Raw genomic sequence first — 72,089 nt, 5'->3', positions numbered from 1 at the left:
CATTACATCAAAGAACAATTGGTTAAGGTTGGGACCACAAATTATTAGACTCAATTTAGACCCACAACCGCTGAGGTTTCGGTTTTCTTGGGACCACAGGAGCATTGTCCAGCTAATGTAAAATGTAGGAGTCAAATAGCACAGATTGTAATATTGTATTAATATTCTACAGTTTTCATGAACCTCCTTCAGGTGGGACCTTCAGGTATTTTTCTCTTCCTCAAAATTTTAACTGTGGTTATTCATTTTCCTAAGGACATTAAATGAGTTGGGCCACTTTGTAAGAGTTCAATTTGTCTTCGATTCATTGGAATAGTCAGAAAGAGAAGTCAAATTACTTGTCATAGTCAATGTTTTCTGGTGTTCTTATCTTCCTTGTCATGCATTGGCATAAACAGTTTATGTCTCATTAAAATAACATTTGTGTAGTCCTGCACTGTGGGAACTGCTGAGTGAGGGCCAGGCTCAACCTCTCACAGTGGGAGGAAAACTGAAGGGAGAGACATCACCAAGCAATCTAAAATACTCCTTTCATCTCTGGCTTGGAATGATATTGGTAAAGGACTTGGAGGGAGTCACCCACCCACGTCTTGGCCACAGCTGGTGTCTGGTCTGCTGTGACCAGGGATTAAAAATGAAAGCACAAATTAACTTAATAAAGAAGGATCTGAATGACAAACAAGTAATGGTTGTCTTTGTGCTAAGAATTACATTGACAACAAATTTAAGATTGTCACTCTAGCTCGTAGTGTGGCACATTTGCGTGTACTGGAAGCTACATAAATTAATACACAGGGCCCTGCTCTTTGCAGACAGAAAGAACATGTACATACGCTGCACCTGTTTCAGCTAAACAAAATAAGTGACAGCCATTCGCTGACTCAGTCCTTGGGGCAATGCCTTTATCAATCGGGGTCAAGCTGCCAGGTTTAAATTTCAAACAATGCTTGGCAGTTAACTGTCAGTCATCATCAGTGGTGCATTCTCCATCGCAAAACCACCTGCCAACCAATCAGCACTCTCTTCACATGCAGTATAAATTGCAGTTTTCTCCTTAGGTTGGTATTCTTGCGAGTGTCCTGATGAGTGCAAGACAAAAAATCTTCAACATGTCTTTATTTTCAGGAATACTCAGGCTGTCTTTGTATTCCAATTACAATAATTAATAACAGAACATAGTTGTTTTGTTGTAAATTGTTTTGGAGTGATTCTATGTGCTGTACCTGAGCACTGAGTAAATTTTCTGTTCTTGCAAAAAACATCATAGACACTGTAATTTTCCAATATACAATCAATCAGGCAACTGAGTACATTTAACAGTTCAACACTTGTTCTACATAGTCAGTTTAAATTTGTGCTCAAAATTAGCCATAGTTTCTAATGTGTTAAATTTTGGAAGGGCCTATAAATGCTAGTGGGCCTCAAAAAACTCTCTGTGCCCAATTCCGACCATTCCTGTAGATCCTGTAGATCTTGAATCTGTTTTGCAAGTACCATGCTATAAGAATGCCATAGTCTCAGAGCCAGCTCAGGAAAGAACATTTAATGCTGTGGAAATAATGCCTTGTGATTAGTGCTGTATTTTAAAGTTAGAAGTTAAAGCTGGCATTTATCATGTTATTTCAGCCTAAATATAAACATTACAGAAAGGTAAGGACAATAATTAATCCATTTTACTAATGTACATACTTCATATTTCACAATCCCCTTAGGGACCAATAACTTTTAAAAAGATATATGAATTTCCCAGTGAGCAAAGCAAAGAATCGCATGACCAAGGTTTCACACTTTAAGACCTTTACTGTAAGAAACAAACTAAAATCAACATCAATTAGGCATTACTTAGTAGGCAATTAATATACTAAACAACATAGAAGGCATTTCCCATTAGCTTCTTAACACACCTGAAAACCCCATGCCACATTTAAACATTAAACCTCACTGTCCTATGCTGCAGCTAATCACATGCTGGTTCATGGAAGATTCTAAGCTGTCCCAACGGACAAAAGGCTACCTCATCATCCTCCTGGAATGCAACTTGCGTTGTATAAACATTCCAGCCACGTCAACACAAAGGATTCATAGACAATGGGCGGAATCATCCCAGGTTTTCACTAACCTCTTTAAATTTTTAGGAAGGCGGGCGAACAGCGAAATCAGCTGTCCACCCACCGACCTGTCAATGGCCAGTTAAGGCTAATTAAGATAATTAAAGACCCTGCCCGTCCAAGCTTAAGGCTGGCGGGCAGGCCAGGAACCCCAATGCGTTTCTGATTATACATGAAACCTTATCTACTAATAAAGTTTATGTCATTTTTATTAACATGTCCCATCTCATGTGACATTGTCACATGAGGGGGATATGTTAATAATTTTTAAATTTTCTATTTTTTTACTTTTCTTACCTGTCACTGATCTCCCTGAGATAGGACTTTGCCTCAGGGAGCAGTGGGTTCTTTCGTGCGCATGCGCGAAAGAGCGCACTTTGACAGATGGGGATTCCCTCCCCGCAGATAGCGCTTCCTGTCGGGCAGGCTGCTGGGTGGGCCTTAATTGGCCTGTCCACTCAAAATAGCAGCGGGCCCCGTTTCAGTGGCGGGGGTTGGCTCTCCACCCGCCGCTGAGCCGGTGGGGCCTGCCCGCCATCCGAGGGCAAAATTCTGCCTCTAATCTCCAATGTTATTCTAATGGCGCCACTGTTACCTGTCCCAAAGCATAATGAGTTTCAACCATGCCCCTGGTTGGCAAAATAGCTCTACCCGAAACCACTTTGTCACATGAACAAGACTTGAACTGTTTGAATTCCTTTAATCATACAGCTCTTGAATTTTATCTTCAGTTGCACTTTAACCACCAAAGAGAACCGAACTCCAGGCTAGCAGACTACCTTTGGCCTCCATCTCTCTCCAAGTCTGATTTCCAGAAAGAACCTTATATTTTGCTTACAGAGTGAACTAATAACCAGGATGCAAGAATACTTTGTTGCATCTTCAACAGACTTAACCTGCAACCAAGTTCCTAGGACCAAGACCAGGAATATTGCCAGGCTAAACCACCTAAAAGACGCCACTGGACTTTTGATTCTGGACTCTGGACTCATGTGAAACCATAACTCTTACTTTTTATCATGGTCTTGCCCAGTACCCTTTTCTTTCCCTTATCCCTCTTTTATGGTACGAGTTCAAAAAGGGGCAGACATTGCGAAACCCCTTTCCCACATTCTGTGTGTGTGTAGAATAAACGCATCCCCTTATTTTGCCTTACCTCAAGTTTGCTGTGGGGTTATTAATAGAGAATTGGATCACTCCAAAACTTAGGGGTTGGAGAAAAACATGCCACCACTTAGAAAGGGGGAGATCAAAAATCAGAAACACCTTTCTGCTTACGGATGGGTAGTGAGGGGAGAAATCAGGACTGTTTAAATTAATCCCCCTCCGCTCCATACAACACTCTCAGCGGAAATTAAGTCTCAAACTCTTGGCTTTAACAGAATCTCTTTTGCCTGCCCCACTCCGATTAATCTTCCAGTGTCCTTTTAAGCAAAGACCCTTCGCTCAACCTTCTGAGCATACTCGTCTGGACTTCCAGTAGCAAGGTACTCTCTGATGTCTGAAATAAAAACAGAAAACACTAAAACACAGCAGGTCTGACATCAGGTCTGTGGAGAGAGAAACGGAGTTAACGTTTCGAGTCTGTATGATTCTAGTCAGACCTGCTGAGTTTTTCCAACATTTTCTGTTTTTATTTCAGATTTCCAGCATCCGCAGTATTTTGCTTTTAACTTTCTGGTGGTCTGATCTTTAACTCTCCAGCACAACCTTTGTTTCTTCAAACCAAGAATCCATCCTCTTCAGTATTCTGCTTGGTGGTTAGCCTGAAAATGGTTCTTTCTTTCTGCATGGCATAGCAGCACCTGTTGTGGGTCTTCTTCCCCAAACCTCTTGGTCTGACCAACGCTGAGAGCCTGTGGTCCAGATCTTTGCAGAGTCGTGAAAACTCCATGACTTGCGCTGGGCCAATAGGTCCTATTTTTGGCAGCAGGGAAAAGGAGGTGATATGCAATTCACACATGGGGAAAACCAAACCCAGCAGGGCCTTTTGAACTCAGTGCTGAGTTCAAACTGATCCCATTTTAGCTGGAGCGAGGTCTTTATCACCTGCAGTGTGTGACTTATGTTTTTTAAGAGTATAAATGAATGCTTGTTAAAGGTGGATAAAGTGTGTGGAACTGTCAAGCTCTCAAAATATTTATATCCCCTGCCCTTTAGGTTTTGAAAAGAAAAACAGCCTGCTGTTTCTCTGGGTTGAAAAGAATCAGTGCTTTCAATTTCAATAGTTATTTGTTGACATAACCCTAAGTTCTATCATTATAGTATTATTACTGCTTGACTGCTTCACAACCTATCATCATCATAGTGGGAGGCTGTATGTTCACAGTTTGATATGGGGCACAGTTGAGTTCCTCACCAATTAGTGGAAGCAGGTTAGAACTGTCAAAGGAAGGATTTCTAATTAACTGAACCACAGTATGGATTACAATGGCTCACCTGCACATGGACTTTTGAGGCTGCGGCAAACATATGAATGGAGAGGAGATCTGGGAAGGCTGCTTCTGACGTGGAGGTTCAGCAATGGGATCTGAGGGGCTGCTGTGCGGTGATGTTTGCCAAGGATGGGAGGAACAAGTCAGCCTCTCAAAACAAGCAGTTATGGGATGGCAGTGGCTGAGGGCCTTGGTAGCAAACGTATGGCCCCTCCAAACTAGAGAAAATGCACCAAGAGGATCCAGGGCCTCAGGAGAGTGGGAAAGGTGAGTGGTATGACACTTTCAGGTGTCAAGCCCCACATTCTGACTCCCAGTGTTCTCCAGCACAGCACTCCTCAGGCCGACACTGGTTGCAAAGCTTCACTCACTTCTCTCTCTCTCCATGCACCTCCCAGTCCCCATCTGAATATCCAACACTCAAACTCACCCCCATTCTAATGGCCTCTCGCACCCATCCCTCACTGACGCCCTCCACAAATTGTGTCCTTCCCTCCTCTCCACCAGGGCTGTTTCTAACACTCATAACTCTCTGTTTTCTCTCCTTTCAGGTGAAGAGAACACACAACCTCAAGGATAGGCAGAGACCCAGCAGGGGTGGCCCTCCAGTGACAGACGCCTTTACGGCCACTGGCAATGTGTGGCCACCCATTCCCCTGGGGTGGAGGTCTTGTTCCAGAAGGCTGCAGACATCAGCAATGATCTGCCATGAAAACCTGTGCCTCCTGAGGCAATTGTGCTCAGACATGTCGATCGAGCTGATCCTCTGCCTATCGACCCTGCGTTGGTGAACTTGCCTCCATCCTTGTGGCTGGATCCCTCTTTCCATCCCTTCTGTCATGTGGAAGGGCATGTGGCTGAAGGGCAGGTAGCCAGGGCTGGTGCTGATGCTGGTGTTGCTCTTGCTGCTGGTGCAGTTGGTGGTCATGATGTTGCTGCTCCTCTCACTCTCTCGCCTGGGGTGGGAGGTGGATCTGAATAAGCTGCCGTGCCATGCTGTGCTGAAGGCTGGCAGCAGGGAAATGTCAGCTGAAGGTCAGTGAATTGCAAGGCAGATGAAGTGACTTCCAAGAAGTTGGCGATCACCTATCAAGCAAACACTCTCTCAGAAGGGGTGCTGTGAGCTGCAGGTTCTCGCCCAGGCCTGGCTGCAACTCTTCAGTTTTCACTGATCAAAGGCTTTCCAGCCTGTTAGTTTCATTGAAGAAACTCTCCCCACAGTGAAGCCACCTTGGTGTTCCTGGTGAGTTCTGCAAAGCTCTCAAAATAGATCCTGTTAAATCCTGAATCTTTGTCTAAAACAGAAGTTAATTGCTTATAATATTTTAATGTTTTACCTGATAGCTGGCTGGGGATTCTCAATTGCATCCAAACCCTCCCAGGGATGATGTTGCAATCTCAGCCCAATGTAACTTTTCGGGGACTTAATCTGCACATGGACCCAAGCCCGCACTCCTCTTTGTCTGTGAAAATTGGTTCTGCTCACGTTATCCATAGCCTAAGTGCCAGTGTTACATCAGTAATGCAAAATAAAGTAACAGTCTTTAGCCAGTCTAATGCAGACCAGCTTCAATTTATACTTTTCTTATTCAAATCATCACTTAAACACATCTTAAAATAGAATCTGTGTTGTCCAAACTTTTTTAACCTGGCTTATTACAAAGATTTTTTCCATTTCTCATAGGAAAATGATGAGTGGTATGAGATTGGAATGAAAGGAGAATAATGGTCTATTCTGCTCCTATTTACCTCAGAGGAGACGTGTGCCAATTTGCTCTTCAAAGAAAGCATTGCACTTAAATAATGTGCATGAATTGAGAAATGGAATGCATAGAATGTTATTTGATAAATGTTCCAAAAGCAGAATGGAAATATGTACCTTAAAAAAAATTACAGGAAGCAAATGTTCCACTTCACTCTCTTGGCTCTGATGTGAGTTTGGAAAGAAGCCACATAAGATATTAGGAACCTGACAACTAGCTCTAAGATTCTGGAGCAGGAGTTAGCTGAGCACTCTGTGAGATTATATGATGAAGTACAACAGAAAACCATTCCAGTAGTAAAATATGACTTTACAGTTGATGTATGAAGTACTTTATCTACACAGATAATATTCCAACAGCTTCCATCAGCAGCCATTTTCTGTTTTATTTTAAAATGAATAAATAGCCATGGTTCCATTAATTGAAACTGCATTCAACATGAAGGCTTAAATTCCTCTGTCACCATTATTGGGGTGTCAGGTTTATATAAGGCTGAAAATGTGAATAAGTCAGGCACCCAATCCATCATCCTTGCACAGACAACAACCATTGCACAAATATTGACTGTACTTGATGGTTGCAGTGGTAAATTGTTGACCTGTGAGTCCCAGAAATGATGGAGAATGTGCTAGAATGGACAAAGCTGAAGCCTAAATGCACCACTGCATGCTTGAGTTCATTCCTAGAACTCAAGGGGTTACAGTTGCTCCTTAAAAACCGTAATTGATATGTCTCATTGTAACTTTAGATTAAAACTTGTTTTAATAAAATACATCAGAGAACAAGATTCACAGGAGAAAGAAACAGGAAAACGTACTGGTTATGGTTGTACTCGTGTGAGTTTTCCAACCAAGCATTTGAGTGGAATTGGGGCCTTGTGCTCATTGCACTCTTGCCACCTGTACTATGTTTTCTTAAGACATATTTACAGGATCTGTCTAATTGAAATATTATGGTCAAGCCCAAACACACAACGTAGAATTCAGGCTGATCTTCCATTAATGTAGTACACTTAACGTGTATGTCACTGAAAGATACTTGTACTTTCGTTACTTCTTGCTACTGCACCCAAGTTGCCATGATTGATCTGGGTCAGCAGATGCTAGATCACAATTCTACCACGGAGGCCAATGCAAAACAATGATGCAAGATCAGCAGAAATCCTGAATAAACCGCACAGTTTGTCAATCCCTTGCTGCAGCTACCAATCAGGAAAATCCCTCAAGGAAATGTCTGACAGCAGTCATGGCCTAAATATTTCATGCCATTTTTGGTATTTCTCCTTTACCTTCCATCTTTTTCCATACTCTCTCCAAGATTATCCATGCTCCCTTGAATCCATTCCCAATAAACTGCTGACCTTCCCGTTTCCCATGCTGGCTGACTATTTGAATTGCTCCTTCTCCTCAGACACTGTCGATCTCCTTTCCAAAACCACCCGCCACCACCTCCTTCTTCAAAAAGATCCTTCCTTGGTCCCTTTGTCCTTGTAAACTACTATCTCTTCACCAACCTCCCCTCTGGTGTTTCTTCACAGCTTGACAAAGGAGATGTATGTTTATTCAGTTTGCTAAACGCACCAGACCCGACGAAAATGGCAAGGGTTAGGAAGAGGAAGAACCCAGCAGCACTCCCTCCCACCCATCCCCAGTCCCATGGTCGAACTGTCCCTTATTTTATTTTGTAAAAATTGATCACCCTGGGTGCAGTACTCATGCCCATCAATAAACCATGCATTTATTGAATGGAATCCCTTTGTGTTCATAAATGTTGTATGATGAAAGCAGCCTGTGTAGATACATGGGTTCCTGGGCTCTTGGGAATCCACCTATTCTGACAAACTGCATGACCATATCCTGCTGCTGGCAACTATCTGTTGAAAAATTGATGGTTCTTTTGGCCTAACAAATAGGGCATCAGTGAGCTGGGCTATGCGTTATAGATTCACTGATCATACAGTGAGGCAGCTTGAAAGAACCCTGCCAGCTTAAATGAGATAACAATAGTAAAGCTGTCCAAGCGTCAGACAGAAGTTACAGGCCAGGCTGTAAGAATTGCCAAAATTCCCTTCCTGGAGAAATGCAGGCAGATATCTTCAGTCATGTCCAAGTAATTGCAGTGGGTTCTATAGACTGGCCTCCTTGGTTAACAGTGCTAACAATTCAAGTGCAAGGGATCTGTCCTTACATTTTCCTACAGAACTCTTCTTATCCTCCAGCTGCCTGGCGGCAAGAAAAATTCCCAGAGAAATGTTTTAAATGGAGAATTAGATTTAATACATTTGTGTTCCCTCATCATAACTGAGGTGGGAAATCAAAAGGTTACTGATGCTTCCTAATCCTAATTGGTATTCAGTGAATCATATAGGAGATATATGTCTGTGGAGATCGTGTGAGAGCAGCAGCAAGATTGGCTGTGTTGGCCTCCATGGTAGAATTGCACTCCAGCCTCTACTGGCCTGGATCACTCTTGGATGAAATTGCAAGGAGTAACTGATTGCCATGCACGAATCATCACCTTCAGAGAGAAGAAAAAGTCACTGCAAAAACTAGACAGAAAAACTCATCAATACTTCAATGCATCAACAATTCTGAACTAAAGACAGTTGAGCTGTTTAAGGCACTATTTAAAAACCAAGGCAGAACCTCCTACACACCCAAGTATGTGAACTAATCTCATGCCGAAAACAATCATGTGAGATATGTGTTCAAATGACAAAAATAGACAAGGCACAAGGACAAGCAAATAATACACAAAAATAAAAGTATGTGCAACATAAATTCTACAAATGAAAGCTTTATTTATTAGATATTAAGAACCTGCAACAAAGAGGCAAAATAAATAGAACTAAAAATCACTTAATACTGAAATGTGTGTATTCCAATAGAAATCAGAATTGTGAAATATCATGGCTAGCAAGATCCTCAAAAATACCAGCTTGAGACTATGGAGAGAACAACAGCAACTAGAAGAAATTGAAGTCCTGCTGCATGTGTACCACTTGATTGTAGAGTTACATATCCCCTTCTTTTACAAAACTAGAATGGAAAAACAAAATGACAGCATTGACAAATTTTAGATCTTACTTCTGATGTTAAACAGAGACAAGTGCAGATACGTCAAATGAGATTGTTCTAAATGCTAAACAATTATCTATACAATTACAATATGATGCAACTCCTAACTAATGAAAATGTCTGATTGAATTTCTGTCTTTGGTAGCTTTAGTGAAAAATGGGTACTAAAAATAAAACTTCCAGCGAGTCACTTTTTACTCACTTTTCACTAAAATTAGCAGACAGGAGGTTTGAATCTGCGGCCTCTGTGTCATCCTTCATTGTTAAAATGGCAATCAAATTATATCTATCATCGGTAGGGCAATTTTAAAGTGGAAATCATTCACATTGGTCATTAGTTTATACTTTAATTGTTTCCAGATCTGAAACTCCTATGTACGGTAAATCATAAAAAAAAGTAATTGCAATACCAAGTATTATTAATAAATTCAGAACTCTTTGTTTAAAGTCCATTTTGTCTTTGCAGCTGTTGGCAGGGTCTAATCCAGAGCTAAGCTTCTTACCCCATCCTCTCTATCCCAAAAATAATCTGCCTTAGCCCATCTGCTGCTGAAGCATGGGCAGGATTTTCCAGTTGGCGTGCGGGGGCGGGCCCGATATGCCAACACGCAAAACGACCCATGATGATGTCAGGCGTGCGTCCCGACATCATTGCGGAGTCCCGCAATATTTCATTCAGTGGGGCGCACGCCGGAGTCGGCTGTGTGGCTGCTAAAGTGTAAACGGCCTATTAAGGCCATTAAGGACCTGCTTAAGATCATTGTTAACACTGCCGTCCAACCTTAAGCTTGGCGGGCAGGTGAAAAGGCCAAGCAACCTTCGCATTTTTTAGGAAACCTCATTTACGAGCGGGATGAGATTTCCCAAAGCTTTCATTAATTAAATTTTTAAATTTTCATAAATATAAAAACATGTCCCATCTCATGTGGCACATGAAGGGACATGTTTAAATAAATCTTTAAACCTTTTATTCACTACATACAATAGCAATTCAATCTCCCTGAGGCAGCTCCATGCGAAAGAGCACTGGCCCCAACTCTCTTTCCATTCCCCCTGCCCACACAGATAGCACTGAGCACTATGGCTCGCGCCTTACACTGGGCGGGCTTTAATTGTCCTGCCCACGTAAAATGGCGGCTCAGAGCTGATTGCCGGCGGCGATTGGCTCCTCAACTGCCCCCCGCCTGCTCCCGCTGAGCCCAAATGACGCCTGAAAAATTCAGGTCCATGTCTTTAGAACCTCCATATTCTGTAAACTTCAGCTTATCCAAAATTCTTCTGCCCAGATTCTATCCCATACCAAGTCCACTCACCCATCACTTCTGCTTATTCTGACCAACATTGGATCCCGGTTGTCCAATGCGTTCAATTTAAAATACTCATGGTCATATTTAACCCCTCCATGACTTTGCTCCTTCCTTTATCTGTAATCTCCACCAGCAGCAACTCCACCCCTACCCAAACTCTCCATTCCTCTGACTTTGACCTATTGTGCATCCTTCCCCCACCACCTTCACTCCGCCATTGGCACACAAGCCTTCTGCTACCTAGGCTCTGGGATTCCTTCCCTAATGCCCTTTGTCCCACCATCTTAGAATCCTCTTTTGGCCACTCCTCCCAATATTTTCTTATGAGAATCAGGATACATTTTCTTGACTGTTCCTCTGTGAAACGCCTTGAGACCATTGTTCTCTATGAAAGTTGTTGTTGTTGAAAGGAAAGTACAAAGTTACTCAATTGTTTAGTAAAAGTTTGGCTTCAGCGTCTTGGTCAGATAAGCATTTGAATTTGTTCGTGTAGCTATCAAGAAAGAATTGTCATAGGTCCTGAAGTATGTTATCACTGTTCAAATTATTATTGTTGGAACAGATTTTCTGGTGCCTTAAGTAAACACAAATGTTTAAAAGAAGAACTGGAATTCAAAACGAAACAAGCAGTAAATAAACAGGACATTATTTAAGCACTTAACCAAGGAAATCAACTTGACATTTAAGTCTAGAGTCAAAATGAGATGCAAATACATTTTTTCCAAATTAGTGAACAGAAAATTTTGTTTCTGACATGATAACAACAACAATTTGCATTTATATAGCACTTTGAATATGGTAAAATGTCTCAAGGTTCCTCAAAGCAGCATTATCAGACAAAATTTGACACCAAGCCACATAAAAGAGATATTAGGACAGTTGATCAAAAGCTCATTCAACAAAGTAAATATTATAAAACAACTTAAAGGATATAACACCTGTGAAGCACCTTGGGAAGTTTTACTACATTAAAGGAGATATGAATGCAAGATATAACATCATATTTGAAAAATCACATAGCCCCTATGCAATTCATTTTTTCCTTGGAAAATCCCTCTTTCCTTCATCCTACAACTTTCTGCTTTTTGGGAAAAAAAACTGAAGCTCGGTATTATCTAGAGCTAATGTTTCATTTTTAGCAGTGCCAGTGTCATGCACAGCATCTTGGAGACATGTATGCAGGCATGCGTCATTCCCATTTGTGAGCCTGTGATTTTCCATCCATTAATTTTACTCTGATCATTACTTCCTGATAAATCATATATTTTTCATTACTCTTCACAGCCTTCATGATGCTGGCCTTGGCCCTTAACCTAGGTTTCACAATAATGTCATTTATAGCTAATATTTCAACAGAAGGGAAATACCAATTTAGTTTACACAACCTTAATGTTTTGCAAAATATCTTGAATAGAAGCTTTTTATATTTAACTGTATCGTTATTAATGGCACTGAGGTACTTCAGCAAACATTAACAAAATCATAGTGCACATTAGACGCCTGCATACTTATGAAAAACTGCTTTAAATATATACTGCAAACAATTTGGAAAAAAACAATTAAAATGCAACAACACATTTTAACAAAGATCAAAATTCAGTTGCATAGTGACCATATTTTCGGCACTACAAGCACTGTTTTGCGTCCGAAATGGCGTATGCACCATGCACACACGCTTTCATAGCGGGTTATTCTAGATAGTTCTGCAGCATCAGAACTGTGTGTGTGTGCGTGTGTGTGCCGTAAGTATGCAGACCAAGCAGATCTTGTTGCCAGTCAGCATGTAACGTTGATTTAACACCAGCAGTGCCATTTTCAATCTCAATGCTCCATGCTAATGACCACTCTTAACATCACACAGCTGAACATACATGCAACAGCGAGGAGGACCCCACCCACCAAGCAGTGCCGCACAAAGGGATTATCAACTACTTTTGGATTAGTTGCTGATTGATTTCTATGGCTTGTTGCTCAGTTAGTAGAAGTAGTCTGGAAATTTGTACTGCTATTTAAAGTTGGTAAAGTCTGCAGGGAGTGGTGTGGCATGTGGTGAGTGATTTGACCCTCATTTCAAGTTTTCTGCTCAGACCACGTACTCCCAGCCCTGGGTGATCCAGTTGGTATCCCTGTAGTGGTACAGAGGGACCTGGCTGTACTGGTGCATGAATCACAAAAAATAAATGTGCAGAAAGAGGAAGTGATTAGGAAGGCAAATGGACTGTTATCCTTTATTGCAAGACGAATGGAATGTTAAAGTAGGGATGGTTTGCTACAATTGTAAGGGCATTGCTGAGACCACATCTAGGCCGGGATTTTCAGGCCCCGCCTGCTGCCAGGATCTCCCGGTACACGGAAAGCCAATGGACTTTTGGCTGGCCCGCTGTATTCCCCGTGGTGAGTCCCACCATGGTGCAGCCAGAAAATCCCAGCCCTAGAGTCATGTGAATGGTTCTGGTCTCCTTATTTAACTAAGGACATAATTGCATTAGAAGCAGAGAAGGATCACTCGACTGATTCCTGGGATGAGGGGTTGATCTGATGAGGAAAGTTTGGGCCTGTATCCATTGGAATTTAGAAGAATAACAGGTGATCTTATTGAAACATATAAGATCCTGAGGGGACTTGACAGGGAAGATGCTGAAAGGATGTTTTGCCTCGTTGGAGAGATTAGAACTAGGGGACACCGTTTAAAAATAAAGGGTCTCCCATTTAAGACAGAGATGAGGAGAATTTTTTTCTTTCAGAGGGTCATGAGTCTGTGGAACTCTCTCTCACTGAGAGTAGTGAAGGCTGGGTCACTGGATATTTTTAAGACAGAGGTGAATAGATTCTTGACTAACAGGGGAGTCAAAGGGTATTGGGTCTCGGCAGGAAATTGGAGTTGAGGTCACACTCAGATCAGCCATGATCTTATTGCATGGTGGAACAGACTCGAGGGACTGAATGGCCCATTCCTGCTCCTGATTCCTATGTTCGTATGTTGGCCTGCAGCATGACAGGGGAAATGAAAGAGGCAACACAATGGAGGACAAGCTGCTTGAAGAATGAGGAGGAGGAGGAAAGGGCTCTTAGCACAAGGTCTTCAGAGTGCAATTCTCCTATCTCAAACTCAGCAAGGAACAGAATGTAAGACATTTCTGTTTCACTATGGGGGTGCTCACTCGAAACTGCTACCTGTTGCAGGCAGACCTGCAGCCTGAGAGCAGGGTAACAATGGCATTACCAGTGGTGGTAATGTTGACCATGGCCAAGAACGCCTTCAAGTTATATTCCTTCCAGGCTACAGCGGGCAGCATCTCCAACAGTTTGCATCATGAATGTTAGTATGGCAATCATCTTGTTAAAACCAATTGGTAATTAAACAGGTGATGGGCATTAATTATCCCAACTGAACAGAATAAAAAGATACAGTTGGAACACTTTGGCTGGAAGCTACTAGGAAGTTAGTAGTACTGAGGAGTTGTCTTGGAAATAAACCAGCTTTAACCAAGAGACTTGCCTGGATTAATCCTTCCACCACAGCCTCTTATTGTGAGTAACAATGAGAACTATACTTCCATACAAAATCTTCTCAGGTAGATCATTGAAATACCTGAACAGTCCTTCCACTTCCAGGGTCACTCTGGAAGAGCCCAGCAGTACTCTCCAGAGAGCTTGTCATGATTCATCATGGTCTGCTGCATTACACGCAAGCCTGTCATCATGAGGACACAGGCACTGCAATCAGGTATACAACAAGCAGCTGAAGAGGAGCAGCAAGAGCAAGGAGAGGAAAGACGGACACAGTCAACACATCTGCTTTCTGGCCAGACTGTGCATGATTAGCTCAGCAGACTCTGGTCCAAGTGAACACAAACTCCAATTCTCCACTCAACAGCAGTCCCACACCTTACCCTCCCACTATGATGAACTATCACAATGTCTTCTTCACCATAATGCTGAAATAAAAACCACCATGAAATAACCATTCCAAATCACATTTATCAAATGAACTATCCAATATTCCATACAATAATCAACTAATTCAGTCTTGTACATTTCTTTAGGTCCTAGGTTTTCATCACGACTGAGAGCCTTTGTGTTGTGTTGTGAAAATCCTGGAAATGGCTGAAAATTCTAAGTCCCACCCCAAACCTGTTATTTCCCATCTTCACAGAGGTGGGACTGGAGTTGGGCCGGGGTTCCCGAATGCGCGATTTGTGGAGACAGCGAGCCATTTAAATCACCAGCTGCCTCCACTGAAGTGGGATTCTAGAAGGTCAGGAGTGTGGAATCCAGAGTGTGCAGATTAGACCAAGTAAGGAGAAGTCTGAACTTGGTAGATTCATTTGGATAACCAGGGTACCCCCTTTGGAGAGGTAAGGTACCCCTTTGGATAGGGTCCCAGGACACCTTTGGGAAAGGTAAAGAACCCTTTGGGAGAAGTAAGGCACCTTTTGGAAAATGATTATGCATTTTTATGTACGAACACATTGGAACTGTCAAGCTGTCAAAGAGGTGTCCAGCTGTCAAGGGAATGTTAAATAGCTGTCCAGCTGTCAAAGCTGTCCAGGAAGTGTCAAAGCTGTCAAGGAACTGTCCAAGGACACTAGGTGAGTTGGCATGGAGGGGGTAAGGCAAAGAGTGGTAGGTGGGGGCGTGTGTTGGCATGAATTGGCACTAAGTTGACATAGAGGATATGAGGACAATGGTAGGTGGGTAGAGAGGCAATAAGTTCGTATGGGGTATGGGGGTCATGGAGAGAGTAGCGGTGCACTAAGTTCTCAGGTGGTTATGGGGTAATGGAGAGAGGGCAGAGGGGCACTAAGTTGGCATAGGGGTTAGGGAGGCCATTGGTGTGTGTAGGAGGCATGAGTTGACATAGGTTGGCATGGATGGGGCATAGGGAGTTTATGGGGGTGTGAGGGCTGGAGGGGTGTTTTCTGTTTTATTATTTTTTATTGATTTAAATATAATGCTGGAGCACAGAGGCAGGCCTTGTGCTCAGCCTGCCTCTACACTCATTCCAGGGTCATCCACCCCAACTCCCATTTAAACCCAACACCCACCCCCAACCTAACTGAAAATCCAACCGGCGGGCAGCCACTTTTAAAGTTTGGGTTCACCGGGCCAGGAAATCTCCCGACTCCACAAACCCAATCCGGGCAAAAATATCTGGAACTTAGTGTCTGAGTTGTACTGCCTTTGTCTGGCTAAATGTTCCTAATATAGTGTTACCCCAGTGAATACAGCATAGTTGGTGGAAGGCTCATGACTTTTAGTGATGGAGGTGACAGTTGACCTTGAAGGATAACTTCACACAGTTCTGGACCTAGAAGAGCTGGCTTCTGGCTGCACTATCTCAGCATGGACGGCAGCAGTCTGGGTTGACTGGCTGACAGGAGACAGCAAGGACACTGGCGGAGCGACAGTATTGGGAGGATGGATGTTGTCGTCCTCAGAGAAGAGAGCAGGTTTGTGCTCCACAGTGCCATTGACATTTTCTAGAGGTGGCATCTCCTCCATGTTGCGCCATTACTCAGTGTTGTTCCTGCTCATGAACTCTTCCCCAGCCACTTCCACACATATTCCAGTCAACATTCACCTTCCCTTTAAGAGATGCAGGTTGGCTTTAGGCGGCGCTAGCCTCTCACAATTTTGTGCTCCTGCTCAGATGTGCAGCCACTCAGCAGTATGCTTAGCACTGGCTGTATGCTTCAATCATGGTAATGATCAAGGTTCATGAAGCCTGTAGGCTACCTGAATCGGAAGGAATGGGCACAAGGTAATCTTTGCACTCATTTTTAGACCTTACCAAATTTTACAGTATAAGTCTTTAATCAAAAAGGTAAATGATGTAGAAATACATAAATTTTAGGTCATTGTTTAGCATTGCGGTACATGCAGATTTAGTCTATTAATATTTCTCAAATAAATTCTTATAAAAACTTTAATTTTATGCAACACTTAATCCTGAGCTTTTCACTATTACCCTATGCCCCATTGGGATGCTATAGTTCCTGCAGAATTGCTTAACTTCACATGGTGTATGTCAGCTTGAGCAGAGTGAGAGCAGGGATCTGATATTCATTAATACATTTTAGATTGCTGCATATTTGTTTGGTCCCTGCGGTCTTCATTTTAAAATAAGCCTTGTGAGTGTTTCAGTACTTCACTAACACTTGTGACACACACTGTTAACACTTCAGCTAAAAAGGAAATGCCATTGAGTGATGAAAAGTGCTAAAGGAAGGTGCTTTTCAATATTGTACTTTTTAAAATAAGCAACTAATATGACAAAATCCAGCAGACTTCAACAGGACCACAACAGAATGAATGCTGTTGACAAGCATATGGTTCAGTGGCTATGTTTACGAAAGAATCAGCTATTAATCAAACTTATAAGACATGCTTCGACCAGGTGAGAAGGAGTGAACCACCTCCCCCCCCTATTCAACCCCCTCGGTTGGTCACAACAAAGGTTTGTTTTTTTTTCACAAAGATATGCCTTTTTCAAATCAGAATTTATTATTTAAGCAGCAAACAATAAGGAGCCAATCAAGCAAAGTTTTCTTGAGATAAAGAAAGAGCAAATTTATTAACCACTAAACCCAAGAGAAAAAAAAATCAAAACGCAATATCACGCACACACAGGTATCAGAAATAAGGGAAGTTACAGTCCAATAAAACAAGTTAATAGAATATAACTCTTAAGTGTCCTTTGATTGTCCCTGAGGTGTAGATTTTTAAACGTCACAGCCGCTTTGGATTAGCTGGTTTCATGGATCCAGTCAGATGTAGAAGATGTTGCTATTATTAGGAGGTCCAAGTTTGCTGGTAGGTTTTTAGTAAAAGCAAAAAAAGTTAAAATACACTAGTTCCAAAAGAGAGAGAGAGAAAGAACTTTCAACCTGTCACTTCTGCTTAAGTATTTCTTGCAAATCTCTCTGAGATGTCTGCAATCTGGGCTGCTTTACTTCACCCATTGTGTATTTCCAAGGGGTTTTAGGTGCATCTGTCTAGCAGCCATTGCTTCAATATCCAGCACTTTGCATTTTAATGTCTCTTCCTGAGATAGTGATGAGTTTCAATGGATCTTTGAATTATCGGAAATGTCCCTCTCTTCACATTCCCCTGAGGGTATCTTATTTGCTTTTTCACCTTCACCTTGGAAGGTTGCCTTGCATTTTTAAGGCATATGTTATGTCTCATGTCAAATTGCAAAATATCCAGTCAGTTCAAAGTTGAAAAGTCATATTTTCAAAAATAAAGGGGCATAGCCTCGTGACAAACAGTAAATTAAAAGTATTACTCTTGAAATATTTAGCTGAAAAAATGTAATAATATTGAAATAATAATGTTGTAAATGTAATTCGACATTACCTTTATATTGGTATAGCAGCAATGTGATACAAATAGACTGAAGCAAAGGAAGTGATGAGATCTGAATTTATTGTGTACATTGGGATATAATCAGTATAATAATTTGGCATAACATGAAACGGTAAGACAAACCAATGGTGATGTACTGAAACTAAGTAACCTGCAAAATCTCAAGTTCTTTGTTGCTGTTACAGATTTACATATTGTGTTTATTTGCTCACACCTTTTTCCAATTTTGTTCTCCTCTTTAGCATGCCCTATTCTCCAGCCAACTAAGTCTGGCCCCCAGGTCTCTGTCATTAAAGCCCTATGACCAAAAGCATGAGATCTTGATCAACACCTTTCCCTTAAACAACTTCAGGATCTCTCTACAGTATCTTGTTTCAATTCTTACAGAGCAATATGAAAGTACATTTGTAGGACCTGTGGAGTGCTTGGAAGGGCGACTACTGGAGATAAATCTTCAAAGGGTAATTGCATTAAAAGAAATTCATCAAACACAATATAGAATCAGACAGTGGACTGGATTTTATGGGGGTGGGGGAGCAGACTGTTCACCTCCCCCGGAGGAGGCTGGTAGCCGACATGCCAGAAGGCTGCCCGGAGCAATAACACACTCAGGGTGGGCTAAATAAGGTAAGAGTGGGATCCCTCAGTGGAAAGAAGTCCTGCCCTCAAGGTGTGCTAGCCAATCTGATTGGCCAGCAGCTCTAGCAGTACCGACAGTGCCAGAGTTCAGTAGTGAGCGGTGTCAGGACTACAAGGAGAAGCACACAGAAGATGGATGGCTGCCAGAACCAGGTATGTCCCAGGTTTTTAGGGCAGGGAGGGATCCAAGAGCCTAGGGTGAGGCCGGGGGTGGATTTTGGAGGGCAGGAGGTGAGGAAGGAAGGGGGGATGCACACAGGGCACCCCCACCCCAAATGAGGTGCCCCCCCATTCCTTCCCACCTTGGGCAAAAATGGGAAAACATGCTCATCTAAGGCCATTTTCTCCTGAACTTTATATGTCTCTATTCCATCTCTTTATGCAAGACATTTTTCAAAATCTGGAAGTCAGTTGGCACATGATTGCCAGAATTTGTTTATTTATGGTGTTCAGCAGCTATCAAGTTGTGTGGGGCTGGGCTATATTTTGGACCGGTGTTTTATTTTTCTAATGTTACATTCCATTCAGTCTTTCCCCATTTTTAATCTTTCACCCGTAGTAAATTCTCTTATTTTAAATGTAATACATGTGCGTCATACATTATTGCATTTGTAGTTTGGTCTGTTATCACACGTAAGGAGCTAAGGGATTAACCCATGCTGATCATGCTGCTCCACGAGCCTTGTAACTTTGTGCAATACTTTGACCTATTGTGTAAATTTGACACCAAATATCTCAGTTCACCAAGTTAAAGAGTTGGCATCTTGGATTGTAAGTTGAGTCACAGTAACATGATCCAATTTACTAACAGATGTGCAGAGATTTAGAGTTTTAGGCTAGCAATTGGACTGAATGGGCACCACACTCTGTGACATATTTGAAAGACACTTTCACTGTGTGCACCTGCTGCTGGTCAAATGATACAAGACATTGTAAATGAATGTGTAATTTCACCCCTCATTTGAAAGGAAAGGCAGACAATTTGATTAATATTAAGCAGGGGACGGTGAGGACTAAATTCTGCAGTTTACATTAGATGTCTTTAAATAGATGTTAAAGCAATTTTCTGCCCATTTGTCGTCAATAGGCGGAAAATTTAGCCCCACGATATCTCAGAGCGTAAGAGCTGAAAGTACTGGCTTTGAGTTCAAAGGGCTTGTGTTTATTCAAATCACCCTGAACCTCTGAACACTAAGCCATGAAGAACTAATGGCATGTGTTCAAATCCCAGCCCTGCCATTCCTTTGAAGATTCAAAATTGCGTAAACACAGTTTCAAAGGAGTAATTCCAGGAGAAACCACTGATAAAGTGATCGAGGATTCGCTGCAATTCTAAAGTAATTTTTTTGCCATTATCTTGTGCAATTGCTCTCCTAGTAAAAAGGTCAAAAAGAACTTCAGTGAGTAGAAAACATCAAAGTCAAGCCTCTGTTTTGCTTTGAAAGAGAAACATACATATTTAAACTTCAAAATAATAGCCGCAATTTAATATATTTTGCAAATATAGGTACCCATTAGAGAGAACGATGGCCAGAAAATAGAACATTTTCTAACTTTTTGCATTCATTGCCAACATTAAGTGTTGCCACTTAAGAACAGTATGGCTGGAATTTAGTGATGGCGATGGGGGTTCTGCTGACAGCCACAGAGGCCAGCACAATCCCACTTCGGTGGTCAGTGGGTTACAGGGCCACATTTTGTCATCAGCAGCTAGTTAATTGGTTGCCTTTTGGGCTGCCATCCCTATTAAAGATGGTTGTCCATCCCCAATCAGAGGACCAGCATCACAGCAGCGCCACTGGGAGCTGTGGCCACAGCTGGGACTGCACCTTGAGGGGGAAGGCGAAACAATGAATGTAGCCAAGGAAGTGGAGTCTGGGAGACCTGGGACCAGTCAGGGTCCTGTAAGGGGGTGGGGGTGGGGGGGTGGGGGGGGCAGTGCGGTGAGGAGGTTGGTGAGGGCAGGCACCTCTGCTGCTGCAGGAATGGTAGATGCTACCAAAGGGCGTCTCCATGGGTGAGGAGTGCTAAAATAGAAGGGCACCACCCCTTCTGGAGCCTGCCAGGAGGCCTCAAACATTTACTTAGCAGTCTCCCCACACAGCAGAGGGCATCCCACGGATGCTGACAAAATGCCAACCAAGGTGGGAAGAAGCCCTTAATTGGATACTTATGTAGTTAATTTGGGCTCTGGGCAGGGGGCTGTTCAGCACCTTCCCCACTGCTGACAGGATGGCATGGTAGCGCTTCCCAACCCATCCCCTGAAGGCTGGTAAAATCCAGCCCAGCATCATAAATGTGCCTAAACCCCATCTTCAGAAGATCAGTAAAGCGTGATTTCTCCAATTTCCACAATAGCTATCTTTAAGTCTTCTTTTAATGACATTACTAGTTTAGCAATGACAACAACTTTTATTTACAAAGCATCTTCCACATTGTAAAATATGGCAAGGTGCTTCACCAGGACATGAGAAAAATAGATAAGAAGCCAAAGCAGGAAATTTTAGGCAGGGCATTCAAACTCAATGGGATAGGTTTAAAGGTATTCTTAAAGGAGAACAAGGAAATGGAAAGGTGGAGGAATTTAGGGATGGTGGACTTAGGGATGTCACAGCTGAAGCCACAATGGCCAATGGTGGGGTGAAGAGAAAGGGTATACATGAGAGGCTAGAGCCAGAGGGACAGAATGTTTGGCAGGGGCAGTGGGTGGAGAGGGAAATGGGACTGTGGTGGGATTTAAAGACAAGGATGAGAATTTTTAATTTGAGTCACAGGGGAATCATGAGCCAATGTAGGTCAACATAAACAGGAATGACGGGTGAGCAGATGCAGGATAGAATATGGGAAGCAATGTTTTGGACACGCTGGAGTTTGAAGATGCAAAGCTGGAGCTGACAAGGATCTGAGATGACAGGTTTAGCAGCCAGTGACACTGTATTTCTGGGATCTCTGCTGACCATCCACTGCAGATAGAGCAGGATATCAGTTAAACTCCAAGAGGATTCAGTAAAATTAGTCTAACATAAGTTCAAATTTGTAGAATAAAATTAAACACAAAAGCTTTTGGAAGTCCCTGAATCAACATGATACACTTTGAAATAACAGGGATCTATCCTGGGTCCCCTATTATTCGTCATTTATATAAACGACATAGATGACTATGTGGGGGGGATAGGATTAGTAAGTTTGCGGATGACACAAACATTGGCCAGGTGGTTAACAGTGAGGTTGAGTGTCTTGGGCTACAGGAAGATATAGATGGGATGGTTAAATGGGCAGATAAGTGGCAGATGGAATTTAACCCTGAAAAGTGAGGTGATACACTTTGGAAGGAGTAATTTGACAAGGAAGTATTCAATGAATGGCATGACACTAGGAAGTTCTGAGGAACAAAAGGACCTTGGCATGTGTGTCCATAGATCTCTGAAGGCAGAGGGGCATGTTAGTGGGGTGGTGAAAAAGGCATGTGGGACACTTGCCTTTATCTATCAAGGCATAGATTACAAAAGTCGGGAGGTCATGTTGGAGTTGTATAGAACCTTGGTGAGGCCACAGCTGGAGTACTGTGTGCAGTTCTGGTCACCACATTATAGGAAGGATGTGATTGCACTGAAGTGGGTGCAGAGGAGATTCACCAGGATGCTTCCTGGGATGAAACATTTAAGTTATGAAGAGAGGTTGGATAGACTTGGGTTGTTTTCATTGGAGCAGAGAAGGCTGAGGGGCGACCAGATCGAGGTATACAATGTTATGAGGGGCATGGACAGGGTGGATAGGGAGCAGCTGCTCCCCTTAGCTGAAGGGTCAGTCACGAGGGGACGTAAGTTCAAGGTGAGGGGCAGGAGGTTTAGGGTAGATGTGAGGAAAAACTTTTTTACCCAGAGGGTGGTGACAATCTGGAATGCGCTGCCTGGGAGGGTGGTGGAGGCAGGTTGCCTCACATCTTTTAAAAAGTACCTGGATGAGCACTTGGCACGTCATAACATTCAAGGCTATGGGCCAATTGCTGGTAAATGGGATTAGGTAGGTAGGTCAGGTGTTTCTCACATGTCAGTGCAGACTCGATGGGTCGAAGAGCCTCTTCTGCACTGTGATTCTGTGAAATAAGTGGTAATGATGTACACAAATGCAGGAATTGACAATTTGAAGATTTTCACTATCAGAAATGATAGGAGTTTGAAAATAGTTTGCTATTTCCCATTTTATCCATTAAGCAGAATTGCATGTGAACCACATGAAAAGTGACCAAAACAGACTGGCGGCTTCACCAAAGCTGACACAGCTACCAAAACATTAATCAGCTCTGAATCTTGGTCTTTTGCATTTTGAGGGAAAGTAAATGCTGAAGACATGGGAATTATTTACCAGCAGTAATTGAGGGCTACCCTGTCGTTTCTCAGCATTTTGGAGCATCTGATAAATCTATATGTAAATCTGCACAATTTTTAAATATTATACAAGACTCAACACCACCCCAAAGCTACATCTAGTTAAAAATGTTGAAAATTCCATAACATTTATTTTTATTCATTTATGGTATGCAAGCAACACTTACAAGGCAAGCATTTGCTGCCCATCGAGAAGCTGGTGGTGAGCTGCCTTCTTGAACCACTGCAGTCTGTGTGGCATTGGTGTTAGGATAGAAATTCTAGGATATTACCAGGATTGAGAGGGTATGACGATCAAGATAGATTGAACAGGGTGGGATTCTGTAAACCAGAGGACTAAGAGGAGATCTGATTGAGATCTTTAAAATCATTGTTCCTAGGGTGGTTGTGAACAAATTATTTGATTGTTAACTGCCCCCAGAAGTGGTCTAGCAAGGTGTATCAAACCACAACAAGAGGAATTTCAGTACCTCATGAAGAAGATTCTCCACCACCTTCTCAGTCTAACTAAGGATGGGCAATAAATGCTGGCCTTGCCAGTGATACCCACGTTTGGCAATAAACAACAGCCACCTCAGCTGTAGCTGTGATTCCAGAAAGCAAATGCTCAATTGACATTTTTTTTGTCTCAATATTATGCACAATCAACAGCTGGAAAAAGTAACATTTCCTTGGCACTGCCAGCTGTCACTCCAACCATCAAAATAATCTAATTTATTTGCTACTGAAAATAGTGGGAGTGAAACAGATGATTTTTCGTGAGGAATGCTGATTAAAAAGATTGAAACGCTGCTTGTCAGCTTATAATACTGATGATTGTTACCCACTTCTATTCCCTTTGAGAGTCTTGACATTCTGTCATAATCATGCATGTCAACCCACTAAATTCAGAAAAGCAGACAACTCAAGTACCAGTGCAAGGTAACTCTAAATACAGGCCCTTAACCAAGACAGCAGTTTCAAGACAACTGGCTGTATTTAATTCCTTTTAATTACATTGGATTTTATGATTTTAGAAGAGTTTTGGGATTACATTCTTCAATTCAGTTTGTTTTTCTGCGAAAATTGAAACCCAATTGTATAACATATGAAAATAATTAGTTACAATAGAAGTTCAGAGAGATGTGAACTTGTCATGACATTAATTTAACTCAACCCAATATTATCAGTTATGTTATGAAGGAAAGTAGCAAGTGCAATGTCTGCAGTGATGTATTTATTTGTTTTTTTTGGAAAGGGGACAATGGGTACAATGGTGTAATATTTATTTTACTCTGTGTGGGGGCGGGGATGAGTGATTCTGGTCCCAAAGAAATGTTAATTTTGATGTTTTTTTTCTTTTGGTATGCTGAGATTCTTGCTTTCTGCTCTGCAACACCACAGAAAACTGTCTAATCAAGTTAAACATTTTTAAATGTAAAGTCCACACATAAGCAGTGCAGCTAAGTAAGTCTGCTGTGACCTCTCCAGGTGCTGCAGCTGGTAGCTGTACCAGGTGAGGAAAGTGGGTCACTTGTGAAAGAGGTCAATACTGCCAAAAGTCCCCCCCCCCCTTTCAGATAAGTCTCACTCACCCATATCCAGGAACACACACAGCTCTCTCCTCGGCACATCTGATACAATTCCAGCCAACATGGAGCCAAGAATTATAAACATGGTTCTGCAAATTGGAACTCCAATAGCAACATAGAATTGTAGAATGTTACAGCACAGAAGGAGGCTAATCAGCCAATTATGCCTGTGCAAGATCTTCAGTAGAGCTATACCTATTCCCCTGCTCTTTCCCTATAGCTCTGTAAATGTTGCCCCTTTAAGTATTTATCCAATTCTCTTTTGAATGTTACTATTGAATCTGCTTCCACTGCACTTTCTGGCGGTGTATTCACAACAGCTTACTGAGTAAATTTATATTTCCTCATGTCGCTGCTGGTTCTTTAAATCACCTCAAACCTGTGTCCTCTGGTTACTGACCTTCCTGTCACTGCAAACAGGTTCTTTACTCTTTGAAAATCACTCATGATCATGACACCTGAATCAAATCTCCTCTTAATCTTCTCTGCTATGAGAAAAACAACTCCAACTTCTCCAATCTCTCAATATAACTAAAGTTCCTCATACAAAAGTAAAATACTGTGGATGCTGGAAATCCGAAATAAAAAGAAAAAGCGCTGGAAATACTCAGCAGTTCAGACAGCATCTGTACAGAGAAACAGAGTTAATGTTTCAAGTCAATGACCTTTCATCAGAATGGAAGGAAGATGGAAATGGAAGAGTTTTTAAGCCAGTGGAAGTGGGGAGGGGGCAGGAAGAAAAAAAAGCCTGTGATAGGGTAGGGGGCAGGCGAGATTAACAAAAGATTTTATGATGTAAAAGCCAAACAGAGTGGTAATGGGTGCAGTAAAGAGACAAAGGTTGTGTCCAGATGAAGCGTAAATCGCTACATAGTAGCCATCCGAATGCAGCAAATAAAATCACAAAAAACAAGATCGAGGCAAAGGTTAAAGTTGTTGAACTCAATATTGAGTCCAGAAGGCTGTAGAGTGCTGAGGTGAAAGATGAGGTGCTGTCCCTTGAGCTCGTGTTGATTTTCATTGGAACACTGTAGCAGGCCAAGGACAGAAAGGCCAGAGTGGAAGGGAAGATGAAGAATTAAAATGAAAAGCAACAGGAAGCTCAGGGTCATGCTTGCAGATTGAATGGAGGTGTTCCACAAAGCGGTCACTCAGTCTATGTTTAGTTTCCCCAATACAGAACAGAGCACATTGTAAACATCGAATATAGTTTATTAAATTGAAAGAAATATAATCGCTGTTTCACTTGGAAGGAGTGTATGGGGCATTGAACAGTGAGAAAGAAGGAGGTTAGAGGACAGGTGTTGCATCTCATGTGCTTACACAGAAAAGTGCTGTAGAGAAGGGAGGGTTTTCTTCTTTCCTGGCATCATTCTGGAATGACGTTTTTTTCATCCATTTGTGGGATGTGGGCATCACTGGCTAGGCCACCATTTATTGCCCATCCCTAAATGCCCTTGAGAAGGTGGTGCTGAGCTGCCTTCTTGATCCGCTGCAGACCATGTGCTGTAGGTACACCCACAGTGCTGTTAGGGAGGGAGTTCCAGGATTTTGACCCAGCAACAGTGAAGGAATGGCGATATATTTCCAAGTCAGGATGGTGAGTGGTGGTGGTGTTCCTATGTCTCTGCTGCCCTTGTCCTTCAAATGGTAGCAGTCATGGTTTTGGAATGTGTTGCCTAAGGAGCCTTGGTGAGTTCCTGCAGTGCAACTTGTAGATGGTACACACAGCTGCCATTGTGCATCAGTAGTGGAAAGAGTGAATGTTTGTGAAAAGGGTGCCAATCAAGTGGACTCCTTTGTCCTGGATGATGTCGAGCTTCTTAAGCATTGTTGGAGCTGCACTCATCCAGGTAAGTGGAGAGTATTCCCTCCATTCCTGACTTGTGCCTTGCAGATGGTGGACAGATTTGGAGGAATCAGGAGGTGAGTTACTCGTGACATGATTCCTAGCCTCGGACCTGCTCTTGCAGCCACAGTAATTATATGGTTAGTCCAGTTCAGTTTCTGGAAAATGGTAACCCCCAGGCTGTTAATAGTGGGAGATTCAGCAATGGTAATGCCATTGAATGTCAAGGGGCAATGGTTAATTCCCCCCTTGTTGGAGATGATCATTGCCTGGCACTTTTGTGGCGCAAATGTTACTTGCCACTTGTCAGCCCAAGCCTGAATATTGCCCAGGTCTTGCTGCATTTGGACACGGACTGCTTCAGTATCTGAGGAGTTGTGAATGGTGCTGAACATTGTGCAATCATCAACGAACATCCCCACTGCTGACCTTATGATGGAAGGAAGGTCATTGATAAAGCAGCTGAAAATGGTTGGGCAAGGACACTACCCTGAGAAACTCCTGCATTGATGTCCTGGAACTGAGGAGATTGACCTCCAGTCACTAGATATGCTAGATATGACTCTAAGCAGCAGAGAGTTTTCCCTTGATTCCCTTTGACTCCAGTTTTTTTAGGGCTCCTTGATGCCACACTCAGTCAAGTGCGGCCTTGATGTCAAGGGCAGTCATTCTCACCTCACCTGGGGAGTTCAGGTCTTTTGTGCATGTTTGGACCAAGGCTGGAATGAGGTTGGCGGAACCCAAACTGGGCGTCAGTGAGCAGCTTATTGTTAAGCAAGTGCCACTTGATAGCATTGTTGATGACTCCTTCCATTATTTTACTGACGATTGAGAGTAAACTGATAGGGCGGTAATTGGCTAGGTTGAATTTGTCCTGCTTTTTGTGTACAGGACATAGCTGGGCAATTTTCCACCATAGCCGGGTGGATGCCAGTGTTGCAGCTGTGGTGGAACAGCTTGGCTAGGGGCGCAGCAAGTTCTGGAGCACGAGTCTTTAATGCAATCCCAGAATATTGTCAGGGCCCATAATCTTTGCACTATCCAGTGCTTCAGCCATTTCTTGATATCACGTGGAGTGAATCTAATTGGCTGAAGACTGGCATCTGTAATGCTGGGTGCCTCCAGAGGAGGCCGGGATGATTCATCCACTTGGTACTTCTGACTGAAGATTGTTCCAAATGCTTCAGCCTTATCTTTTGCACTGATGTATGGGCTCCCACATCATTGAGGATGGGGATATTTGCGGAGCCTCTTTCTCCAGTGAGTTGTTCAATTGCTACCACCATTCATGATGGATGTGGCAGGGCTGCAGAGCTTAGATCTGATCTGTTGTCTGTGGAATCACTTAGCACTGTCTATCACTTACTGCTTATGCTATTTGGCATGCAAGAAGTCCTGTGTAATAGCTTCACCAGGATGACACCTCATTTTTAGTCATGCCAGGTGCTGCTCCTGGCATGCCCTCCTGCACTCTTCTTTGAATCAGGGTTAATCGCCTGGCTTGGTGGTAATGGTAGAGTGGGGGATATGCCGGACCATGAGGTCACAAATTGTGGTAGGTGGCCCACACCACCTCATGGTTGCCCAGTTTTGAGTTGCTAGATTGAGGTGTTTGAAATCTATCCCGTTTAGCATGGTGGTAGTACCACACAACACAATGGAGAGCATCCTCAATGTGAAGATAGGACTTCGTCTCCACAAGGACTGTGCAGTGGTCACTCCTACCAATATTGTCATGGACAGGTGCTTCTAGCAGGTAGGTTGGTGAGGATGAAGTCAAGTGTGTTTTTCCCTCTTTTTGGTTCCCCCAACATCTGCCGCAGACCCAGTCTAGCAGCCACGTCATTTAGGATTCAGCCAGCTTGGTCTGTGGTGGTGCTACTGAGCCACTCTTGGTGATGGACATTGAGGTTTCCCACCAAGAGTACATTCTGCACCCTTGCCACGCTCAGTGCTTCCTGCAAGTGGTGTTCAACATGGAGGAGTAGGGCAGTGGGCGGTACGTGGTAATCAGCAGGAGGTTTCCTTGCCCATGTTTGACCTGATGATACTTCATGGGGTCCGGAGTAGATGTTGAGGACTTCCAGGGCAACTCCCTCCCAATTATATACTGTGCCGCCACCTCTGCTGGGTCTGTCCTGCCAGAGGGATGGTGAAGGCAGTGTCTGGGACATTATCTGTAAGGCACAATTCCATGAGGATGACTATGTCAGGCTGTTGCTTGACTAGTCTGTGAGACAGGTCTCCCAATTTTGGCACCAGGTCCCAGATGTTAGTAAGGAAGACTTTGCAGGATCGACAGGGCTGAGTTAGCCAGTGTCATTTCCAGTGCCTAGGTCAATGCCAGGTGGTCTGTCTGGTTTCATTCCTTTTTATTGATTTTTCAAGCAGATGGATACAACTGAGCGGCTTGCTCGGCCATTTCAGAGGGCATTTGAGTGTCAATCACATTGCCCTGGGTCTGGAGTCACATGTAGGCCAGACCAGGTAAGGACAGCAGATTTCCTTCTCTAAGGTACGTTAGTGAACCAGATGGGTTTTTATGACAATTGACAATGGTTTCATGGTCATCATTAGACTTTTAATTCCAGATTTTTATTGAATTTAAATTCCACCATCTGTCATGATGGGATTCAAACCCGGGCCCCCCAAAGCATTACCCTGGGTCCCTGGATTATTAATCCAGTGAAAAAATCACCATGCCATCGCCTCCCTCTATTGTCACAATTTATGGCACGAACAAACAAAAACTGCTATTGACATGAATGAGAGAGGATTAGTAGTAGTTTGGTATGGTTACTCTGTTAGTTTTGCTTAGTTTCTGTATCTCGTGTTCTATGATGAGCCCCATTGCCATGACAATAGGGAATGAGAGGGGAGTTGATTATTCATACTGAAAGCCTGCAGCTCCAGCTCCTCCATCAGCCTCGACACTTTCAGGGGCTTGGCTCACATTTACTTTCAGTGGATGGCATGTTTGATGTATTATTATTGAGAGGTAGGGTGAAGTGAGATATTTTTATTTCCACTTTGCTTCAGGAATGAGGGATCAAATTCTGACATTCAGTTGCAGGAACAGCAGGTGAAGGAGTCTCAGTATGGGGTGCATTGGTGTCACATTTGACCCCAAGATGAACTCCTGATCACATACTTGCACCATTATAACTAAAAATAATTTGGGTTATTTGACCAAATAACCAAATATTAGGATGTAGGGGTTGCAAGTTTGGGCCAGTCTATTTTTTTGTTTTCTGCAGTCATAATCAGTGTTATAATGACCAGAATATCAAAATGCTTTGTCAGTTTTAGCTCGAATCTCAAAGATACCTTCTTTGCCTCTGCACTGTAATTGATTTTGATAGGAGGGAAATATTTCCATACCATAATGGTGAATGCTGTCAGCATATCTGAGAAAAAATGCAAAGTGCCAAAAAATTCTGAAAGAAAGTGCAATTCTTCATATATCCTGGGTTTTTATTAACTGGAAGCTGGGATTATAGCATCTTACCAAAATGGTAAACTACAACTTGAAATGCAAATCATAGTATTTATGGTTTGCCGAGTGATGAAGGCCGACAGCACCATAAAATAGTTCGAAATTGGGCCTTTAATTATTGAAATTAGATGACTGGCTCCAGTCCCGCAGTCGGTAAAATTCCCCTATAGTGAAACAGCATCAGGAAGCCAATCTGACCCAGCCCCCCGCAATTGTACCGATCCCTTCCCACTTTCCAGCCCACCTCTCGGGGGCTGGGAAAATTCAGCCATAGAGTCGCTGGGCACTCTAGTGCGGGGAAGTTATTATCAATCTATATTAAGCCTTGGAATCAACCTCAACTATTGTGTCCAATTCTGGGCACCATACTTTATAAAGAATGTGAAGACATGGCAGAGGGTGCAGAAAAGATTCACAATCATGATTCCAGGGATGAAGAACTTCAACCAAGTGGATATCTTAGAGAAGCTGGGGCTGTTCTCCTTAGAGAAGTGAAGGTTGATAGAAGATTTGACAGACGTATTCTAAATCATCAGGCATCTGTTCAGAGTAGGTAGGGAGAAATTGTTCCTATTGGTGGAAGGATCGAGAACAAGAGGGCATGGATTTAAGGTGATTGGCAAAAGAAGCAACAGTGACATGAGGAAAAACCTTTTCATGCAGTGAGTAGTTAGGAGCAGAAATGCTCTGCCTGAAAGGGTAGATTCAACTGAGGCCTTCAAAAGAGAATTAGATAATTATCTGAAGCATAAAAATTTGCAATTCTATAGGGAAAAGGCAGGGGAGCGGGATTAGGTGAATTGTTCTTCCAGTGAACCCACACGGACGTGACAGGCTAAATGGCCTCCCTCTAAGCTGTAACTATTCTATGATTCCAAGATTCTTCTTAGACCAACTAGATGTTACTGTACAAATTCATTTGAGAGGGCAGCAGATAATAGCACACTGATGGACTTAAAAATATAGTAGACTAATCCACTTCTTTTAGCTACTTTTTCTCTCCTCTGCTTTACTTATTCTTTTCACATGTTTCTTTCAGATAGGTTAGGCATGTGGTACAGACTGTGCATTTGCCCATGAACCACACTGACCTGAGATCCATGAACCACATTGACTTTAGATAAATGGAAGGGAGATACGCCTACTGAAGGAACATTTGATATTCTTCTAACGTGGAATGTCAGTGTGACATTCGCCAGATTAAACCTGACTACTCCCCTCATAGCTGTAGATTGGACAGAGGATAGGTGAACAAAAAACTCTGCAAATCAAACTCATGGTTACTCGGGGCTGCCAACAAATAACCGTTAGCGCTACAGTGTACCTGAACACTTCTTGTACTCTTACCTTGTGGCTTTGACAGTCAGGAGTGAAAAATAGCCATTTACAGATAACTGTTCTTTCCCAACCATATTTCCCCTCTTGCTCCCATATGGTTAAGATAAGTCTGGCAAATTTATCTCAGGGAGAACTCTGTATTTTACAGGCAGTAAAAACATACTGGGATTTGGGCTTCACCACTGAAGGTTCAATATTTGTTGCAGCTGCCTGAGCCCCTCCAAGAAAGAAAACATATTTTGACCAGTTAAGCCTTAAAGTTAATTGTACCTGAAGTTGGCATGATCATATAAAATAAGGAATTAATCTGTTATATTGATCAATATATTACAAATAGTTCACATGTGCACCATATTGTGTATTAAAAGAATTCAATCAAAACAGCTAGTTTATTAAAATGCACAATAACTGGAAGAAGGCCATATCCCAATTCTCAGACATATTAAAACTGCTCAATTTATTCACTCTTGCAGCTGGTCACTGTTGATAAGAAGTGTTTTCAGTTGTAGTCTATTGTACTTCAGGGGCCCTGGAGATTCAAACCAAAGGCCTTTCACTTTCAGCTCAACTGGTAATGTAGCAAAGTCCATGGAATTTGAACATTCCCAACATTTCAAGGCCATAGCTATCTCCTATTGAACAAATAAATCAATTTAATTCTTTACTTCCTTGCCAGTTTCAACAAACACTGGTGAATGTAATAGACAAGTCAGCCTTCCGAGAATGGTCAGACAACACTACAAATGAAAGTTCACGTCACCTTCAACCAATTGCATCACATGAAGTCAGCTGATCCATGTTCCTTTCAATTTTGCCTTATGACTCTTAAATATTTATTTAACATTTTGATATGAATGAGCTGAGATGACAGTTTTCAGATGGGACCTATTTACCAGCAAGAAATAAAAATCAGCTAACTGTTATTCCATTGATGTGCATGTTATTTGTGCACATTGGTTGCAACATGAAGTGAGAAACATTGGTTTCATTCTGCCATTCCCCATATCAGGAGATTAGCTCCGTGCCATATTTGCAGCAAAGTCAAATAAAAACTGTTTACAATTTTGATAAAAAAGCAAACAAAAAACGCCCAATGATAAACTCTTAGGGCAGGTTTTTCCCACAGTTCCCACTGAAACCTGGCATCAGGCTCAAATGGGGGTTCAGAAACCTGCACTGTATGGGAAACAGTCACACAATGTGATTTTCCCCAGAATGACCAAGTCATGGCTTTGCCGTCCGATTGGGCAGTGGGCAGGGTCTTGATGTTGGAGGACCAATCGCTTTCCAGCTTGAAAGCAGTAGCAGAATGCCATGACAGATAAGTGATGGAAAAGGGACTTCAAAATGGAGGCACCCTGTCTCCCACTTTTTCAGTCTTTAAATAAAAAATGGCTTTTACAACTGGGCCAGCAGTTTTGAGGGGAAGGCCCTCTCCAGGGTGGCCAGAACTGAATGCAAAACTCCAGTTGAGACTAAACCAGTTTTGAAGGAGGCCACTAGATTGATACTGAACCTAAAGATTACCATGAAAGATTCAAATTACTGAGGATTTTTACTGTGTCAAAATATATATACTGAGGGGATGTGATTAAATTCTTTAAAGTAATGAAAGGATTAGAGTCAGTCCAGATAAATAGTTATTCAAGCTAGATACATTAGAAAAAAACAGAAGACATAAATATAAGTTATAAATGAGCATTGATCTAGGTTAGACATCAGGAGGTATTTGTGCAGCGAGTGTAGATATGCTGCAAAAATTCAAAAGAGACCTGTTGGTTCCTGAGCATGGTCAACATAAATATTTTGAGAAGTGAATAATGGAGGATGCATCTCCCAGTTCTGTGGCCTCCTGAACTTTATTTGATCACCTTCCAAATCAGAGATGAATTTCCCAGAGCAGAATCTAGTGCTCCCTCCCGTGGTGAATTTGATGGCGGGGCATTTAATCAGGTGGAGAGGCAACACATTCCTAGTTCCAACCTAACTAAACCCGGGACAGAAAGGCCTGTGGACAGCCTACCCATCCTGCCACCAACTGAGGACATTAAATGGCCAATTAGTGCCCACTTAATGGCCACATCCTGCTGTATATTAACCCAGTTACCCAATTACCCAATCCTGTGGTATTAACCCAGCGGTGAAAAGGGGGCTGACCATGTGGGGAGCACGACAAGCAAATGTTGGCATGTTTGCTTGCGAGCTTCTGTGAGGGGGCAGTTTCCTCATTCAAAGGCACTCAGTGCTTGCTCGAGGGTCCCAGCAGCGGGCAGGTGGGGCCTGTTGAAAGCCACCTTCTGCTCTTGCTGCTAACCCCCTCCTCCGTGACCCCCTTCCAATGAATCCTCCCCGCCATCACTCACCTGTGCCTGGGTCCCTCCTCGATCCAAGCCCTTGAATGGGTGTAGTACCGGCAGTAGCCACCACCTTCCGCTTGGCTCTGCTGAGTACAAATGATCTGCTGGCCTCTGACTAGTTGGCAGCTCTCAGTAAACAGGACTTCTGCCCTCAGGGCCTTGATTCTGGAGAATACCGGCTGCTGACCTATCAAGTGCCTGATTGGTACTTAACCAGGCCCTTTCTAAAAAAGGCAACATGGGGTTCTCTCCAGCCCTGCAGCCAGCTGCCGAGGCCCATTTCACCTCCACGAGATTCTGCTTGCAGTTTATTGTTTCATTGCCCTTCGGTTTTCTATCTCTGTTGTTTGCTGCTCCCAGGAGATTGTGTGGCTGGTTGGTGGGGGGAGGGGAGATGATCATCATGGTATGTATAAGTTGATGGTGGCTTGATGCCATTTGATCATTTCCTGTCCTTCATTTCAGGATAGAACCATAGAAAGGTTATGGTGCAGAAAGAGGCCATTCAGCCCATCGTGTCTGCGCCAACCAAAAAAAAGAGAAAAAAAGAAACTAGCTGCTCATTTTTAATCCCACTTTCCAGCACCTGGTCCATAGCCTTGCAAGTTACAGCACTTCAGGTGCAGATCCAGTTACCTTTCAAATGAGTTGAGTGTTTCAGCCTCAACCACCAATTTAGGCAGTGAATTCCAGGTGCCCACCTCCCTCTGGGTGAAAAAAAGTTCTCATGTCCCCTATAATCCTTCTACCAATTACCTTAAATCTATGCCCCCTGATAATTGGACCCCAACTAGGGGAAGCAGGTCTTCCCTGTCTACCTCGTCTAGGTCCCTCATAATTTTGTACACCTTAATTAGGTCACCCCTCAGCCTCCTCTGTTCTAAGGAAAACAACCCTAGCCTATCCAATCTTTCTTCATAGCTGCAATGTTCCAGCCCTGGCAGCATTCTTGTGAATCTCCTCTGTACTCTCTCCAGAGCAATTATGTCCTTCTGTAATGTGGTGACCAGAACTGTACACAAAATTCCAGCTGTGGCCTAATCAGCCTTTTATACAGTTCCATCATTACATCCCTGCTTTTTATCCAATAAAGGAAAGCATTCCAAATGCTTTCTTTACTACATTATCCACCTGTCCTGCCACCTTCAGGGTGCACCCTGCCACCTTCAGAGATGCACCCCAAAGTCTCTCACTACCTCGAACTTTCAGTCAGGAGTCTATCCAGACTCCCAGGCACCAAGCTTCTCAAGCAGCCGAAACGAAAATGAAACAATTTAACCTTTTTTCACACAAAAATATATGTATTATATATTCAATTTAAAAATTATATATTGTCCATTGAACTATTGTATGGAGGGAAATGCAATGGGAGGACAGGAGCCAGTGAAATCAGAGGGAGAAGTGTGGAGTGAGTTAAGATGGAGATTGAGATCACAGAGGATGAGAAGTCACTCAGTGCAGAGGCTGGTCAAAAGGGAGGAGATTTTAGTAAGGAACCCCACGATGATGTTTTGGAGGGGCAGGTGGCAATAGAAAAAATGAATGTTAAAGGAGAGGCAAAAGGAGTGGAACAAGATGAGATTCACAAGGAAACAGAAAGTGCCAGAGAAGTAGAGGGAGATACAAAGGTTTGATTTAACGATAAGGGCCACATCAGCACTGCGATGGTTTGCATGAGATTAAAAGAATAGCCAAGAGAGATTTCATTAAAGCAAGATGTCCCCATGAGCTAGGTGTTTGTCGAGGCAATGGCTATTATGATATGAGGTACATGTGCCTTTAAGGGGTGAGGGAGGCATATCTTAAACTGCTGTCAATCACTACTACTTCAACAGGATGTGATATATTAATCACATCACTTCAGTCTCCAAGCAGTAGCAGCTGAGGTCAGACGTATACTTAGCTATCTAAATAACATTATTTGTATATAGTCTTATCGTCAATTAAATAACTCAAGTTGTTCTTTTACCAATCTTTGTCATATGATTGGTACAAAGAGCAGTACATAACAATGACATCAATTGAATCACCCACATCAATGTTATGGATGGCAAGAGCATTGCTTGCAAGTGAACATTCTACGAAGCGAAAGGATTACACCAAAGTGGTTTCCAATTTGTGGCTCCTATAATCAATTTTAAGGTATTTTCTTGCAAGGCAGCTCAGGATATTAAAGGAGTAGTGACAATGTAGATACAAAATTGGTTAACAGACGGAGCAGAGAATAGTGGTTTTCTAGACTGAATGGAATTTTTTAATGGTGTCCTCCAGGGTTAGTATTAGACCTATGACTCTATGTGATATATTAATGCCCTGGTCTTGGATATACAAGGCATAATTTCAAAGTTTGCAGGCAAAATGAAACTTGGAAAAGTAAAATACAATGAGGAGGATAGTAGCAGAGTTCAGGAAGACATAGGCTGGTGAAATAGGCTGATACATGGCAGATGCAATTTAATGCTGTGAAGTGTTGCATGTTAGGAAGAAGAATGAGGTGAGGCAATATAAACTAAATGGTCTAATTTTAATGGGATTGTAGAAACAGAGAGACCCGGAGAGGTATATACAAAAAATCTTTTAAGATTTCAGGACTAGTGAGAAGGCTGTAAAAGAAGCATTAAGGGTTCCTTGGCATTATAAATAGAGGTATAGAGTACAAAAGCAAGGAATTGTGCTAAACCTTTATAAATCACTGGTTGGACCCCAGTTGTGGCTAATTCTGAGCACCATGCTTTATGAAGGATGCTAAGACATTGTAGAGGGTGCAGTGGAGATTTCCCAGAATGGAACAGGGATGAGGGATTTCAGTTATGCAGAGAGACTAGAGAAGCTACGATAGTTATCATTACAGCACAGAGACTGGGGGAGATTTGATGGAGGTATCAAAAGCATGAAGGGTTTTTACGGAACTGTTTCCAACAGCAGAAGATTCAGTAGCTAGAGGATTCAGATTTAAGGCAAAAAAGAGATGAAACATTTTTATGCATAGAGTTGTTATGATCATGAATGTACTGCCTGAAAGAGTGGTGGAATCACCTTCAAAAATAACTTTCTAAAGCAAATTGGAAAAATGTTTGGTAATCTAAGGTGCAATACACCTTTAAGAGAATGTGAGCAGGTGGACCACGTGATTGCATTACCCAATTGCTCTGTAGTGTGGGCTATAAGCCTACCGACTCCCACAGCTACCTCAACTACAGCTCCTCACACCCCGTTTCCTGTAAGGACTCCATCCCATTCTCTCAGTTCCTTCACCTCCGTTGCATCTGTTCTGATGATGCTACCTTCAAAAACAGTTCCTCTGTCATGTCTCCTTCTTCCTTAACTGAGGTTTTCCACCCACAGTCGTTGACAGGGCCCTCAACCGTGTCCGGCCCATCTCCCGCGCATCTGCCCTCACGCCTCCTCCTCCCTCCCAGAAACATGATAGGGTCCCCCTTGTCCTCACTTATCACCCCACCAGCCTCTGCATTCAAAGGATCATCCTCCGCCATTTCTGCCAACTCCAGCATGATGCCACCACCAAACACAAATACATCTTCCCTTCACACCCCCTGGCGGTATTCCGTAGGAATTGTTCCCTCCGGGACACCCTGGTCCACTCCTCCATCACCCCCTACTCCTCAACCCCCACCTACGGCACCTCCCCAGGCATATGCAAAAGATGCCACACCTGCCCCTTCACTTCCTCTCTCCTCACCGTCCAAGGGCCCAAACACTCCTTTCAAGTGAAGCAGCATTTCACTTGCATTTCCCCCAACTTAGTCTACTGCATTCGTTGCTCCCAATGCGGTTTCCTCTACATTGGAGAGAGCAAACGCAGACTGGGTGACTGCTTTTCAGAACACCTGCGGTCTGTCCGCAAGCATGACCTAAACCTCCGTGTCACTTGCCATTTTAACACTCCACACTGCTCTCTTGCCCACATGTCTGTCCTTGGCTTGCTGCATTGTTCCAGTAAAGCTCAACGCAAACTGGAGGAACAGCACCTCATCTTCCGACTAGGCACTTTACAGCCTTCCAGACTGAATATTGAATTCAACAACTTTAGATCTTGAACTCCCTCCTCCATCCCCACCCCCTTTCCGTTTCTTCCCCCCCCGTTTTTGTTTTTTGCAATAATTTATATAGAATTTTCTTTTCCCACCTATTTCCATTATTTTTAAATCTATACCTTTTATGCCGTTAGTCTTATTTCACCCCACCCTCACTAAAGCTGTACCTTGTGTCTCCTACCATCCATTCTTAATTAGCACATTTTTAGATAATATCACCACCTTCAACACCTCTTTGTCCTTTTGTCTGTGACATCTTTTGATTATCTGCTCCTATCACTGCTTGCTTGTCCCTAAAACTACCACCCCCCACCTTAAACCAGCTTATATTTCAGCTCTCTCCTAATTTTACTCAGTTCTGTTGATGGGTCATGAGGACTCGAAACGTCAACTTTTTTCTTCTCCGCCGATGCTGCCAGACCTGCTGAGTTTTTCCAGGTAATTCTGTTTTTGTTTTATAATGTTAGTCAGTTGTTTAGAATAGGATCTGTTTTGAGAAGCACACGTGTTAGTGCTTTGTTACTTGTGTTAATAAACAGCATGTGCTTCATCATACATTAGTCTCTGTGTCTGCAGTATATTGTTTACCAACTCACTCACCAGTAGATAGGCGTGCAACGTGTTCACTGAGCAAAGCGACCCAACAGAAGGAAGATAACAAAGGAAAAACTATGCAAAAAGTTCAAGGGTATAAGACTATTTGGATAGCCATTTCAGAGAGTCAGCACAGCCACAATGAATGGCCTCTTTCTTCTGTTCTGTACCACTCTATAATTGTATAAAGAAATAGTTACCAATTTCACCACCAGGCATTTACTTTTTAATAATAACTTGCTAATTTTTGACCCAGCAATATCCATTAAATATGTTTGTTTGGAAACAGGAAGATAACTATGTAAATATTTAGGGAAATTTCTTGATCTGGTTAATCTGAGGGGCTTCTGTCAGGCTCACAGCATAACTCTGGAATTGTGTATGAAGGACTTTCTGGGTTCTCTTCCTTTTTAAAAAAAAATGTTGTACTTTAACAATTAAAACAACCTGCAAATTCGCTAGTGGTTTGTTTCTTTAAGTTGATGTTTTCTAAAAAATGATAGGTTTTATTGTCTGGAGCCATATTTATAAGTCAGTAAGATGTAAATAGGGGAAGACACTATAAATCATGGAATCAATAAATCACTTCAAATAAATATGAAAACTGTCATAAACACAAACAAGAGAAAACAAAAACAGACAGGTTTGACATTAAAACAAAAAACATGTAGTTTTTTGAGCTTTGTTGTACGGCTCACTTGAAGATTTTGGCCAGAATTTTATGTCCCACAGGTGGGGGCACGCCTGACCCAAACAGACGTAAAATCGCACGGGATGACATCGGGCCAGTGTTCCGACATCATCGCACACTCACGCAAAAGTCGGAAGAGTGCCTGCCAACAATTAAGCGGGCAATTAAGCTCATTAAAGGCCCAATTGTATGCAATTTTTCATGGCCCGTCCAACCTTACGGTTGGCGAATGGCCAATAGGCCAGGTGGCCTTTACGTTTTTGATGAAGCCTCATCAAGGGCAGGATGAAATATCCATTAGATTTAAAATAAAAAGTAATACCATGGGACTTTTTTTTAAAATGAGGTATGCTTTCAGGTGCTTAATTGTACTGCATAGACATTTTTTGCAGCATTCTTGTGCTTTCTTTTATTATTTGGAGGTCTGCAGCTCTCTGAGGCATCTGTCTGCCTTCAGGGAGCTCAGTGGAAGCGCTCACCTGCACCCACGGTGACCCCGCCAACAGTGCTGAGCCTTTCTCTGGGTGGGTTTCAGCGTGCAATTAATGGCCAGCCAGCATGAAACCACAGTCAGGGGCCAATTGCAGCCGTAAGCGCATTTTGTGTCCACTTTCAGGACCGCTGATCTCACGTGCCCAACGAACATAAGATTCAGGCCTTTGTGAATGAATTGACTGAATGGCAATAAATTGTAACATTTATTTTACTGAGCTAATGACTTGGTAATTTGGGACAGCAATTTATTCATTACTACTTTTCATAGTTGACAAACTTATGAAACTCCAAGAATTTATTATTGATCTAGTCATTAAAGGAGGTCTTGTGGCGCAGCTGGTGGCATCCCTGTCTCTGGGTTTAAGTCCCACCCCTAGACTTGATGGCTAAGGAGGATGTGCTTATAATGCAGCCAAACAGGTTGTGTATCAACCTGTAAATCCTTCCAATATGCCTATAACAGGTGATAGGAGTGGGAGAGTCTCCTGGTCAGCTGGAACCTGCAGAAGGCAACAATAAACTACTGCAGTATCTTGCCAAGCATAACCATGGACCAACACATGGAAGTCCATGGTTGCCAACGGCCTCTTAGGGCATGGTGTCTGAAGAGAGAGAGAGAGCTATTAAAACCAATTGACTACAACAGTAACAAATTACATTAGTATAGCACCTTTCACATAGGATAATGTTCCAGGTTGTTTTACAGAAATATAACGAAACAAAAATCACACTGAGTCAAAGGAGGAGATATTAGGAGTTTAAAAACTTGGTCAAAGACATGGGTGGAGTATGTCCCACTTTCCTGCACATTCCCCATAACCCAGAAAACTAATACTTTTTAAATATATATCCAATTTCTTTTAAAATTTAACCTTTGGCTTGAATATCTGAAGACTTGACTTGTCCATATATGCTTTCGGAAAGATGGGCCTGCTATAATTGTTTTTAGCTCCCTGGGCATTTATTCGATAATATTTACAGGTTTCTATAGCCTTACATTTGGATTAATTGAGAAATGAAGTCCCTGTCTGAATAAATGTTCAGTGATGTACACCGTATGGTCATATTGTGCAGCAAAGAGCATCGAACAAAGATTTAGTATATCTTTTACAGGTATGATCATCCCTCAGGCTAGCTCGGCAACTAAAAAGGTACTTTCAACATTCTATACATCCTTTTAGAATCTGAAGACATGGTTTCATATGTCTCATTGTATCTTTGTTGTGCAGAATTTTGTGGATTATATAGTGGAGTCGATGGCCATGAATTAATTCCATACCTACTTTCTCTGGTCACAGCCAATTGAGATTGAATTAAAATGTGCAGAGCCTGGATATACCTGTACCTGTGAAATGATAGTTTGAATATTACAAGCCACCTTTGTAATTTCTATCTAAGCAATGAGACACAAACTATATAAATGAGTGTGTTTGAGCATGTATGCTCTTAGTCGCTCCTAACAGATCTGGAAAACTATATATGGCGTGAAAGTTAAGTAGCCCACTGCTGCTCTTGGTTTGGAAAGTGTATGCATTAAGATGACCTCATTGGCAATGCAGTTGTGTGGAAAAAAATCCAGCAACATGTGACCCCCCCCCCCCCACCCCCCACCCCCGCAGCACTTAATAAAATAATTAAAAAGCATCATTCCAAATCTGCCCACATTTACTGACGTAGGTCTGAGACAGATCCAAAATCACCTCACACTGCACTTCTGATAAAATAGAATCAATTTTTGTTACTTATTAATATACTCTTTGGTTAGGATAATTGCCCACATTTTTCTCCTCTTTCTCCTATAATGTTGCTATTCTTCTCCTTATTTTAATACAGTCACTGTGAAGGGATTAGCATCAGCATTAAAATAATGGTGATTGATGACAAAGTTGGGAAACATGTTAGTTTTCCCTTGCACTGGCTAATACTTGGGATGTTTTTGTGCAAAGATAATCATTACAGGTTTCAGGTCTGCTTTAGATATTTACTCAGTTATAGCTGTGGTGGTCATTTCCATAAATGTTCCAAGCGTTCAGGAGCATGTCCATACTGCCCAATGTCTAATTATTTAATCACACAGCCCGGGGATAGAATAGTAGTAACCCCTTGTGGTCTGAATCCCATAAGGTGCCCTTCTCCAATCTTTCCAGAGGCAGACTGAAATATTTCAGGGAGATAAGGCAAGAATCATCAGCTGCTTTTTTATACATATAATAATGTGGCAAAATTCAGCTCCTTGCTGCCCAGTTTCAGCACTACAGGTGCCGTTTTTGTTCCAAAATGGTGTCCATGCCATGCACGTGCATTGACCACACTAAATCCCATTTTACATAGAAATATAGAAAATAGGAGCAGGAGTAGGCCATTCGGCCCTTCGAGCCTGCTCCGCCATTCATTATGATCATGGCTGATCATCTAACTCAATAGCCTGCTCCCACTTTCTCCCCATATCCTTTGATCCCTTTCACCCCAAGAGCTATATCTAACTCCTTCTTGAAAACATACAATACTTTGGCCTCAAGTACTTTCTGTGGTAGCGAATTCCACAGGCTCACCACTCTCCAGGTGAAAAAATTTCTCCTCATCTCAGTCCTAAATGGTCTACCCTATATCCTCAGACTGTGACCCGTGGTTTTGGAGGGGATATGAGCACAGTCGTTTTAGGAGCATATGCTGGAAGTATGCATAGTCAGTTTGTGAAACCAGTCAGCTTGATACTGCTGATTTGATGCCAGCACTGCCATTTTCAACCTCACTACTCCTGCTAATGCCCATTCACCACATATTCCCCCCCCACCACCCCCCAACCCCACACTCCTGCCACCAATGCCATTTAAAGGTCTCTTCAACTACTCAAGGATTAGTTGCTGATGGATTTCTACTGGCTGTATCTGAGTTTGTAAAAGTGCTGTTTAAAGTTGAGAAGTGACAGGGAATGGTGTTGCACAAGGTGAGGGCCCTGGTTTTGACTTCAGGGGTTCTAGGCAAACAACGTGCTTCCAGTCATGGGTGTTGTGGTTACCATCCCCCTTGACCTGTAGCATGAGAGGGAGAATCAGCAGAGACAACCTAGGAAGAGGACAAGCTGCTCGAAGAAGGAGAAAGATGTGGCAGAGAAGGAGAAGGGCTATCAGCAGGAGGTCATCTCCACCCACGGTCTTCAGGGAGCATTTCTCTTACCTCAGACTAAACCAGGAGCTGTTTGTGCATCATCTCTGTTGTGCTCATGGAAATCTGCCAACTATTGCAGGCAGACCTGCAGCCTATGAGAGCAGGGCAAGGACAGCTATGCCAATGACTGTGAAGGTGACTGTGGCCATGAATTTCTTTGTTTCAGAATCCTTCCAGGTTGGAGGAAGCAACATGTCTGAGATCTCACAATTCGTCATCCACTGCTACAATCAGAGAGGTGACAGACACTCTTTATGCCAGGAGAAGAGGGTACATTGTGTTCTCTCTGATCAGAGAGTAGCAGGCGGAACGTGCTAATGGCTTTGCCAAGATATCTAGCTTCTCCTTGGTGCAGGTGCCATTGACTATACACATGTTGCTCGTGGGTGCCACATTTCAATGCAGAGATGTACTATACCCGCAATGGCTTCCACCCCCTGAATCCATGGTTGATGTGCGACTGAGCTCACAGGTGAATGCCTGTTATCCTGTCAGTGGTCATGTTGCATTTATTGTTTGCCACTGCTCCCTCAGTATTTGAGCCACCACATCAAAGCAGAGGGTGGCTACTGGGCAACAGGGGTTATCCGCTGACCACCTGGCTCATGACTTTGATATGTAACCCAACCACATGTGGTTGGCGTGGATATAATGAGAGCCATGATGCCATACAAAACATAATCGAACAGACCACTCTTGGACCGCTCTGAAGGAGTCCTGCAGTACTCACAGGATCATGTGTCACAATTCTTAGTGATCTGTTGTATCCTCCATAAGCTCACCACCTTGAAGGCACAGTCCTTGTCACCATAGATATATCAAGCAGCTGAGGAAGAGGTGGTGGAGGAGGAGGAAAGGAAGAGGCAACAACACATTTATTTTTCCACTGAGCTTTCTCATTCAGCTATAGCCCATTGAATACCAAATCCCCAATGTACATTAGTCTTACCTTCCCTTTGTCACGGATCATCACAGCATCCTCTTGGCCATATAGCTGAAATAAAAGCCACCATAAAGCAACCATTCCAAACCAACTTTAACAAACAAATCATTCAATATTCTATATAAAAGTCAACTAATCCATTTGCATGCATTTCCTTAGTGCCTACCTTCCATGTACCTTTGCCTGTTCTAGTGCTCCTTCACAGTGTTATCCCAGTGACTGCAGCATGACTGGTCAATGGCTACTAACTTACAGTGGTGGAGACTGCCGATGGCCTAGCAGGATGCCCTTGAGCCGCTTTGGCCCTAGAAGATCCAGTTTCAGACTGTACAATCTCAGCATGGGCAGCAACAGTTTGGGCTGGCTGGCTGACAGGCAACAACTGGAGTGCTGGCAGAGTGGTAGTTGTAGGAGGATGAATGCTGTCATCCTGCTACCAGAGAGGACAATAGGCTTGTGCTCCATGGAGTCACTGCTATCTTACCCAGTTCTGCCAAAACGATCCCAATAACCTGTTGGAGGATAGGTTGCTGTTTTGCAGTGGAACCCTGCAAACCCCTTGGAACACTGGTATCTGCAGCCATGAGGACAGCAGTCTGAGCCCACAAGGCAGCAAGTTGTCTTTGCATGATGTCCATCTGAGCTTCCACTGCAGCAGCTAGACGTTGGGTGGATTCCTTGTGCTACAATGGAAGATGAAACATCAGCCATCAGATGGTTGGGTCTGCAAGTGGTCTAATGCAATTGGCCACCATTTCCACACTGGAGAGGATGGGTTTCGAGCTCTGCGTAAAGATCTGTGCCAATTGGGTTCGGGAAACGTTCATGCTCCTTAACCCTGGCAACAGGTTTTCTGACAGGCCTGCCAATGCACCAATCATTTCACTGTGATTCTCCATCAGCCTTTTTCTATACACCATCCCATCAAAACCCTCATCTGAATACTCTGCAGCACAGCTTGTCCTTGGGGGTCTGACAGCAGCATGACCCTTTCCACCAGCCCTGGCTGCAGCCAACTTATGCCCAACATCTCACCTCCTGCAGATCCCATCTCTTACTGACTTCTAAAGTCATGCAACACCAAAATCTGAGCTGGTGGCTGCGAGTGTGAGATTGAGTGACTGTGTTTATCATTATCACTCTTTTACTCCTCTTGGACTTCATGCTCCTATGCCACTGTTGACCAGGTGATAGTGTTGGGTATCTGTAAGGAAAAGGTCACAAGGGTAGGGTTGTGATGAGGGGAGGGCAGTGCTTTCAATTCTTTCCCCATTCTGAGATTCACCAGTAAACCAGTCAACCAAAAAGTACTGTTTGTCTAAATCAGTGCAATACATTCAGAAATCTCCTCTCCCTGGATTCTCAAGTAGACACCTCATGGCAGGTTCACATGAATGGAGTAGCTCCACCTTGATAGCTGTGAAAGTTTGTGGTACCTTTAATTGCAGTTTCATTGTCTAAAGCTGAATCCTGACCTATATATTTTCCAGCTTTGCTGTTCTGTGAATTTAAACCCTTGGAGCTACAATTAACTTAATAGGAGTTTTTTTTTCCAACATAAATTGCACCATGAATCTCCTGTACAGGCATGGTCAAAAATATCAAAACATCAGACTAACATTGCTTTTTACGTCACCTTTAAGCTATAGCCCAGAAATTTCCAGCACTGACATTGGATTTAATTACCTCCCAAATTCCAGTGATTTGTATCACTTTCTCCACAATCTTTAAAAAATATTTTTTCCTTCTTTTGGATTGCTCATGACTGTGGAATTTTGGCCAAGCTTGTGGCGTAACTGATGTAATCATTTGGGATGAAACCAGTTACATCATTTACACAGGTTAAATATACAGCACAAAGTCCAGGTCACGTTGTTGCATAAAGTAAGGCTGATTGTAATAAATCTTTAGTTACATCAATGATTTCTAAACACCATACATCTTATGGTTTGTCTATCAATCTTCACCTTATATTTTTGATGAATGAGTTTGTGTTAATCACCTAGATGCCTGATGGAATCTACAGTTCCAAGTCACTACTGATTAACACTGTTGGTTGGGAGCATAATGTGTTTTTCCCTTTGAATTTTATTACATTGGGTAACAAGTTGAGTTAAGCATAGTTTCTAGCAGCCTCGTAGCTATTGGACTTCAAGTCATAAAATTTCAAGCCAACATAAGAGGCATTAGTGGCATGATTTGTCAGATCAGTCGAGTCACTCAATAGGCTCTCACATAGCTACAGATGCTCTGCTTTGAAAAGTGGAGTGAAGGATGACGTGGAATTGCATGTCCATTTTCAGAAAATGACAGCAGAATTGATTGCTAGTGGCTGTGGAAATATTCACTGCTGACTATTCTGATCTTTCAGCTGAACATGAGGATGTGAGAAATAGAATCAATCAGGAACCTAAAGTGGGAAAACAGAAGCAAATAAAAGAGTTTGTTGTGGATTATGGATAATGACCACGATAAAGAGATTCTTGGTCTGATTTGTAGGGTTCTTCAATGTATGTTTGTAAACACTTTGGAACACAGTCCTTCAGGATCTGCTCTACTTGACAAAAAATAAAATTATGCAACTTTTAAAAGGACAATATAATGTGGCAGTGAGAACTAGAAGTTGGAAGTTTTTCACCTTATACAAAAATGACCATTTTCATTTTTTTCCATAAATTCAGTACTGCATTATGGATAGTGATTTGTAGTGTACAGTCTTAAATCATTTCAGATGATGCAGTACATTGGCATCATGGTTGAGAGGGAGCATTCTTCATTATTGTTGGGTTCAATGGAATCGGCCTATTTCAGATTAATTGCTGGCTTTTTTAGGAGGGGATATCAAGTCAGCCAAGTATTTGCTTACGTGTAATTCTTGACTGCAAGTATAAGTCTCCAATTATACTGACAGCATCACTCTACCTACCATCTCTCTATTCCAACTACTCCTCCAAATTGGTGTTACATTGCATTGATTGGAGGGATCCTACAAATATAAGTTCAAATGGGGGAGGAATTAAACAGCTGATATTTATGTTCGGGTAAGCACATACCTTAACATTGTACTCCCTTTTAAAATAGTTATCTCACCTGATCATTTAACGCAGCAGCGTTGTCAAAGGTTACTTCTCATCAATATGAACCTGGTGTCTTAATACATTCACAATTAAATGTTGCATGTTCTAATTAAACAGATGTACCTGATTATAATTTCTAAGAAATTAAGCTCCATTGTGTATCCTGAATTATATATTTTGGTTCCAACATTCAGTAGTTTATTTTACCCCCAGAACATTACTAAGGAAAGAGGTTGGTTAAAATACAGGTTGGGTCATTAATTGTCTTTACATTCAAATTGATTTGGGAAGATAAAGTTAATATAAGGATCAGCCTAGATTTTCTGAGGGATAGATATTCCAGTGGATGGCAGCTGGCCTCAGGCACAAGTATGCTATATGTTGGATTCCATTCCATTTTTGTGCCCGTCATTATGTCCAGTAGATAACTGAAGTGCCAGCCTTAAATTGAGGACACAAGAGCCAGGGCCAGGGGTGGAGGGGGGTGGGGGGGGGGAATTTAAATGAGGCAACCACTTGTATTCTCAAGCACCTTTAACAAAAATTAAAACATCCAAGGCACTTCATAGGAGTGATTATCAGTTAAAAAATTCATAATGAACCACACAAAAAAAATTCAGCCTAATAACCAAAAACTTGATTAGTAATGATATAGTCCAGGAAATATTTTCTATCATTACCACCACAGTTAAACTGACAATACATCATTCCCACTTGAAATGAATATCCAGTTTTGCCAGACTGTGAGGAAAAGATAGAAGTGGATTTAAAGGACCCAGTAGGCACTATGAAAAGAGTCATTAAAAGTTTATTTTTGAGCCAATTGTGATTTTTTTTATTATTGTTAGAAAAGAGAAAGAACAAAGGAGCAGTTAGCTGGTCAGGCAGCACAGGAACTGCATGACATGAACCTGCCAGTATCCCCCACACTAGCATACACAGCCCACTATGCACCTCATTCCTTTGGATTGAGGAACAGTGCTTTACAGAGGCTGTTATGCCATATATTTCAATGCACCTAAGACCTTACCTCCTGAACTTATGTGGCGCAGTGTGAATCCAAGATGTCACTGGAATCTTGATGACAGTTCTGCACTGATTCATACTGTAAGTTGCAGATGCCCTGTTTGTCAGAGCCAGACAATTCACCATCATGATGTCAACAAAAAGGATTCCATTCTCTCAATGTGACCAGCACCATATCATGCAAATACATTCTCAATTTTCTGATAGCTACATGCCACAAAACCATCACTATTTCACCTAGAGATCAGTCTCTGAGTGGCTCCGACAATAGCAAAGCTGTAATCTATAGCCATAACACATAACATCTATCTGCTTTTCCAGCTGAGCAGCATAATGAGGTTCATTCATATATCAGAGTCATCGCAGAGCATACAACAGGAATTCTGAAGATTCACTTCAGATACATAAAATGGACCTAATCTGCAATATAATTAGCTTTTAGTCTCCAGGAATGTATTGATGTGCTGTCTGCTACAGAATTTGCAACACAAAGAAGTTCCCAGAGACCAAAGGCACCTATGGACAAAAATGGGATCAGCAACGACAGCCTAAAGAGAATATGGAGGACAACCTGTCACTATCTGAAAAACACAATGGTATCAGCTTGAAGAGACTTTTTCTTGACCACCACAACTGGCCAAGATATTAACTGCCCTTTCTACATACTTCTGCTTTCCACAACAAACATACTATCAGCTGGAGAACCATTCTTGCTATCACCATCTTAGGCACTATATCTGCATGCACAGCAGTTTAATTGCAACCATATTCTTAGTTACAATTCATTGTGAATGTCCCAAGTGTTTCTTTTAGGACTAAGATGAGGAGAAATTACTTCACTCAAAGGGTTGTGAACCGTTGGAATTCTATACTCCAGTGGGTTGTGGATGCTCCTTTGTTGAATAAATTTAAGGTTGGGATAGACAGATTTTTGGTCTCTTAGGGAATTAAGGGATATGGGGAACGGGCAGGAAAATAGAGTTGAAGCCCAAGATCAGCCATGATTGTATTGAATGGCAGAGTAGGCTCAATGGACCATTTGGTCTATTCCTGCTCCTATTTCTTGTGTTCTTAGCAAAATATTTCTCTTTGGTATTGTGTGAAGTGCAATCTCTTAATTTCGATATGGTGCCACTCCTAGAGTGCATGAGGCAACTGGTTTTAATAATGTGGAAACTAATCTGTTGAAAAGCAGACCTAATATACCTTTTAGATAAGTTAAGCCCTGACTTTGCTTGTCTGGACTTTCCCTCATATCCATCAGTGAGGCCTATTTTGTATCCATGTCGAGGTCATAGTGTACTGGCCTCCAGTAATACACTAGATCCAGTCTGAGCTGGGAAAATGAGAACTTGCTGCATATTACATGCACCATAGTGAATGGAGGGGGAAAGCAAAGGCTTTACTCCCTCTTAGAATGACTGTAAAATCTCAGAGTTGCCAGTCTCGATACAACTGGGTCCCTGCTTTTGTTTTCTGAAAGGTTTTGCCAAAGTTAAAGAAGAAATCTGGCAAAGACCCAAGGAAATTGTGGGTCATTTTATTTAAGATACTCACGATCAGCAGAAAGAAATCTTAATCCCGGCAATTTGGCTGGAGTTGAATCTAGTTTCTAGAAAGGAAAGTATGCTATTTACCGCAGCACCTCACCATTAGCAGGCGGAGATTTTAGCAAGTTGTCAATTTATGATGTCATGCCAAAAATAAATACAAAACTAACCAAAATTGAACGTGTTAAAGAATTTTGGATTTGTTTAAAAAGTTCACCTTTAAAAAAATACATGCCATAAAAATCTGATATTATTGATGAAAAATTCAAACTCTCCAGAAAAACTAGCTGTGCTGGAGAACTTTTGACTTTCTATTAGTCTTTTAGTTCACTCCTTGGCAAAGTATTTCTTTTCAAAACTGCCCATCTATAAATTACTGAATACAATGCACCAGCCTCAGCAAAAATTACAGAAATATTGGGCACTCTAATAAAATGAGCCAATCAAACAGGTTATGCTGCATTTATGCCCATCACAGAAGCACAGTTACATGAAACCATGATCTTCTAATTCTCAGTTCCACTCCCCTCTCATCCCAACATATCATGTTACGCAATAAATATTCAATTCCAGTGCTTATATTCACGAACACAGTTCCTCAGTGAGGATTACATTAAATTGAATGGTCCATGTTGTCTGTTGAAGTTGGAAACAACATCTAGTTTCCAGAAAGCAGTGCCACCAGTCAAACAAGAAATGTTATTTGTCACTAGTTGATCACTCATAATATTATTCATGGTTTAACATGGATTAGGCTCTTGCTTCACCCCACTGAGCTTTGTCAGCAATTAACGTTTTATAATGAGAAGCAAAGTTTATGCTTCCCCTATTACACCTGTTTCCTCCAAAGCTTTCTCCTCCTTCTGTGAGCTTATTCCTTTTTCTCTCTCATATTGTAATATTAGTTTAGATCATTAGGCCTTCATTCCATTCTACTGCTGTGTTATGATGGGATTTGATATAATTCATATTTCTTCTGGCCCTGGTTGCCAACCTGATCTGATTATTGTATTTTTTTTCCCCTCAACCATACTAGGTAACAAATAATTAAATGAAATAGGATTGTTGAAACTTCAATATACACACGACCTATCAGGGGAAGGTAATGGTGTAGTGGTATTGTCACTGGACTAGTAATCTGGAGATGCAGGTTAATGCTCTGAGGACCTAGGTTAGATGGTGGAATTTGAATTAAATAAAAACCTGGAATTAAAAGCCTAATGATGACCATGAAGTCATTGTTGATTTTTGTAAAAAACCATCTGGCTCACTAATGTCCTTTAGAGGAGGAAATCTGCCACCCTTACCTGGTCTAGCCTACATGCGATTCCTGACCACAGCAATGTGGTTGATACTTAACTGCTGCCTCTCCTCTGAGGTGACCTAGCAAGCCACTCAGTTGTATCAAACCGCTAAAGTCTCAGAAAAGGAATGGAACTATTCTCCTTCCTAACATGTCGGGGCTAGAGATGCTGGGAGAGCTGTCTCACAGACTAGTAAGCAACAGCCTGACATAGATGCAATGTCCTCTTGGAATCATATCTTACAGATAATGTCCCAGACACAATCATTACCATCACTGGGTATGTCCTATCCCACCGGCAGGACAGACCCAGTACTGATGGCGGCACAGTGGTATACAGTCGGAAAGGAGTTGCCCTGGGAGTCCTCAACATCGACTCCGGACCCCATGAAGTCTCATGGCATCAGATCAAACATGGGTAAGGAAATCTCCTGCTGGTGACCACGTTCAACCCTCCCTCAGTTGATGAACCAGTGCTCCTCCATATTGAGCACCACTTGGAGGAAGCACTGAGGGTGGCAAGGGCAAAATGCACTCTGGGTGAGGAACTTCAATGTCCATCACCAAGGTTGGCTCAGTAGCACCACTACTGACCGAGTTGGCTGAGTCCTAAGCGACATAGCTGCTGGACTGGGTCTGCGGCAGGTGGTGAGGGAACCAACAAGAGGAAAAAACACACTTGACCTCATCCTCACCAACCTGCCTGCCACAGATACATCTGTCCATGACAGTATTGGTGGGAGAGACCACCGCACAGTCATTGTGGAGATGAAGTCCCACATTCACATTGAGGATACCCTCCATCGTGTTGTGTAGCACTACCATCATGCTAAACACGATAGATTTCGAACAGATCTAGCAACTCAAGACTGGGCATCCATGAGGGACTGTGGGCCATCAGCAGCAGCAGAATTGTACTCTAATGTAATCTGTAACCTCATGGCCTGGCATATCACCCACTCTACCATTACCACCAAACCAGGGGTTCAACCCTGGTTCAATGAAGAGTGCAGGAGGGCATGCCAGGAGCAGCACCAGGCATACCTAAAAATGAGGTGTCAACCCGGTGAAGCTATAACACAGGACTACTTGTGTGCCAAAAAGCATAAGTAGCAAGTGATAGACAGAGTTAAGCGATCCCATAACTAACATATCAGATCGAAGCTCTGCAGTCCTGCCACATCGCATTGTGAATGGTAGTGGACAATTAAACAAATCACTGGAGGAGGAGGCTCCACAAATATCCCCATCTTCAATGATGGGGAGCCCAGCACATCGATTAAGGCTGAAGCATTTGCTACAATCATCAGCCAGAAATGCCGAGTGGACGATCCATCTCGCCCTCCTCCAAAAGTCCCCAGCATCACAGGTGCCAGTCTTCAGCCAATTCAATTCACTTCATGTGATATCAAGAAACAGCTGAAGTCACTGCATACTACAAAGGCTATGAGCCCTGACAATATTCCGGTAATTGTGCTGAAGACTTGTGCTCCAGAACTTGACGCGCCCCTAGCCAAGCTGTTCCAGTACTGCTAAAACACTGGCATCTACCCGGCAATGTGGAAAACTGCCCAGGTATGTACTGTACTCAAAAACCCAGCCAATTACTGCCCCATCAGTCTACTGTCGATCATCAGTAAACAAATGGAAGGAGTCATCAATAGTGCTTTCAAGCGCCACTTGCTTAGCAATAACCTGCTCACTGATGTCCAGTTTGAGTTCCTCCAGGACCACTCAGCTTCTGACTTCATTACAGCCTTGGTTCAAACATGGACAAAAGAACTGAACTCCCGAGATGAGATGAGAGTGACTGCCCTTGACATCAAGGCCACATTTGACCAAGTGTGGCATCAAAAAGCCCTTGCAAAACTGGATTCAATGGGAATCAGGAGGAAAATCTCCACTGGTTGGAGTCATACCTATCATAAAAGAAGATGGTTGCGGTTGTTGGAGGTCAATCATCTCAGCTCCAGGACATCATTGCAGGAGTTCCTCAGGATAGTGTCCTCAGCCCAACTATCTTCAGGTGCTTCATCAATGACCTTCCTTCCATCATAAGGTCAGAAAGATGTTCGCTGATGATTGCATAATGCTCAGCACCATTCACAACTCCTCAGATGTGGAAGCAGTCCATGTCTAAATGCAGCAAGACCTGAGAATATCCAGACTTGGGCTGACCAAGTGGCATGTAACATTCACAACACACAAGTGCCGGGCAATGACCATCTCCAACAAGTGAGAACCTAACCATCGTCCCTTGACGTTACCATCACTGAATCCCCCACTATTAACATCCTGAGGGTTACCATTGACCAGAAACTGAACTGGAATAGCCATATAAATACTGTGGCTACAAGAGCAGGTCAGAGGCTAGGAATCCTGCGATGAATAACTCACCTCCTATCTCCCCAAAGCCTGTCCACCATCTACAAGGCACAAGTCAGGAGTGTGATAGAATACTCCCCACTTGCCTAGATGAGTGCAGCTCCCACAACACTGAAGAAACTTGACAACGTCCAGGACAAAGCAGCCCACTTCACTGGCACCACATCCACAAACATTCACTCCCTCTATCACCGACACACAATAGCAGCAGTGTGTACCATCTACAAGATGCACTGCAGGGATCCACCAAGGATCCTTAGACAGCACCTTCCAAACCCACGACCACTACCATCTGGAAGGACAAGAGCAGTAGAGAGATGGGAATACCCCGTCCTGGAAGTCCCTCACCATCCTGACTTGGAAATATATCACTGTTCCTTCACCGTCACTGGGTCAAAATCCTGGAATTCCCTCCCTAACAGCACTCTGTGTGTACGTATGCCACAAGGACTGCAGTGGTTCAAGAAGCAGCTTACCATCACCTTCTGAAGGACAACTAGGGGTGGGCAATAAATGCTGGCCCAGCCAGTGAAGCTCACATCCCGTGAATGAATAAATGAAAAGTTAAATATTTTACTTTAGCGAAGACTCATGATGTGAGGGGAAAAAAAGTGACCATAGAGACTGGCCCTTTTTGTGCCGTAAAAGGTGGGACAGACAGGGTTATTTAATGTTGCAAGAGAATGCATCTGTGGTCAGGGGTGTTCATGACAGGTGTTTTGCGTAATGTGGGTAAACTTGTTGGAGTGGTTAGAGCTCTGATAGATACATTTATGATAATTGATTCCTTCTTTCTGTATATTCATTATATTATAAGTTATGTATTGAGAGTATATAATGGGACGGGGAGGGGGGTGCAGAACTGTGATAGAGGAAGTGTTTTGAATATTTTGCCACAATGTTATTTTAATGAATTGTGTAGAATTATTTTAGTGTAATGTAACAGAGACAAAAGTTAGCCACAAAATTTGGCTGGTAGTTTTGGTGCTAGAAAGGCTACTTTAGGTGAAAAAAGATGGTGATCCCGCTCCCGCCCACATACCAGACACAATCTTGTTGAGGACGATAGTGTGGACATTAATTGCTGCGAGTACGCATAGTTGACAGATTGTGACATCAGTCAGCACCATAAGGAACGCCCCACCAGTACTAGTTAAAGGCATCATCATCCAACTTGTAGTTTGGTTGTTTCCCTATTATTCCCTATTTAATCTTGCTGGGTTTGAGGAAGGACTGGGTGTTTGGAGAAGTTTTATAAAAGTTGGTAAATTCTGCACAGAGTGATGCTGGATGTTGGAAAGGCATTAGTTGCTACTTCAAGGCCTCACAGTACACCATCTGCTTCCAGCCATGAGTGCAATAGCTGTAATTCCCCTTGGGCTGCAGCATTAGAGGGAGATAAACCAAAGGCAGCCAGGCCTGCTTGCAGGGGTAGAGGAGGAGGAGGGGGAAAGGGATCTCAGGAGAAGACCTTACCCACCTGGAGTCCTCCAGGTAGAACCTTTCTACTCCCTGTATCTACTCCCTGTACCTAAGCCAGGAGCAGTGAGTTTGGCAACTGCAATTCATCAAGGAGGTGTTTACAGAACATTTCCTTGGAACCAGACCTACAGCCTCAGAGCAGAACAAAGACAGCGCTATCAGTGGCCCACAAGGTGACCATGGCCCCAATTTCCAGACTGGAACAAACAAGATAGCAAACATCTCAAAATTTGCCATCCACCACTACATCCAGGAGGTCACAGGAGGTTCTGTAAGGTGGGAAAGGAAATTTCATTGTCTTCTCTCTAACAGAGGAAAGGAGCGCAAACTTGGCTTTGCCAGGATAGTGGGCGTCCCTTAACTGAACATACGTAGATTCTTGAACAGTTAATGGTGCAGCCCTTGGCTCTGCAGGTTGGAGAAGCAGCTCAGGAGAAGGAGAAAGAAGAGGAGGAGGCGGAAAGGAGGGGGAAGCTGGCACATCCATATTCTGCACCGGCTATCCATAAGTAAATCAGACGACCCCAAAATCCCAGAATAAAACTTAATGTCCCAATTGTTTAACAGTTCCACATCTTACCATCCCTCACTGATGGATCTCTTGGCCACAATCCTAAATAAAAACCACCACAAGGCAATCATTCCATACCAACTTTATTCAACAACACAATCCAGTACTCCTTACAATACTCAATTTATCAGCCATAATGTCTGTCTTCCGTGTGCCTTTGCCTGTCTCAGTGTTCCTACATAGTGCCACCCCAGTTGCTGCAGCATGACAAGTGGAAGACTGCTAGCTTTCAGTGGGGGAGACTGCAGATGCTTTGGAGCAGCTCTGGGCCTTCAGGGCCTGACTTTGTTTGCACAATCTTGGCATGGGCAGCAGCAGTATGGGCCAGCTGGCTGACAGGCAACAAAAAGAGCACTGGTGGAGTGACAGTGGTAGGAGAACGAATGCTGTTGTCCTGAGAGAGAACAGCAGGTGCTTTCTCCATAGAACCATTGCCTTTCACCACAGCAATCCTAGCGATCTGCTGGAAGCCTCTTTGAGCACTGGTATCTCCAGCTGTGATGTCAACAATCTGAACCTGCATAGCAAACCGGGCTGACATGGCAACAAGAGATTTCATTACTTCAGTAGCAGTACCCGTATGTTGTGTGGCTTCTGCTTGTGCTGCAATGGAAGCACACTGCATGATGGCTGGGTCGATGTGCTATCATAGGAGTGGCCACCACTTCCACAATGGAAAGGATGGGTTCCAAATTCTGCATAAAGCTCTATGCCAAGTTGGAGTCAGATTCTTCCATGGTCCTTAGAATTGAAAGCAGGGTCTCTGGCTCTCCTGCCAATGCCACAAACATTCCTGTGTGCATACTCATTAGCCATGTCTGTTTACCAGCCTTCCAAAGCAGGTGCTTCCATCACCTTACAGTTAAAAACTTCAATCCCCAAACTAAAAGTTATACTCCTAAAACATATGAATCACAAAATTAAACATTCTTGCAACAATGCACTAGATAGAGAAATAGAGGGATAGAGCTATTGGAATACAATGCTAAACTAATCGAGGGCTGAATTTTTGCTCCTGATTGGGTGCACAGATTCCGGAAAATTTCCAGCTCCCCTAGCCAACTTGGGAGAAACTTCCCTGAATGTTTCAATTTTCATTCCGAGGTCGGGAAGAAGCTGACTGGCATCGGGCCCATCAGCTCTGCAAACAGTGCGGAGGCAGCCACAGGGCTTGCTGGGTTCAGAGACAGGCTGTTTAAAAGGCCTGTCTCTGTGCTCTGGGACTTTGTCCCAGTTATAATAAAAACAGTAATGCCCTCTAGCTCTCACCTCACAGACCTCCTCACTCCTGCACATTCTCCATTCATGTGAACTCATGACATCCACCCACCCTCATGGCCCTTCATACCCTCCATGCCAACTTAGTATCAACTCAGGCCAACCCATGAACCCCCACTCATCCCCCTAGCCCATTATAGCCCCATGCCAACTTAATGCCAACTCATGCCCCTAACCCACCACCATTTTCCCATACACCCTTCATGCCAACTCACCCAGTATCCACCAATGGCAGACCTCAGGAGCCATGCTGAGATTTTATTTTTATTGTTCGTTCATGGGACATGGGTGTCGCTGGCTAGGCCAGCATTTATTGCCCATCCCTAGTTGCCCTTGAGAAAGTGATTGTGATCTGCCTTCTTGAACCACTGCAGTCCAAGTGGTGTAGGTACACCCACAGTGCTGTTAGGGAGGGAGTTCCAGGATTTTAACCCAGTGACAGTGAAGGAACAGTGATATATTTCCAAGTCAGAAGTACCTTTAATTGATGCAGTCTGGTTTCTGTCAAAAGCCCACATCCAGCACTCCCAAGATAGGCATGTCATACTCTGCAATTTTCATGGAGTCAGGCCAGGTTTTTAAAGAGTCATGGTTCACGGCCCCTCAGAGAAGTCATGAACCCGAAGGTACATGAGGGGACTTTTGAACAGGTAAGTTCAAAAGATCCTCCTCATGCCCTCTATGCAAGCTCTGCCCTTCCAGCCACCTGGAAGATGTTTTAATGCTCTAGTGGGTGTCTTGGCTCCCAGCCGAGCATACAGAATGAGGCTTGGCTGAGAGCCCAGGCATCTATTAAGCTTGGTGAAATAGCTGTGCCCCAGAGAAAATATTGTTTGACAACGCAGGCTCTCTGATCTCTGCTGTCCATTTCACAATGTCTGTTACATGAGTTAGGTGGTTTCAAGGGCTTGTGGGTTTTTTTTATTGACACGTTAAAGGATCTGGATGATTGACACTTTTACTAGCTTGTAGTGAAATGACTTTCTTTTCAACATAGGAGAAATTTTTATAATGAATTACTTTTTTTTGGAGCTTTTTCTTTAAACATTCTACTATACACTATAGGGTTCATTGGTTCTAGACAGATAGTGGATCAATGGGCATGGAAGTGCCATAGATTAGCATAGGGAGCATGAGAGGCCATGAGGTGTGGGTGGAGGAGCAGAGACTTGCATGAGGGACCATGAGGTAGCATGGATGGGGCATGGAGAGTGTTTGGAGTGAATGGGTGTGAGGTGTGAGGGCTGGAGGACCTTTTTGTTTTTATTTTGGCTGGGACAAACTCCTAGGGCACCAAGGCAAGCCATTTAAACAGCCCGCCTCCACACCCAGCAGCCCTGTGGCTGCCTCCAAATTTTTTTGCTAGTCGGCTGGCCAGAATCCAGGCTGCACCCAACCCTGGCAATGAAGAATAAGGGGCTCTGAAGAAGAGCCATACGGACTCAAAAAGTTAACTCTGTCTTTCTCTCCACAGAGGCTGTCAGACCTGCTGAGTTTTTCCAGCACTTTTTGTTTCAGATTTCCAGCATCCACTGTATTTTGCCTTTATTCTGGCAATGAAGATCCGGCCTTTATGGATACTTGCTCCTGAGATGGCCAAGCCAAGCCAGGAATTTCCCAACTCCCACCACCCGCTTTGAGGATGAAAATCCAGGCCGGTGTCTCCAACCCAACATCTCAGGAGCATATGGGCAACCCTCGGTAGAATATGGACTGGACATGGTTGATGTGGTCACCTGATGTACAAATGGCATTTCAAAAACTCAACTGACTGCAACTTCGGAAACCCTGACCAAACCATGGAGTACATTTTGTCCTGACTCAAGATACTGCAATAATTATTGGAGATTTTAATCTTCAAATAGATTGGATGAAGTAACTTGGAGAGGAACTTCCAGGTGCTGCGGTTCCCATGCATCTGCTTCCCTTATCCTTCTAGCTGGTAGTGGTCATGGGTTTGGGAGGTGCTGTCGAAGGAGCCTTGGTGAATTCCTGCAGCGCATTGTGTAGGTGGTATACTCTGCTGCTACTGTGCATCGGTGGTGAAGGGAGTGAATGATTTTTGCATGTGGTGCCAATCAAGCAGGCTGCTTTGTCCTGGACAGTGTCAAGCTTCTTGAACGTTGTGGGAGCTGCAAGTAGAGGGTATTCTATCACACTCCTGACTTATGCCTAGTAGATGGTGGACAGGCTTTGGCGATTCAGGAGGTGAGTTACTTGCCAAAGGATTCCTAGCCTCTGACCTGGTCTTGTAACCATAGTATTTAAAAGGCTAGTTCAGTTCAGTTTCTGGTCAATGGTAACCCCCAGGATGTTGATAGTGGGGTATTCAGTGATGTTAATGCCATTGAATGTCAAGGTGAGATGGTTAGATTCTCCCTTGTTGGAGATGGTCATTGCCTGGCACTTGTGTAGCATGAACGTTACTTAGCACTTGTCATCCCAAGACTGGATATTGTTCAGGTCTTGCTGCATTTGGACATGGACTACTTCAGTATCTGAGGAGTCACGAATAGTGCTGAACCTTTTGTAATCATTAGTAAACCTCCCCACTTCTGACCTTACAATGGAGTGAAGGACATTGATGAAGCAGCTGAAGATAGTTGGTCCTAGGACACTACCCTGAGGAACGCGTGCTGTGATGTCCTGGAACTGAGATGACTGACCTCCAACAACCACAAACATCTTCCTTTATGCTAGGTATGACTCCAACCAGTGGAGATTTTCCCCCTGATTCCCACTGACTCCAGTTCTGCAAGGGCTTCTTGATGCTATGCTCAATCAAATGCTGCCTTAACGTCAAGGGCAGTCACTCTCACCTCACCTCGTGAGTTCAGCTCTTTTGGCCATTTTTGGACCAAGGCTATAATGAGGTCAGGAGCTGAGCAGCCCTGTGGAAATCAAACTGAGCGCAGTAAGTGGGATATTGCTGTGTAAGTGCCGCTTGACACTTTCCATTACTTTGCCGATGATGGAGAGTAGACTGTTGGGGTGGTAAATGGCCAGATTGGATTTGTCTTGCTTTTTGTGGACAGGACATATCTGGGCAATTTTCCACATTGCTGGATAAATGCCAGTGTTGTAGCTGTACTGGAACAGCTTGGCTAGGGGAGTGGCTAGTTCTGGAGCACAAGTCTTCAGTGCTGTTGCTGGAATGTTGTCAGGGCCCATAGCCTTTGCAGTATCCAGTACCTTCAGCCATTTTTTGATATCACATGGAGTGAATCGAATTGGCTGACGACTGGCATCTGTGGTGCTAGGGACCTTTGGAGAAGACCAAAATGTATAATCCACTCGGCACTTCTAGCTGAAGATTGTTGCGAATGCTTCAGCCTTATCCTTTGCACTGATGTGCTGGGCTCCCCCATCATTGTGAATGGGGCCATTTGTGGAGCCTCCTCCTCCAGTTAGTTGTTTATTGTCCACCACCATTCATGACTGGATGTGGCAGGACTCCTGACTGTATACGACTGTGCCACCACCTGTGGTGGATCTGTCCCACCGGTGCGATAGGACATACCTTGGGTTGGTAATGGTGGTGGCTGGGACATTGTCTATAAGGTATAATTCTGTATGACTATGTCAGGCTGTTGCTTGACTAGTCTGTGGGACAGCTCTCCCAATTTTGGCACTAGCCCCAGATGTTAGTAAGGAGGACTTTGCAGGGTCAACAGGACTGTGTGTACCTATGCCATTTCCAGTGCATAGGTCAATGCTGGGTGGTCTGTCCAGTTTCATTCCTTTTAGACTTGGTAGTAGTTTGATACAACTGAGTAGCTTGCTGGGCCATTTCCCTCCCTAACAGCACTATGGGTGCCTCTACACTGCATGGATTGCAGCAGTTCAAGAAGGCAGCTCACCACCATCTTCTTAAGGGCAGTTAGGTCTGGGCAATAAAATGCTGGCCTAGCCAACGAGGCCCACGTCCCTTGAAAGAAAAGGGGGCATTTAAGAGTCAACCACATTGATTGAGACAAACAAAATAAAGCTCTAAGTATCTATTGCAGACTTCACTATATTTTTAAAAAACACTCTGATAAAAACCCATTCAATGCATGTAAGTCCTTTGAAGTACTTAATCCCTTATAAAAACAAACATTTGTGATCATAGCCCTTAATCAAATATAGCTAATCCCTTTACAACCACTTGGGAGTTATCAAACTGTGAACTTTCAAGTCCCCCACTGTAACAATGATAGGTTGTGGAAGCAGTCAAGCTCCACTAATCCTATTATGTTAACGCTCAAGCTTATATCAATGAACATCTATTGAATTTTCAAGCACTGTCTTTTTTTTCATCTGCGTGCTGTTCTTTGTCTCAAAGTTTAAAGAGCAGGGGTTTAAATGTCATGTCAGTTTGACAGTTCCACAGACCTTATCCACTTTTTATGCACATTCATATCTCTGCTTAACTACCACAAAGATATACCTGACCTATCCAAAAGGGTTCCTGAGCTCTCCAACGAACTCCAGCAGGTTTCTTAAATCACACGAGTTGTGTTTCAGAAACTTCAATGATGAAAATTGCTTCTGCGCGAAGGCAGCTGCCCTTTTAAATATGCCCCAGCCTCCTTAAATGCAACATGTGAAATATGTCCCTCCCCATTCCACCCCAGCAAAAATGGTGGGTGCTGAGTTTGGGAGTGGGACTTCTAGAATCAGTGCTCCGGCAGCAATTTTGGCTAAGGCGTGGAACCCTCCCCTCTCAACGAAAATTCGGGCCAAAGTCTATTTTGCCTCATTCTCCTGGTTTATAACGTTGTTAACTCTGTGGAATTATTTTCTTCAAATTACTTTTTTTGTTCATTTACAGGATGCTGTTCTCACTAGTTGGCCAGCATTTATTGCCCACTTACTGTTTACAAAATTTAAATTAATGAATTTCCCTATAATTTCTCTTCTAGAATGCAATAGATTTCACTACACAGTAGCAAGTGCTTAAATAAAATCATTAGCTGACAGGCTGTTGACTTTGCTTGAGTGTGTGGAAAATCAGCTCCAAGCAAATCCTGGAATGATATCACCATAATTTGGCACTTCAGCTGCTTTCTCGAAATGTGGAAGAAATATAAAAATGAGAGATATCAATGGGAGTTTAAAGTAAACTTCTTCGATGTATATTTACAAATATCTCCCTATAAAGTTGCTAAGATCATTTGTTCTATTCTGTTATTATTATTCCTCCTTGCTATTTAAGACCATAAGACATAGGAGCAGAAATTAGGCCATTTGGCCCATCGAGTCTGCTCCGCCATCCAATCATGGCTGATAAGTTTCTCAACCCCATTCTCCCGCCTTCTCCCCGTAACCTTTGATCTACTTACCAATCAAGAACCTATCTATCTCGGTCTTAAATACACTCAATCACCTGGCCTCCACAGCCTTCTGTGGCAATGAATTCCATAGATTCACCACTCTCTGGCTAGAGAAGTTTCTCCTCATCTCTGTTCTAAAAGGTTTTCCCTTTACTTTGAGGCTGTGCCCTCAGGTCCTAGTCTCTCCTACTAATGGAAACATCTTCCCCACGTCCACTTTATCCAGGCCTTTCAGTATTCTGTAAGTTTCAATCAGATCCCCCCCTCATCCTTCTAAACTCCATCGAGTATAAACCCAGAGTCTTCAAACATTCCTCATATGTTAAGCCTTTCATTCCTGGGATCATTCTCGTGAACCTCCTCTGGACCCTCTCCAGGGCCAGCACATCCTTCCTGAGATATGGGGCCCAAAGTTGCTCACAATATTCTAAATGTGGTCTGACCAGAGCCTTATAAAGCCTCTGCATCACATCCCTGCTTTTATATTCTAGTCCTCTCGAAATAAATGCCAACATTGCATTTTCCTTCCTAACTACTGACTCAACCTGCAAGTTAACCTTAAGAGAATCCTGGACTAGGACTCCCAAGTCCCTTTGCACTCCAGATTTCTGAATTCTCTCCCCATTTAGAAAATAGTCTATGTCTCTATTCTTCCTACCAAAGTGCATGACCTCACCCTTCCCCACGTTGTATTCCATCTACCACTTCTTTGCCCATTCTCCTAACCTGTCCAAATCCTTCTGCAGCCTCCCCACCTCCTCAATACTACCTGTCCCGCCACCTATCTTTGTATCATCTGCAAACTTAGCCAGGATGCCCTCAGTCCCTTCATCTAGATCATTAGTATATAAAGTGAAAAGTTGTGGTCCCAACACTGACTCCTGCGGAAATCCACTAGTCACTAGCCGCCATCCTGAGAAGGACCCGCTTATCCCCACTCTCTGCCTCCTGCCAGACAGCCAATCTTCTATCCATGCTAATACCTTGCCTCTAACACCATGGGCTCTTATCTTACTGAGCAGCCTCCTGTGCAGCACCTTGTCAAAGGCCTTCTGGAAGTCCAAGTAGATAACATCCATTGGCTCTCCTTTGTCTAACCTACTTGTTACCTCCTCAAAGAATTCTAACAGATTTGTCAGGCATGACCTCCCCTTGATGAAACCATGCTGACTTGGCCCGATTTTACCATGCACTTCCAAGTATTCTGAAATCTTATCCTTAATAATGGACTCTAAAATCTTACCAACGACCAAGTTCAGGCTAATCAGCCTGTAATTTCTCGTCTTTTGCCTCACTCCCTTCTGAAACAGGGGGGTTACATTAGTGATTTTCCAGTCCTCTTGGACCCTCCCTGACTCCAGTGATTCCTGAAAGATCGCCACTAACGCCTCCACTATCTCTTCAGCTATCTCCTTCAGAACTCTGGGGTGTAATCCATCTGGTCCAGATGATTTATCCACCTTCAGACCTTTTAGTTTTCCTAGCACCTTCTCCTTGGTAATGGCCACCATACTCACCTCTGCGCCCCGACTCTCTTGAACTTTGGGGATGTCACTTGTGTCTTCCACTGTGAAGACTGACGCAAAGTACCCATTCAGTTCCTCCGCCATTTCTTTGTTCCCCACTACTACTTCTCCAGCGTCATTTTCCAGCGGCCCAATGTCCAATTTTTCCTCTCTTTTTACCTTTTATATATCTAAAAAAAACTCTTGGAATCTTCTTTTATATTATTGGCTAGTTTACCCTCATATTTAATCTTCTCCCTCATTATTTCTTTTTTAGTTGTCCTCTGTTCATCTTTGTAGGCTTCCCAATCCCCTGGTTTCCCACTGCTCCTTGCTGCATTGTATGCTTTCTCTTTAGCTTTTATGCTGTTCCTGACTTCCCTTGTCAGCCATGGTTGCCTCGTCCTCCCTTTAGTATGCTTCTTCTTCCTAGGGATGAATTTTTGCTGTGTCTCCCAAATTACTCCCAGAAACTCCTGTCATTGCTGTTCCACTGTCTTTCCTGCTAGGCTCATCTCCCAGTCAATTCTGGCCAGCTCCTCCCTCATGCTTCTGTGGTTGCCTTTATTCAACTGTAATACCGTTACATCTGATTCCAGCTTTTTCCTCTCAAATTGCAGGGTATGGTCACTTCCTCCTAAGGGTTCCTTCACCTTAAGCTCCCTTATCAAATCTGCCTCATTACACATCACTAAATCTAGAATTACCTGTTCCCTGGTGGGCTCCACCACAAGCTGCTCCAAAAAGCCATCTCGTAGACATTCCACAAATTCCTTTTCTTGGGATCCAGTACCAACCTGATTTTCCCAGTCTACCTGCATATTGAAATCCCCCATGATCACTGCAACCTTGTCTTTCTTACACAACTTTTCTATTTCCTGGTGTATCTTGTGCCCACATCCTGACTACTGTTCGGAGGCCTCTACATAACTCCCATTATGGTTTTTTTACCTTTGCGGTTCCTCAACTCTACCCACGCAGATTATACATCATCTGACCCGACATCATTTCTGGCTATCGAAATAATTTAATTTCTTACTAACAAAGCAACCCCACCCCCTCTGCCAACCTACCTATCTTTTCAATAGGATGTATATCCTTGGATATTTATCTCCCAGTCCTGATCCCCTTGCAGCCATGTCTCCGTGATGCCCACCACATCATACCTGCCAATTTCAAACTGCACCACAAGCTCATTTACCTTATTTTGTATACTGCGTGCATTCAGATACAACACCTTCAGTCCTGTATTTCCCGTCCCCTTTCTCATTGTCGTCCCTTTATCTGATGTGCTTGAAGTTAGATTCCTAGCCCTTTCCAAACACTCTGTCCTATTTTGTGTTCTGGAGACTTTAATAGCCACTCCTGGGCCCTCCTTTCTTTTCAGTCTTTTCATAATTTTCCATGAAGTTGAATCCACACCCCCCCCCCCCCCCCCCCCCCCCCCCCCCCCCCCCCACACACACACACACACACACACACACACACACACACACACACACACACACACACACACACACACACACACACACACACACACACACACACACACACACACACACACACACACACACACACACACACACACACACACGCTAACCTGCTGCTTTGTTTCCCATTAGTAATACTTCTTGGAGTTTTACCCTTCCCTCCCCCCAACTTTCTAGTTTAAAGTCCTGTTGACCACCCTATTTAACCTTTTCGCTAGAACATTGGTCCCAATTCGGTTCAGGTGGAGACTGTCCCATAGCTACAGATCCCTCCTGTTCCAATACTGATGCCAGTGCCCCACGAGATGGAACCCCTCTTTTCCACACCACTCCTTTAGCCATGTGTTTACTTCCCTTATTCTCACGTCCCTGTGCCAATTTGCACATGGCTTGGGTAGTAATCCAGAGATTATAACCCTTGAGGAGCGGTTCTTTAATTTAGTTCCTAGTTCCTGATAATCCCCAAACAGGTCCTCTTTCCTAGTCTTTCCTATGTTATGTGTCCCGACATGGACCACAACAACTGGATCCTCCCCCTCCCTCTCCAATATCTTGTCAAGCCAGTCAGAGTTGTCCCTCTCCCTGGCATCGGGCAGGCAACATACCATGCGGGACTCTCGATCCTGCTTACAAAGGAAACTATCAATTCCCCTAATTATAGAATCCCCTATAACTACCACTTGTCTTTTTGCTCCCCCCTCTTGAATGGCCTCCTGTGCCACGGTGCCGTGGTCAGCTGGCTCATCCTCCCTACAGCCCTCTTCCTCATCCACACAGGGAGCAAGTACCTCGTATCTGTTGGACAAGGTCAAGAGCTGAGGATCCTCTCTTCCTGAACACAGGATGCCTCTACCTGCCTCACTTGCAGTCACACCCTATTTATTTCCTTTCAGGTGTGATCCTACAATTCCCTATTTCCACTGAGGCAGGAACTGCACTGTAAGAAATCAGGGATGAGCCTGTAATCTTCCAACGAGTAAAATTTATGGGTGAAAGATCAGAAGCTGTTTTCTCCGAATACCCAAGATGCATAGCCCATAAGCCATAAGCTCTGTCCTCTGCCTGGCGTGCCAGAAGGTGCAACCATCCATGAGTTTGCACAGATCGTTAAATTTGCTCTGAGGCCTTTTTAATATGATACTTTAAATTACCACTGGGACATACATGAAAAATTCTGAGCTTGACCTACTCGCCAACATTTCCCATCCTATCTTTACTGAACACTCATGTTATTGGCTCAGCTGATATGAGAATCCACACATTGAGGCCCTACTGTGTAAAGCTAGGTCCTAGTACTTCTTGCTACAGATTGACAGTGCCAAAATACACTGATAACTGAGTCAGCAAATCAATTTTTTATGAACTGTTTGCAATGGGGTAATAATCCGTGACCCATGCTTTCTGCATTGTAGCCACAGGCACTGGTTTTGATTTAAATTTTTATGTTTCGCAAAGAACTGCACCCTTCAAGATAGCTCCTTCTTAATGTTTGTCCTTCTGTTGTCCTAAAGGTTAATTTTTTTTATCCCTAAAAATCAGTGATATATGTTTTTTGTGCTCCACATGGTAATTTAGAAAATATCCTTTCTCTCTACCCACCCCAGTTGGCTTCATGCTGCTATTTCTCTCTCTATCAAAATACTTCACTTTTTCTGAAGTATTTGAAACATGTTCATGAAAGATGCTATATGAATGCAAAACATTTCTTGCGTCTGCTTCTCTCTCTCTTTCTGTTCTCTCTTCGACTTCTGTAGCAGAGTTAGATGGGATCATGGAAAATACAAAGAGCTGTAGGTTAGGTTTGGAGTGCATATTGGTATGATCCCCATGTGGGAACCTTAAACTAAAATAACCAAGTTTACCAAACAATGACCAAATGAAGAACTTACCAACTTTTTGTAACTTTTACCTCAACATTAATCAGAACCAATGCAAAGTAAACATAAATTAACAGAGAAATAATAATTTAAATAAAAGCTGAGCTTTTCATAGAGTGCTTTGCTGGCTTCATCCCACATGAATTCAGTGTTCATCTTTCTCCTCCGTCTGCTTTCTCTTTGTTTCTGCATTTGTGTGCTAATTGCTTTCTACATACAGCTCTCCTTCATCTTGCAACTCTCTTTTATATCTGGCCACATGACTTCCTTCTTAACTTCCTTCCTGATGGCACTGTTTCCAGGTCAAGGGTTACTAGGTCACATGGACCAGTATTTTGTATTATCTAAGAAAATTACAACTGATCCCTTTACAATTGTTGCAAACTTTTAAAAGATCTTTTCAAACTTCCTTAAAAACAATAACAGATTCCACAGACCTTTTTCAGAAATTACAAATTTTCCTTACTGTACTGCTTCTGGGTCAATATATGTAAATGTACAAAGCATGTTCACTGTGGTTGGTGAGCTTCAAGCACAAATAGCCATGTGGAAACATGATGTAGTGATAATAACTGAGGCCAGGCTCAAAAAGGGGAAGATTGGATGCTTGATATCCCTGTGTACAAGGTATACAGTAAAGGTGGGAAGGTGAAAAATAAGGAGGTATAGCAGTTCTGACCAGGGAAAGTGTTTCAGTTCTTGAGGATTAAAGAGAGAATCTATATGGTTGGAGCTGAGAAACAATACATAAGCTAAAAGATTGTACAAAAGCAAGGAGGTTATGGGGCAGAATTTTACAACCCCGTTTCAGTGGGGATGGAGCTGTAAAATGCGGTGAGCCATTATAAACCCCATTGAATTCAGCGGGAATGTAAAATCCCACTGCCGTAAAATTCTGCCTATGGTGAACCTTTATTAAACACTGGTTCATCCCCATCTGGAGTATTGTGTTCAATTTTGGGTGCCACACTTTCAGAAGGATGTGAAGGCATTGAAGAGGGTACAGAAATTATTTATGAGAACTGAGGCAAAAAAAATTGCAGTGCTACAGCTGCGTTGCTTTTGCGGAGAATCAGCACAGACGCGAAGGACTGAATGGCTTCCTTCTGTGCTGTAACCATTCAATTATTCTATGGCTGCTTCATGTATTTTATAGGCCATCAAATAGTGGGAAGGAGATAAAGGAGCATACTTGCAAATAAATTATTGAAAAGCGTACTAACTATGGGGTACTAGAACAGAGAGACCTGAGGTTGTTTCTGCCCATGTCTTTGATGGTGGCAGCACAGATTAACAAATTACTTAACAAAGCTTATGAGATCCTGGACTTTATGAATATAAGCATAAACAACAAAAGCCAGGAAGTCATATTAAAACTATATAAAACATTAGTACAATAAAACAATATTCCAGCCCCAACTGGAATATTGGGTGTCATGGAGGTCACGAGAGAACAATATGGTAGATAGGTCAAACATCGGTTTCACGCCGTTGTGAAACCAGTTTGCAATCGTCTGCTCCATCCGTCAGTGGCAGGCCGCATTTCCTACCGCTGTAGGTTGGGAATGTCATCTTAATACATCTGTATCTAATTATAAGCCCTGCTTGCTGGAATCATCCCCCCACACACGGCCAGATTTCCTGTTAAGTCGGCCAGAAAACACGCCAGCCCAGAACATGTCTTGACAGGTGTGACGTGCAGAAGTCGGGACTTACCTTTCAAGCCTAGCTCACATCATGGACATCTGAGGAGAAGATGATTCTAGAGCACTACAGCTACCGGACCCTGGAGGAACACGTGCACCGCATGCTGGATGGATTCTCATGGACATGGCTCCCCTGTGAAGCAGCTCACAGACGGTGGGAGGTCTCTGTTGATTTCTCAGGTCTGCTTCAGAACATCACAATCTTGGCCATGGGCTGCTACAAATAATCGTCGAGCATGTGGAGAGGAAGATCCAGCTGTGAATCGGAAAAGTAGGTGTACCGTGGGTGGAGTTGGGGGGTGAGGTTGGGAAGGGGGGAATGAAGCTGTCAGTGGGGGGTGAGATTGTGGGAGAACGAAGGTGTCAGGGGGGTGAGGTTGGGAGGAGGGAGTATATAGAGGAGGAGGGTGTAATGGGGATGAATGTGGCAACTGGGGAGATAGATGTAAGGGAAGGACTTCAGAGATGGGAAAGGAGTCCAGGTGAGGAAGGAGGTCAGAGGGGGAAAGGAGTTCTGGGAAGGAAGGAGTTTGGAGGGGGAAGGAGTCCAGGGGAGGAAGGAGTTTGGAGGAGGGAAGGAGTCCGGGGGAGAAGGAGTTTGGAGGGGGGAATGAATTCGGGGAGGAAGAAGTCCGGGGGCGGGAGAGAGAAAGGGTGGAGGAGGGAGTAAGTGGGGATGTGCAGGTGAACATGCAAGGGTGAGTCTGTGGAATCGATGACTGCATCCTGGGGAGTGAACTGAGGGTGGAAGTGGTAGGAGAGAGTGGTGAGAATGAGAGGGGACAGAGGAAGCCAAAAGGGTGGGAGCATGAGGGTGTTATAGTAACAGTAGAAGGGATGATGAGGGTGGTTGGTGGGGAATCTGAGACAGACACCGACCCCAGGAGTGGGAAGGAGGAGGTCGGGGAGGTCAATGTGGATGGAGGTGGGATTCTCAGTAAGTGAGGGAATGTGCACATTCACTAGGACATCCCAAAAGAAAAGGGTTTGGGTTGGTAGGTGATGCTGGGGAAGTGGAAGGTGATGATGGGGAGTTGACAGTGATGGGGGAGAAGACGTGGGTGACTGAGGAAGGGGAAAGGATGAGGTAGCTGAGAAGAAACCTTATTACGACCATACTTTTGAAATCAAAAATGGGCGGAGCCTCATGTTGGACGGGTACAGGTGCTGCAAGGGAGTGCGATCAGTGGGTGGGTGGAGATGCAGGTCAGCTCAGATGGCAACTGAAAGTGAACCTCAGCAATCAGCACTGAAAATGCTCAGGACATTCAGATGAGTGATGTGGGAAGGAAACGCAAACATGGGAGAGTGCTTGCACAAGGCTCCAAAATGCCCTGCCACACACACAGTTCTCCCTCCAGAATCACTTGTGATCCAGCTGTGTGTAGCTGAACTGCTGGGGGGTGGGGGGGAGGGGATGCAGGGGAGGATATGTGAAGCCTATAAATAAATCTGAAAGGCACCAGTACATATTATGCAGTGCAAGTGAATATTTTTTCAGATTATAAAGTGATAAAATGTATTCACCCCTGCAACCACTTGTGATCAGAAATCCTCAACTTTTCAAGGTCTACCACTTCTTCCAGGTGCTGCCCTGACATCTGCAGCAGGGGTGGAGACATCCTGGGCAATGGCTGGTCCTGTTGTCTCTGATGACTTTGGCGTAGGTCCTCTGGACAGCCAAGGCCTTAAGGGCCCCAGCTTCCTTTGGCTGTCCTCCTGTGGGCCAGCTGTTCCCTCTGCGGTGACAGAGGATGAGGTTGAAGGCATCACAGACAAAGGGGACCCAGAGGGAGAGGACAGTCTCTGAGATTCCTGAGTGGATGACCATGCAGTGTCCAACTACCGACCCTCCTCCCTTCAGGTGCCCGAGGGCCCCGGACTGACTCCTTGAGGGGAAAGGGCACCTGGGGGGACCTGCCACTACCGGAACTCACGCATGGCTACCGCGAAGGAGTGCAGGTCTGCACGCATCTCCACGTTTTCCTGGACCAGGATCTCCATGGTGTCCACCATCCTCCCCATAGTGACCTCAATGCGCACACATGTGGGCACCACTTTATCAGACAGCAGGTGGATGCACTCCTCTGACTCATGTGCCACTCTGGTGAGGGCTCCCAGAGGCTTTTTAAAAATTCAATTACGGGGCGTGGGCATCACTGGCTAGACAGCATTTATTGCCCATCCTCAAATTCCCTTGAGAAGGTGGTGGTGAGCTGCCTTCTTGAACCGCTGCAGTTCCTGTGGTGTAGGTACACCCAAAGTGCTATTAGGGAGGAGTTCCAGGATTTTGACCCAGCGACAGTGAAGGAACGGTGATATATTTCCAAGTCAGGATGGTGAGTGGCTTGGAGGGGAACTTACAGGTGGCGACGTTCCCATGAATCTGCTCCCCTTGTCCTTCTAGATGGTAGCAGCCGTGGGTTTGGAAGGTGCTGCCTAAGGACGCTTGGTGAGTTCCTGCAGTGCACCTTGTAGATGGTACACACTGCCGCCACTGTTCACTGGTGGTTGAGGGGGTGAATGTTTGTGGATGGGGTGGCAATCAAGTAGGCTGCTTTGTCCTGGATCGTGTCAAGCTACTTGAGTGTTGTTGGAACTGCACTCATTCAGACAAGTGGAGAGTATTCTCTCACACTTCTGACTTGTGCCTTATAGATGGTGGACAGGCTTTGGGGAGTCACAAGGTGAGTTACTCATCACAGGATTCCTAGCCTCTGGCGTGGTTTTTGTAGCCACAATATTTATATGGCTAGTCCAGTTCTGTTTCTGGTCAATGTTAACCCCAGGATGTTGGTAGTGGGGGATTCAGTGATAGTCAGGGATTCAGCTTTGTGTGATTTTCCCCCACCTTCTGCTGACTCTCCACGATGAGTTGAAAGGCACAATCCAGAGGCTCATCATCTAACTCAGATCTCACAGATGCCTCACCCCCAGCAGTCCTCTGAGTGCCAGGGAGTTCGGCTGAACCTGCCTCCTCCTGCTGCAAACATGTGTCTGTGTGGTGACCACCAGATTGTGAACCCGAGCCTGCCCTAGATCTGATTCCCACTGAGGTGTGTGTCTCTGTGCTGGTGGAAGGTGTGGATAAGCGCTGTGACAGGTCTTCCACGCTGCTTATTTCCAGTTCTTCAATGGAGGAGGTGTCGTCTTGGCTGGAGGTGAGGACTTGGATGTCGCCAAGGGTGTTAGTCCCTTCGCAGAGCTCCCTATGAGCCAAAGTAGAGATAATTAGTGCATAGCAGCAAAGTCAAAAGCAGGAGAGAGAGCACTCACATTTGCGTTGAGAGAGGGATGATGTGGTGCAGGATCCTCATGTGGGTGCTCACTGTCGACCTCACCTTCCCAGTAGGCACAATCCACATCCTCATCAGTCAGTGCAATGGCTCGCTCCTCAAAGCGTGGGCCATCCCCCAACCCCCCCCAACCCCCTCCATCCCCCACCTGGGACCTCTCCCTGCTGTTGTGAGTAGGCTTCTCCTGCATGAAAACAGATGGAAAGAGTGTGAGAAGGACACATGGCACGTGTGGAATGTTTGTGTGGTGAGCAGAACCATGAAAAGGATGAGGACACAAGCCCCAGAGGATTTGAGCCTGATGGAGATGTAAGGGTGTGTGTGAGAGTTAGTGGTGTTGTCCCTTGAGGTGTGAGATACCTGTGAATGTGTGAGTGTGTGTGAGTGTGTGAGTTCAGAGTGATGAGAAGGGTGATTTAACCTGGCAGAACAGATAAGATCATTCATCCTATTAATGCACTGGATGGCTGTCCTCTTTTGCAGGCTGTTGGCACTGGCCATCTCTGCCAATGTCTCCCATGCTGGATTGGTGACCTTGCTTGCTGGTCTTCACCCAGATCGCGGGTAAAGGACTTCACGGTGG

The 72,089-nt window shown here is 43.5% G+C and overlaps 1 long non-coding RNA gene across 1 annotated transcript; it reads right to left on the bottom strand.

Annotated features, from left to right (window-relative positions):
- Positions 1–31,712: 31,712 nt before the first annotated feature.
- On the bottom strand, positions 31,713–43,698 carry LOC121288909. Its single transcript, XR_005945471.1, has 2 exons — positions 43,652–43,698; positions 31,713–31,871 (listed from the first exon to the last, which is right to left on the bottom strand). It is a non-coding gene; the product is annotated as an uncharacterized LOC121288909 (long non-coding RNA).
- Positions 43,699–72,089: the final 28,391 nt, after the last annotated feature.

This window comes from Carcharodon carcharias, chromosome 16, assembly GCF_017639515.1.
Source record: "Carcharodon carcharias isolate sCarCar2 chromosome 16, sCarCar2.pri, whole genome shotgun sequence".
Classification (NCBI taxonomy): Eukaryota; Metazoa; Chordata; class Chondrichthyes; order Lamniformes; family Lamnidae; genus Carcharodon; species Carcharodon carcharias.
This window is presented reverse-complemented; position numbering and strand designations above follow the sequence as displayed.